The following is a 65,749-nucleotide window of genomic DNA, read 5'->3' as shown; positions in this document are numbered from 1 at the left end:
ATAGCAAAATCGAATTTAGAAAAAGAAAAACACAGATAAAAACACTATTACGACAGAAAAATTCGACCAATAAATTATGAAACAGGTGAAAAAGTTATGCTATTAAACCCGCCTAGAAGAAACAAATTTGAAAAGGAATACACTGGACCATATACTATACTTCGAAACATAGAACCAAATAACATAGAATTGGCAATAGGACCCAATAAAAAGCGAATCGTAAAAATAGATCAAACATGAAGATCCATGCAAAAATTAATTAGGTTCATGAACACCAGTATGCGCATTGACAAAAATCCAAAAAACCGTTGGAAGCAAGTGGAAGCACTCCAAAAAAAAATGCTACTGTACAGAACGCACAGCAACCACCGAGTGAACCGGAGCAGAAAAATTTTCTCGCTTCTAAAGAAAGAAAAGGTATTAGTGAAGAAAAATTGTGAAGAAAGTGAAGAATTACAAGAAAAGTAAGCATTAAATAATATTAAAATTCGAGAAATAAATATTAAATATCGTAATAATTTATAGAAATAGGAAAAATGCGAGTACCAGCAGCAACCATCGATGCTCTCTGCATAGTAGATTGCAGTGTAGCTTTTCAGAATATCTTTCACCCAACAACAAAACGGTTCTGTTTTAATTGCGCCAGACGAGTACGTCCAGAAGTTCGGGGACAATGGGTGCATCAAGGCACACACCATTTCGTTGTCAAAGAATTCGGCATAGAACAAACTCGCTGTATAGCATGCGGTTGGGAATACGCCAATTTTCAACCCGCCATGGCATGCAATAAATGCCTAATAGCCATTAGGAAAATGGATCCAGACAACAAAGATATATTTGAACAAGGAACGCTCTTCCGATCCGAAGATCATGAAATTATTTATTTACATGACCTTTTCTAGCAGTAACAAAATATTCAATATTATTATATATATATATATTTATAAAAATTTTTTTACTATAATAAACTATAATTCTATTTTTCTATAAAAGTGTTCATTTATTCAATGAGAACCTTTAAACGCTATTATGGTCTTTCCTAGAAGAGGAAAGACAGAGAAAAAGAAGATAAAGAAAGAACGAAGGCATAAAGCGCCATCTAAGCGAATTGTTTTCAAAACTTCCTAATTGCAAGTATGGTTCGACGTGCCGGAAAAAGGCAACAACTAAAATGCTTAAGAAAAGCTTTAAAAAGACTCAACGAAGTACAATTATACTTCTTTCTCTTAACCAATAATTTTACTAATTATTCTGAGTTTTCTCCAAACGGCTCCAACATAAAATGAAGAAAAACAAGATACACCATGGAGGTTAACCCTCATTGATGTCCCGGAACCAAACTGGAAAATTTTCAAAAAATTAAACAAAACCGATCCAAGAAGAGGACATTAAAAAATCCTCAGATATTTCGGAAGGTTAGCCGCCTCTCCCAGAAACGAAGAGGACAAATGCCTATGCCAAATTAGCAGCCAAATTCGAACAACAAAACAAGAGTTTCTTGAGAACAAGAGACTAACACAGGGGAAAGGCTGTAACATCCCGGAAGAAGAGGAGTGAATAAAAAAGAATTTTATTATTAATATTTATCAAACCATTTATTTATTTTTTCGTTTTTTTATAATCAAACTTTGTAACAATTCGTTTATTTATTTTTGTATCTTTTTTACTTGTCATAATAATAATTACATTCGTATTTAATAACTAAAAAGGAATCTTTTATTTATACTTGTCATAGGGATAATGGGTCCCGGTTCTATATTGGTATGAGTGTTGATGTTGGTAGGAGTGTATAATTTGGGAAGATACGAAAGAGAACCGGTATGTGTGAAAGAGAAACTTTTTGTAATATCTACTAAACTTATAATATATATAACTAAATAAATGTCCAAGTACATATATAAAGGGAGTAACAAATTATTTACGATCACGGCCATAAAACTAAACATAGTTACGACAGGTTATGGGCCCAGGTAAGTGGATTAAAGTGGATAAAGATACGTACAAAGAAAAGCACATGTAAAATATGCCGTCGAATATGAGGAGCACGTTTTGCGTCGATCCGTTAAACGGAAAAAATTTTCATACATAGAATTTCAGAGTAGAAATGATACTAGCAGAACATGGAGTGGCAAAGATGGTAAAAGAAGAATTCAAGGAAGAAGATTATAATGATGAGAAGAAAAAAGAGGAAGCTAGTAAGAAAGATGATAAATGTAAATCAATTATTGCGCAAAGTGTTGATAATCAGATAGAGATAATTAGAGGAAAAGAAACGGCCTATGGAATGTGGGTAGCATTAAAAGAAATGTATGAAAAGAAGGGGCTACCTGGGCAGTTATATCTAAAGAGAAGACTAGTGTCGCTGAAGCTGCATGAAGATGAAGATTTGGATGAATTCCTTATAAAGTTTGATGAAGTACTATGTCAACTGAAGACGAGTGGTGTGGAAATAAAGGATGCAGATGTGATATGTAATTTACTGATGGCGTTACCAAAGTCGTATAACACCGTGGTGTCTATATTGGAAAACATGCCAGCTGAAGAGTTGAGTTTGGATGTGGTGAAGTCAAAACTTAGAGGAGAAGTAGATAAAAGAAGACTGAATAAGGAAGAACGCCACAAGCCCACAGCATTTGTGTCGCAGAGAACAGTAGTGTGTTATGGTTGTGGTGAAGTAGGACACTACAAGAGAAACTGTAGAAAGATGAGAGATGAAAAGAATCAGCAAGGCTACAACATTGAGAAACCATGGATCAGGAGAGATCAACGTGGAGGCAGTCATGTGAGAGGAAGTCGAGGTGGACATATGCAGAGCAACATACAGAGGTTCACCCCCAATTGGAATCGGTCATATCAGCAGAAACCACAATCCAGGCAGAGGAGTGAATATGTGAGAAGAGGCAACTTTGTGGAGAGTGATGACCAGGACAATATGAAGAGCGACAAGAGTGTTTGTTTTATGAGTAGCTATATACAAGGCGAAGAGACTGTAAGCAAAGATGAGATAGTGTTTTATATGGACTCAGGTTGTACAGATCATCTAGTTAATAAGAAAGAGTACTTTGTAGACTTAATGATGTTAAAGACACCAGTTAAAATAGCTATTGCGAAGAATGATAGTTTTATAGAAGCAATAGGTATAGGGAATATTGAAGCGTTGAGTCATGTAGGTGGGGCTGAGATAAGGTGTAAAATTAGAAATGTGTTCTATATACCTAACTTAAGAAAAAATCTTTTATCGGTAAAGAGGTTAGAAATGTCTGGCATTAAAGTAGTGTTTGCAGATGGTAAGGTGAAACTATATGACTATGGTAACTTGATAGGTGTAGGTACTCGAAACAGTTTGTATGAAATAAGATTTGTTGTTGCAAATAATGAGTGTTTAAATGTAGAGACAAAAAATGATTGCGTGAACCTGTGGCATAGAAGATATGGACATATTGGTTATACAAGCTTAGAGAAGCTAGTTAAAAATAAGATGGTAGAGGATCTAGATGAATTAAAGATAAACAAGGTTGAATTTTGTGAAGCGTGCGTAAGTGGAAAAATGACCAGATTGAAATTTGGGCAAAGAAGTAAAAGTAAAAGGCTACTAGAGATAGTACATACCGATGTATGTGGACCCATTTCACCGATTGCACATGATGGTGGCAAATATTTTGTAACGTTTATTGATGATTATTCTAACTTTGTTAATGTATATATAATTGAAAACAAAAGTGAAGTATACAAATGTTTTAGAGAGTTCTCCCGGATGGTGCAATGTAGAATGAGGCAAAGAATAGCGACGTTAAGGTGTGATAATGGCAGGGAATATATCTCACAAGAGCTAAGGAACTACTGCAGAGAAAATGGGACTGTAATAGACTACACAGTTCCGTACACGCCACAGCAAAATGGTAAGGTAGAAAGGTTCAATAGAAGTCTGGTAGACATGGCGCGAACTCTGATGTTGGACTCGAAGGTTCCCAAGAAGTTCTGGAATGAGGCAATCAGATCGGCAGCGTATGTATTAAATAGAAGTCCCAGCGTATGTTTGAATGAAGTTACTCCAGCTGAGGTATGGTATGGCAAAAAGCGAAGTGTCAAGAACCTGAGAGTATTTGGATACAAATAGAAAATCTGACAAGTTTCGCATTCATATCTATGAAAATATAGGTATAGGAACAAAAATTCAGTCGCGATTAAAAACTGCCGACTTTTAATCAAGTAATACAGCTTAAATTCAGTGGCCTCTCAGCACCACAAAAAAAAAAATAACAAAAAAAAGAGTATCTGAACTACTTTCCTGGATTAATAACGAAAGCAAAATGAAAAAAAAATATAGCAAAAATCAAAACTTTTTTTAAAGAGTTTTTTCCGCCTTGGCTCCACTGTGCGCTACCGGATAACAACCGCGATCTTCCCGCAAGATTCCTTTCCAAAGATATCCTTCCAAGGCTCCAGCATCCGAAACAGATGTGGTTACACGCAGGGCCGGCGCGAGGCGGGTTCAGCGCGTTCACCGGAACCCGGCCCCGTGGTTTGAAAGGCCCCGCGGTCTACGAAAACTCATCAGATATTTTGCAGGAGCCCTTGTATAGTAGATTGAATATTCGGATGTGTGTGGAAAATGCAATCGCATAATCCCCTAATCGATGACAACTTGCTGCGCACTGACATGAATCTTGAATCGCGTTTCATCTGTTTTAAACAAAAACGCATCAGGCTATCCCATTGTTACCGTCTTCGACGTTAGGTGTTGTACATTTTGAAAACGTTTGATTTCTGGTAAGTATTTGTTTTCAATTACTTTCTCTCTTTTAACTTAAAATCAACCCTAACTGAAATTGCGTCGCAGAAAAAACGTATGGCGCTGATACAAATGAAATTCAATACATATAACTAGTTGAGAATTTGAATTCGTTATTATTAAATTAATTTCGCCCCAAATGTTAAAATTTCGATAAAGTTAGCAATAACATAGAAATGTTTTAACTACATACTAAATAATGAAATATATAGTTTATCCTATCTTGCAGTAATTGTTTTTTTTTTTTTTTGGCATGCAGTTTTATTCATTTTTGTAACAGACATAAACTTTTATGTACAGAAATATGTTTTTTTAAGAAGCGTTATGGCTAGCAGAGATAGAGATCGTGGAAGGAAATACATAAGTGGGGCTGAAAAACTGAAAAGGAAGAAGCAGCGAGATGGTTATATTAAACAGCAAACAAACAATATTATGAAATACGTAATTGAAACTACTGGTCATTCAAGACAGCCAAACGAAGATGAAGAACATTTGGCAATGTATCAGATCCCTTTGGAAGAAGGAAAGCAACAATTGAATACATCCGTGAAGGAAGAACAAGAAGAAACCAACGAAACTGAAATGGACGAAAATAAAAACAATAGGACAACGAGCGATTGTGAAACTCATCGAGAAAAAGACATTGAAGATATGGAAATTGAAGAACAAAAAGAAGAAAACAGGAATTTCGACACTGAAGATCCTAGCACGTGGCCAATTGAAAGAACACAACAAACAGTAAATTTAATAGTTCAGCATGGTCCTGTACAAGTTAATCAATTTAACTTCCCTAAGAACAAAAATAAACGGAGTTTTTCTGCAACATATTTTACAAGAATACTGGCGAATGGGCAAAGGAAAGCACGAAGATGGCTAATTTATTCAAAATCTAAAGATAAGGTGTACTGTTTCGCCTGTAAATTATTTTCGATAACTGATGTTTCATTGGGGACAGATGGATTTTGCGATTGGTCTCATTTATCACAGCGAATCAAAATGCACGAACAATCTGCGGTACATTTACAAGCTATAAACAAGTGGCTTCAGACTGAACAAAATTTTCGCACTGGCAATCTAATTGATAAAGAGTTTGAAAAACTTTTAAAACTTGAAACGGCACGATGCGAACAAGTTTTCCAAAGAATAACTGCAATTATTTTATATTTGGCGCAACATAATTTAGCTTTCCGAGGAAGTTCCGATACTTTGGACACACCGCACAATGGTAATTTTTTGGGTTTAATACAGTTAGTTGCAAAATTTGATTCTGTTCTAAATGACCATTTAAACAGAACAGCCAAAAAAGGACATCATTATTTATCTCATTCAATTCAAAATGAATTAATAAGTGCAATGGCAAATAAAGTACAAAGAGTAATTATCGATGCAATAAAAAGGGCAAAATATTATTCCATTTTATTGGATTGTACACCAGATATGAACCATCAAGAACAACTATCGGTTGTCCTTCGTTATGTTAACATAACAGATGATGACGTTGATATCGAAGAACATTTTATCAAATTTGAAATAGTTCACGATACAACAGGAAAAGGACTATCCGAAACAATCATACTTATTCTGGATCAGTTGGGAATAAAAATATCTGACTGTCGCGGACAAGGATATGATAACGGTGCCAATATGAGGGGAATATATCAGGGAGTACAAGCAAATATATTACGTGAAAATCATAAAGCGTTTTATGTACCATGCGGTAGTCACAACTTGAATTTGTTACTGGGAGATATAGCAAAATCATCAACCCAAGCACTAAATTTTTTTGGTGTTTTACATAAGATTTATACGATATTTGTAGCATCAACATCGCGTTGGGATGTTTTAAAAAAACATGTTGAAAAAGTTACACCTAAACCATTATCAGAAACTAGGTGGGAATGCCGTTTTGATAGTGTAAGGGCTGTTCGCTTTCAAGTTCGCCAATTTCGAAATGCCTTGAACGAAATTGCCAACAATGCATCTGACAATAAATTAAAAATTGAGATTTTGTCTACAGTGCGAAAAATAAATGAGTTTGAATTTATTGCCAGTCTCATCATTTGGTACGAAATATTATCAAAAATTAATATCGTCAGCAAAGTATTGCAAAATCAAAAGATGCAAATAGATTTGGCCACGAAGCATCTAAAAGGTTTGAACGTATTCCTTGCGGAATACAGAAATGCAGGATTCAGTGAAGCCATGATCACAGCAAATGAAGTTGCAAAGGAACTAGACATAGCACCAGATTTCAAGTCATCATACAGGGGCAAAAAACGGAAATTATTTGATTACGAAGGACAGGATGAATCATCGACGATCAGCGACGAAGAATACTTCCGTATACATTATTTTTTTAAAATAATAGATACTGCATTAGTATCATTTAAAAGTAGATTTGAATTATATGCAAATCACCAGAATATTTTTGGTTTTCTATATATGAATGAGATTGCGAATTTAGATGACAAATATTTATTAAAATGTTGTCAAGATCTTCACTTACATTTGGAAGGAGATTTCGATGGAATTGAAATGTTTGAAGAGATTAAGATGTTTCGATCGATAACGCAAGCCAATTATTCGACTCTAGATGTGATGAAATACATTATAAAAAACAATCTTTCGGAAGCATACCCAAATTTATTAATTGTGTTACAATTAATGTTAACTACGCCAGTAACCGTGGCTTCAGCTGAACGTAGTTTCTCGCGGTTAAAACTAATTAAGAATTATCTTCGATCATCGATAAGCCAAGAGCGATTTACCGCTCTGGCTATTCTTTCAATAGAAAACGAAGTAACCAATTCAATCAATTTTGATGACGTAATAAAAGATTTTGCGGCGAAAAAGGCGAGGAAAATTATGTAATATTCATTGTAACATCCTTTGCAGTTATAATAAATAATTACTTATTGTGAAGTTTAAGTATAGGATTTGAATGTGTATTCTGGCCCTGCAAAATTTTGGAACCGGGCCCCGCAAAAGGTCACGCCGGCCCTGGTTACACGGATAGCAGGCCAGAACATTTTGAAAACCCAGTAGATTTTTGTTTCAATCAACTCGAATCCCTGAATTGTTCAGATTGCGCGGAAATTGTTGTGCTGAAATGTTCGTGGAGTCGACGACATTTGTGTTTCACACATTTCTCTGAGAGTTTTCATTATTGTGACCATTATATAAATTAGAATAGAATTGCACAGATGTATACAAAATTTATTTTTATTTACTTGCATATTTCTTTTACTTCAAACATATTTGGAATACACTATTAATATCAGCTATCGCTTCCTTAAAATAATAACTTTTTAAGCACTTTTTTCAGCACTTTTTAAAATTAAAAATCTAGTCCTTCTTGGGGGTACCAAAATCAGTTCTTTTTAGAACTAATAACATCAGCTCTTCTCAGGGCTACCATATTCTTCTAAACGTGGAGCAATTTTAAAGGAACAACCATTCCTATTTCAACAAACTACTGGCATTCCCCACGCCTGTCGTATTTGGGCCATTCCACGCAAAGTGATCACACTTTTTCCCGCATGGTCTTGGATTTTTGTTAAATTTTGTACGCTTGTAGAACCCAATGTACGAACAAAAAATCGATGCTCCATTCCTCGATATTGTTTAAACTTTCCGAGTTATAAGGACTGAAAATTTAGGGTCACTTTTTTTTCAAAAAATCATAACTCGGAAAGTATTATAGATATCGACATGCATGAACCAGCATTTTATAGGTAAAACTTCAAAGTTTAATAAAAAAATTACTACATGTGTCAACGCAATCTTCAAATTGTTGTAAATAATGTTTATAATTTTCAAACTTGAAAATAGCCCCAAGGGGGAGCACGAATCGGTCTGAAATTTTTTCTGTAGAATCTTTAAAGAGTTTTCTAAATATCCTGAAAATTTCATGATGGAACACGCAGAATTGCCGGAGTTATAAAATTTTATTGCTGCGTATGACCTGCCGGCGGACCATCGCGCGCCATCCGGTCCCCATGCGCCACTGCACTAGTCGGCGTTACTTTTCGGTCTATCCGCTTAATTTCCGCTTATTTACAAATTGGAGTAAATAATTGTTTATAATACATACTTTTTTCTTAATCTGGAGAGGAGATTTTAAAGATTTTGATGTGATAGGAGATTCACCAAGAGATTTAAGGGCACTATTTAACGACGATAACGAATATTCCCGATCTATTTCTTCTACAGAACTACAGGGTGATTCTTTCGCAACGCAACACAAAAGCCGTGCCACACAATGGGGAACCCCTGCTGTTCCGTTTCTTGTCTTCGTCTCAGCCATAAACACACACAAAACAGTTTTGGGTCCGGCTTTTGTATTGCGTTGCGAGAGAATCACCCTGTATCTGCATTTGTTCCCGAATTTGACGAATTGTTGCTTATTACTTGTTCTACATTACTTGGACCAACAACTGGCTTTTCAACTGTTGGAAAACAACCCGGCTCACTTACGTTTATGGTAGGAAGATTTGGACGATTTAATCTAGATGTTCGAATTACTCGCATTCTACACATGCAGCACAAATTTTCTCCTAATATTATATTCTGATATTTTTCACGAAACGCGATTGTAACTGAACGAAGATTTTTAGTTACATTTGAATGTCGAGGTAAACTAAATGGATTAGAACAATATCTTTGCGGCATTTTTGCTTTCCACCAGTACACAATTACAGTTTTAAACTAAGAAAAACAAGAAGCTGAAAAGTACACAGCATAGTTATGCACAACACTGAACGCTTAACTGAAACCGCTTGTCTTGTTGCTTTCCCAAATAAAACTGAACGGTGTTCTGGAAAAGTGAACCGTCAAAATCGGTTTGCCATACTTTTATTGTCTTTTAAGGGTTTGTAGACAAAAGTACCAAAAACGTGTCGATCTATTCCGTAGTGCTCCCCCTTGGGGTATAAACATTAATTTTAATGTTTATAAACAAATTTTAAATTATAAACATTATTTACAACAATTTGAAGATTGCGTTGACACATATAGTAATTTTTTTATTAAACTTTGAAGTTTTACCTATAAAATGCCGGTTCATGCATGTGGATATCTATAATGCTTTCCGAGTTATGATTTTTTGAAAAAAAAGTGACCCTAAATTTTCAGTCCTTATAACTTGGAAAGTTTAAACAATATCGAGGAACCGAGCATCGATTTTTTGTTCGTACATTGGGTTCTACCAGCCTACAAAATTTAACAAAAATCCAAGACCATGCGGGAAAAAGTGTGATCACTTTGCGTGGAATGGCCCATTTACCTCTTTTACGATGGGGATTGCCGGTACTTTTATTTGCCATGCTTACTCATGAAGCGATTAACAAACCATAGTGTAAATTAATTGAATAATATTACACAAATTTATATCAAAATGAAACGTAGACATCGCTATAGAGGGCCAGCAGAGTCGAGATGTGAGTACAATTTGCAACGTAATAATATTTACTATGACGGCGAACTTAAACATTCCAATTTATCCGCATTCTTTGTCAAGATGTATAGTTTACTTGTACAAATTTTTATGAAAATAGATCAACATTTTACCAAAAAAAATGACAAAAATAGATTATTTTTCAATATATTTTTTAAACAAATAAATTTATCAAAAAGGTGGCTACATAGAAAAATTTGCTGTTCAAAAACACACAAATTCCATTTGGAATTTTTCACCTACACCTAATAGTTCCTGGGATATTCAAGAAAATGTGTTTTACAACCCCAACTTTGGGGGCTATTTTCACCCCTTCAGCATGGACGATGGCCGAAAAAAAAAATACGTGTCAAATATTTTTTTGAATTCTATATCATACTCAAAGTGCATCAAAATCGGCGTGTGTCGATTGGGTAATGTCCCTTGTAAGTAGATATCAGGACAAGGCGTATGTTGAAACATGGAATCAGTTGAAAAGGGTTTTGAGAAATATAACAGGAACAATAGACTTAGAGTTGATATATGTAAGAGATGTTGACAAAGCGCCACTTATGAATTTTGTAGACTCAGATTGGGGAGGAGATGTACAAGATAGAAAATCGACTTCAGGATATCTAACTAAAGTGTTTGGAAATACTGTGCGTTGGGTGATCAGAAAGCAAAGAAGTGTGGCTTTGTCATCCACCGAAGCGGAGTTGGTAGCATTATGCTATGCGGTTCAAGAAGGAATGTGGATCAAAAGACTGTTGAAGGACCTAAATGTTATTGTTGATAGCATGACAATGTATGAAGACAATCAAGGATGCATTGCGTTGATAAGAAACCCAGAAAATAATAGAAGAGTGAAACATATAGACTTAAAATACAATTTTATACATGAAGAAGTCAAGAATAACACAATTAAGATTGAATATCTAAACTCAAAGAGACAACAAGCAGATATCCTGACTAAAGGACTACAAGTCAGCAATTTTGTGAATTAAGGAAAGAGATAGGATTGATATAACGAGAGAGGGATAAGATTCAAATGTATGCGGTTTTGTTTGGCGACGGAAGCCATTAAGAGAGGGTGTCATAGGGATAATGGCTCCCGTTTCTATATTGGTATGAGAGATGATGTTGGTAGGAGTGTATAATTTGGGAAGATACGAAAGAGAACCGGTATTTGTGAAAGAGAAACTTTTTGTAATATCTACTAAACTTATAATATATATAACTAAATAAATGTCCAAGTACATATATAAAGGGAGTAACAAATTATTTACGATCACGGCCATAAAACTAAACATAGTTACGACAATACTTAACAAAAAAACTTACTCCGAAATATAGGTCAATAATTGTCGCGTCGATAAAAGATCGACACAGAGCACGTAATAGGTAGAGACAGCAATAACGCGTAGAGAGAGATAGCAACTATGCGTAGACAGAGATAGCGATACGCGCGGAATCACGTACACGCGGGTCAAAGTCCAAACACTTCCGGTATCAAAAGTACGTGTAGAAAATACTGCTACGTCAGCAGATTTCTGGTATAAATAACGAGCGTGCCGCGCGGAGCTGTTTCACTTCGATTCTGATCGTAGTCCGACACGGGTCTATGGTACGATTATTACTTAGAATTCAGTAATATAGATTCTTTTGTCGGCAAGGCGGCAAAGGTTTCGCGTCGGACCCGGAGCGCTCGACTATGTACCGGTTCGCAGCGGTTCTCATACGTGTCAGGTTCGCAGCCAAGCCTAACGAGCGAGCGAAAGCAGAAGCTCCTTGGATGCGGCCTATCAGTGACGGCTAAGTTGCCCAGAAATCGTACTGCGGCCGAACGAGTTAGCTCCTATAGTGTCGGAACGGATCCTCGCCAATTTTCCGACAATCGATCAATCTATTTAAATAATATTATTTTATAAATTTAAGTTATAGTGTAACGAACCCCAATGAATTGGGACTCGAGGGACTCGAGGATTCTTGAAATAAATTATTCGAACAAAAAATTTATTGTGACAGAGTATCTTTAATCTGTGGATTTCTGATTTGTTTGTTTTTGTGTTTGTCGACGAACGCAGTTTACATTGAGACACTTTCGATGGATGACGACGTGAGAATTTTATGGGTATCTTCGGAAATACAATTACTTAGATTTATCAATGAGGTATTGAAAATGCGAATTGGATAGATAATATACACGGCGAGAAGCTATTGCAGCCCTGCTGGTATTACACAATTTTTTGGTGCCAGATTCTACTTATCTGATAAATCGAAGGCCTGTGATCAATGTTGGCCCTTCCGGTCTTCGTTCGTCTTCGATGACTTTTCTCTTGAATGGTCCTGGGATAGATTATTTGGCGGGGCGATCCGTGGCGGAAGAGAGCGATGAGTCGCTCTGCGCGGTAATATATGGGATTTCTCCCACCACAATAAGGTGTATGTGTCGACATGTCGGCACCTTGACGTCGGTAGGCGCGACATTTCAAATAGCACTTTACAATAGATTTAGAGTTTTGATAATCGTATCTAGAGTCGCGTTCACTAATTAATTTATTTTCCTTTGTATTTTATTTTAGGACGAATTATTTTGTAATTAATAATCTGAATTTTCTTTCATTGTATTTCATTTTAGCGCAAATGCGATTGTTATTTTCTAATCCAGGGCGTACTCACTGTACTCAATTAATATAATTATTTTCTTTTTGTATTTCAAAACAAGGCGCAACATTTGTACATACATTGATTAACTAACTCATTATATTACTTAATTCATTATATTTTTATATAATTCAAATAATTACTTACCTTTTTTTTTGTATATATTATAAACAAACACATTTCTTGAATAAACACATTATTTATTTTTGAGAAAGGAATTAACATTGGATTTTACTCCTTTACCGCGTGCCACCCGAACATATGATCCCTTCATTATAAACATACGAGTCGCCTTCTTGCAAGGGAACCGCTCTTCCTACGCGTCAGGTGCAGTAGCGTACTCGCGATAATAATTCCGGGACATTACACTTCGTCCTCTTTTCACTCGCTGTCCTTATTTATTATTTACGTTCGAGGCAGTCGACAAATTTCAAACAATGTAATGTAAGAAAATTACGAGAATACGAGGGATAGGATCGTATTGCACAATGTGGGCGTATTAAAACAACACTGGAACTCGGAGTTCGTAATAAGGCTTGTACTTTAATATTAACCAGCGATGTGGACACGTCCACGATCAAGACAAGAGTGACTTGTAGACCAAACGTTAACCGTGAGGACGCCTACGTCACCATGGCCCTTTTCCTACCGAGTTTATGACGCTTTGTCCTTACAGGGAAAACCCGTGACGTATTAACCGTGAAATACCGTTGCCGAGGTGTGCACGGTCCGCTCTAACAGTTGTATTTTTTAAATTTCTAACAGTAAGAACTACACGATATTCGTGAATCCATACGACGCAAATATGTGCGATCCTGGAATGTGCCCCACCAATTCTGTTACTCTCTTCCTTTAGAAGTCACAGATATTTGTTCAGTATTAATCGAAACGTGATACAGTAAATATCGGTAAGTACCAAATTACAAGTACCAATAATTTATATTTTATAAAAAATATATTACTTTAGTCCTCATTGGTTGGTGGTTTGGTTGGGTATAATTCTGAAAATCACTTGCCCCCGATTTTCTTTTTTTAAAACAGTACTCTCGCGTGTTTTCTATCCGCTGATTAGGAATATCATAGTGAATAAAAATTGCCGGCTATTTGGCTATTGTAAGGCGGCCGGCAGCGCTTTGGCGAAATAATAACAAATTCTTTATCAAACAATATTATTATTTGTAAATTCTTGTGGGAGCGACATGTGAAGAAATTAAACGTAGATCCGTTTATTCGATTACTTCCGAATATTAGGATTTGCTATTTTGTGGCAGTGCTGCTTCCGTTTGTGAGAAGCAGTTGTATTCATTGAGATAAACGTAAAAAATTATAATTTTTATTTAACCATGAAAATCAAGTAGTAGCCAAATTTCAGTATATTTGTTGAATATCGTATATTCAAAGCTTCGATGTAACCGTTAGCAGCTCGTCAACACAGTTCGACATCCTTGTCTTTACGCGATCCGACCCGCGTCCCGCAGGATTGTTTTTCATAATTCGATCTGAGAATTGACAACTTCTACATTACAGAACCGATATGAACCGATATGAAACATAATGACGATATTCGTAATCAGCGTATAAAAGACGTAACAATACCGAGTTCCAATAAAAAAATAAATTATGGGGTGATTGCTTTTCGGAACTTTATCTAGAAATTCAGAATATTTTTCATTAATTAATGAAAATTTTTTTTTCACAGAAAAAATGGACGAATCACCAATCAATTGTAAGTATAATTCCAACTTCAATGGAAAATGAATATACTGCATGGTTTAATTATAAACATGCATATAATATATATATATATATCTCCTCTTTTGTTTTCAGAAAATGCAATCATGGCTGCATTGACAATGCTGCAGCAGCAGCTGCAGCATATTACTGCTCGACAGGACGAGCAGCAGCAGCAGCAACAACCGGAGGCGGATGGCAAACCGAGGCGTAGTATCACAGATCTTTTCGAACAAATTATTAACCCATTTGCATCGTAAATAATACAAAAAATTAATTTCAAAATGTTTGAACTATATAACATTTTAAATTTTACATTACAGAAAGAGGAACAGCGGCAGGAACACGTCGCCGATACCCTGCCAAATGGCCACGTGGCGGGAGGGGCGGCGGCCCAAATAAATACTATGTATTTTTTCAATACATTTTTCATTCAAATCTAAATTTGATCAATATATTTTTTTTGGTTGACAGTTATTAGGTATCCAATAAAAATACAAAACATCCTTACGGTATCCTTCAAATACTCGTTCAACTGCTCGTTCCACTAAAATATGTGAAATAAAATAATTTTTAACAAAAAAAAAGCCGACCTCGAAATGCACTAAAAAGTATAAAATAATTTCTATTTCATTTATATCTGTATTCCACAGCTATTAATACAATTTACTTAATCGTTAAATAGGTGTTACGTTGCGCGTGCGACGGCGCAACGTAAAAAGGAAAGATAAAACTTGGAGGATATAGGTGGTTAAATTTCAATTAATTGGTTGGAATTCAACCCCCAATACCCACTTTCCTATTTTAGCGCGATGGTTGGTATCGCTGCCACCAGTCTCGAGCGTGTTTACGCTCTCGACAAATTAAAAGACGAAAGACAAAATTGATAAAATGTTAAAAGATTATAATTATTAGCCTTTCGTTGGGTTCGTTCAACGCTTGGTCCCGTACGGGACCCTCCTTGAATCTGAGTATGTTGGTAGTGTTACGTCCCGGCGGAAAATTTGAAATTTATCCGCCTTGCGTCCCTTATCAAGCCCTTTTGGGTTCCGAGAATTTCTCATGTAAGGGGCGTATAGGCGGGTGTTTCGGTTTTCCGCCAATCTTTTCATTCCTCCTGGATCTTGTACATTCTTGTCAAGCCTTTCGAGGTTACGAGAATTTCTCATGCAGGGATGTACAGGGAAGAGTTTGAGTTTAATTCTTTTCTATTTTTGACTTCCTCTATCGCTTTCTCTTCTTTACCTCCTCTACCCTGGAATCGTGTATCTTGTCAAGCTCTTTCGAGGGTTACGAGAATTTCTCATGCGAGGTACACGAGGAAAGGCCGTTTCTATTTTCTACTTTTCAATAGTTTACGTGACCCTCCTTGAAACTATCGTCGCCAGCCATTGTAATAAGAGACTAATACGCACAAAAACTCGGGTTAGCTCGAGTGAGAGAGAGAGAGAGCCGTATCAATAACACCAGCGCTACGCAGTTAGCCAGTGCTTCGCATTTCGGGAATTTCCCTTGGTAACTGCGTAGAAACGGGAAAATCGTAATAACTCTTTTGTTAGAAACCTCTTTCTCACTCTGTTGCACAAAGCGTCAGCCAGTCCAACAAGGATCATCGTTACCTGATTGTAATAATGGTATGAGAGAGTGGATGGATGAAACAAATTTAAACAATGAAAGTAAGAGTTGAGAACCCTTACGAAAGCGAACGTCGCGAACGTTCGACCGCCCTTCGAAAATCAAGGGACGTTCGAAGCAATAAACACTATTGTATCGAAATTCTAAGAACTGCCTAGCGATAACGGCAAATTTTGAACAAAGGAACGTTCTCGAAGGAACGTTCGCCAGATCTAGAATTGTTTAAAATTTATAAAATGCGAAATGCCGAATATATCGAGGCGATAGTTTTAATGCGCGATAGATTGCATAATTCGCCACGGCATTACAACCACCGTAAGCGCGTCATCCGCTTTTAAATATAAAATCATACTGTTTTATTGCAAATCGAGAATAAATAATTTTGATCATGATATACAGATGACAGTTTCCTATCAAACCCGATATTTCAATTTTAATCTATATTTCAATATCAAATCTCAAATTGCATTCCAGCTAAACTAATAGTTATATCTTGAATAAATGCCGTTAATTAATTATATGTATAAAGAGAAATACTGCGTAGTTTCTGAAAACCGTTGAAACTATCATGGCGACGAATGAGAAAAGGAAGGAACACCAAATAAAGGGGATGAAAGATCTTCGTCTAGCTCGCGCGTCTTAGCCAATCACCGGGCACGCGACACTTCCGAAAACGGGCTACGATTCGCCAAACCGTCCCCTCCAAGGACGATGTTCGCGCGACGGGCCCTTCGGCCATCGATCGCGCACGAAATTTGTCACTCTTGATCGATCAATCGTAAGTACGTGATCGGGAGCCCGTGTGTCCGAGAGACAGAGTTATTTGGAAGTTCGCGATATTTTCTCTGCGGTAAAGTCCTCCGCGTAGCGAGGCAGAGTGCCGTGCGAGTTAAAATAATCGGAATTCTGGATAAGGACTCATAGACGCGCACGTAAAATCTTCTCTCTCCCTAAATTTCTATCTTTTCTTTCTGATTTTAAATCGTTTGCTCGTGTAGTAATTTCGTATTAACTTCACTCCGCGTAAATCATATATTGATCGTTTTCGTAATAAATTGTAATTAATCGTAAATCGTTATTCGTTTGTCTCTCGTCGACGTACTCGTCCGTTTTAATTCATTTCCGCCGCGACAAGTGCAGTGATCAACGTCTTACCGTTTCTTTGGTGTTCCAGATCATCAGGCGAATACAGAGAAATTAGATAACGAATATTAATAATCTTGTTTCGCATTATACAGCGTAACGGTAAGTCGTTTCAATTACGTTTTTCGATCACGACGTTCATTGATTGGCAAAACGGGCGATCTGGTCCAGCCCTTCAGGGTTACGAGAATTCCTCAGGTCAGATCGTTCCACCGTACGAGGTATCGATATCATTCAATATTAAATATTATTTTCCGTTTATTACAATTTCGAAATCCAGTTTCTTTCCATCATCTAAAGGCCACCTTAGTCCAGCTCCTTCGGGAGTTACGAGAATTTCTCAGGCTAAGGTGTACCGCGGGCGGAAACCGGCGGTTTTACAGCTAAATATAGGAAGTGAAATTGTAATAATCGAGTCACGCGACCGGTACTCTAGTCTAATGTTTCAAATGTGATATCAGAGCGTTTTATATTCATATATATATACCTTGTTAACTAATCTTAAGCATCTTTACACTTGTTCACCTTTTTGCAGAACTGGTAATTTTCAATTTAACGAAATTTCTAAATTATTGAACTCACACTTTTGGCTATTATCTGATTTTCATTCACGATTAAACCAGTTTCATTTAGTTAAACAGTTTCCATTTATTTCGAACACACCTCACACGTTTCAGTTAAAACACGCCTACCAACATACCCAGATTCAAGGAGGGTCCCGTATGGGACTAAGCGTTGAACGAACCCAACGAAAGGCTAATACTTATAATCTTTTAACATCTTATCAATTTTGTCTTTCGTCTTTTAATTTGTCGAGAGCGTTAACACGCTCGAGACTGGTGGCAGCGATACCAACCATCGCGCTAAAATAGGGAAGCAGGAATTAGGGGTTGAATTCCAACCAATTAACTGGAATTTAACTACCTATATTTCCAAGTGTTATCTTTCCTTTTTACGTTGCGCCGTCGCACGCGCGTGTCACGTGGAAAGTTCACAGGTTTTTAAATGAATGGCACTTTTAAAGGTTTAGCACTTTATTTTTATAATATGATCCCGACTGACTGCGCTTATGTCCGGTAAGGTCTTTTATAATGTCGTTGGTGGTGGAGAAGGGGCCGATGATTGACAAGGTGGGATGTCCGTGAGAACGCGTCTTATCGAATACTTAAGTAGGTGGTCGCAATATGATGTTTAGGTGTCCGGTCGTGAGGAGTTCAATTGTTCGAATATCGATCGTTTAGGCGGGTGGCCGTAACACGATGTTTGTCCGATCGTGGGAAGAATTCGATTAACGTACGTTTAGGCGGCTCGTCGTAACATTCCCCCCTCCTTAGATTTGTTTTGGTCTCACAAAACGTACAATTTTCCGGGCTGGTTGAATATGAACGATGTTTTCTTCTATTGCAGGTAGCAAATCTTTGGTTGATGAGCTGGTACGTTCGTCGTAGATTGGCGCTGATGTTGTTGGTGGGAGTGTAGTATTTTGTTGTTCTTGATTTGCAGTCGCAGTGGGACAACAGATATTAAAAATAAATGTGGATGGTATACATCGAGAAAGTAGTTTACATTTGTATAGTGTATAAATTGTGATTACGGCTATAGATATGTATCCCATAATTTGTAATACAGAGTATGCTATTTCTTTTAGGTTTTTGATTCGGTGTTCGATTTGAATTTGATCTATTTGGTTGTTGATCTGTCCTAAAGTTGTTCGGTATTGGTTGAAATTTGGAGAACCTTTGGAGTAAAATCAATGTTTTTTTCTAATAGTTTTAGATCACTTTGTGAAATGTTAAAAGAGAACTCTTTGAATTTAGTTTCATAAGTAACTTCTTGGGTGGTGCCTCCAATTTTCATTACATTGTTTTCATAGGTTATTATACAAGGTTCATCGCTTTTAATTAAACTAGGGGTTTGTATAGTTCGTGTTTCATGTCTATCACAGAGAATGTCTAGTGTTAATGGTTTATTTGGTATTAATATATAAACATTTGGTTGTTCAAGAGGTATAAATGTAGCGTCTATAATTTTGAATACGGAGAATGGGCACGTGTTAATTTTGTTTTTGTTGTTAACTAACTCAATTTGACAATCTTGTGTTCCTAATTTACTATGCGTGGGTTGATTAAGTTTACAAAGATGAATTAAAGGCGTCCTTTTACAGAATTTTTGAATATATCTATAGTCAGTAGGAATATATTGTTCTTGCGTAGTAAATATAATTTCATGTTCGATTACTGGAGCCACAAAAATTTTGTCTCTCTTTGAGGGAATTGGATAAATTTTAGTGACTTTCCACTCTGTATCATCCAAAATAGGAGTTGTTATTGTATATACAATTTTTCCATTGTTGATCCAAAGTTTTAAATTACTAATATCAAGTAGGGTTTGAAAATTTTCGAGAGTTGGTTGAATATGATTATAAAGAAAGTGGGTTTTAATGATTTTATCAAATGTTTCCAAAAATTGTTGTGGCTTTACAACCTGTGGATTGATTATTCCTTGTTTACCTAGTATAATCGTGTTGATTAGTTCATCGAGATTTACATGTAGTTCGGAAAGGACAAATTCTGTGTGTATAATTAAAGAGCTGATTATTTCTTCGTTTTGTACATTGTCTTGGAGTTCGTCAAGTTTTATTTGAATTTGATGGATAGATTGAATATGAGAATCGTCTAATACTTGTTTAATAAGGGCTGATTGATTAGAAACGATGATTTTTAATTTCTTATTCGAGTCAAATAGTTTGTCCATGTTTTCGTTAATTATCGTTAAGTCGTTTTCATCTAGAGTACCGAAAAGAGATTTGGATACTGAACCAACTATATTTAATAAACCACGTCTATGAATAATTCTTAACGTTAATTTCAATTGAGCAATCATTTTTTTTATTGTTACGAGTTCCTTTACTAAGTTTTGAATTTCTATTTTGTACGCGCATTTATTACAATGTTTTGATAGACCTTCTAACGATTCTGCAATAACATCGGGTTGTTTTAGTAGGTAGTGTGGATTAATAATAATAGATATAGATACTTGATTAGTATATAAGTAACAATTGTCGATGTGTTCTAAAAATACTGTCGAATTATTTAAAGGTTCAGTATGTAATTTACAGTAGATTGTTCCAATGAAGTAGAACAAGAGGGTAAGGGTCGTCGGCCTGAAATAAAAAGTTTTAATCGATTACCATGTACCTTTAATTGTCGATTCTCCGACGGAAAATGAATAGTATACGTTGGAGGAGAGGCCTGTATTATTTCTGCAGGTCCTAACCATTCATGATCGAGTTTATTTCGTTTATGATCGTTATGTAGAAGAACTCGATCACCTATTTTGAATATAGTCTGTAATTTTATAATTTTTCTGTCTTGATCCCGTTTATAGCGAGCTTTGTTTTTATTCAGTGTTTTTATTGCCTCAGAAATGTACGTGTCGTGTCGTCTCTTCCAAAGTTTAAATAACTGTTCTTTTGTCATCGAAGGAGTTGCAGAAATTGTTGAGGGTAGATTAGCTTTGTGTCCGAATGTTAGTTCAAAAGGTGTATAACCTGTCGATTCGTGAACTGAGGTATTATAACCCATACAAATAAGTTTAAGATTTTCGTCCCAATCGTTTTGTCTTTCGGCTGTACATGTACGAATTAAGTCTTTTATCGTTGCGTGTGTTCTTTCAAGTGAACCGTTAGATTGTGGATGGAAGGAGGTCGTTTTAACATGTTGGATTTTAAATGCCTGTTCAAACGTTTCCATAAGCTTACAAACAAAATTCGTTCCTTGATCAGTTAAAATTTGTCTAGGTGCAGAAAATATGTATACATAATGATCCAATAATTCTGGGATAATTGTAGTGGCTTGCTGATTTTTGAGGGGAACGAGGACTAGGTATTTTGTTAATTGATCTTGGATTGATAGGATAAATTGATTTCCTCTTTTTGTTTTTGTTAATGGGCCGAAAATATCCATGGCGATTTTAGTATTAGGTTCTATAGGTGTATCGGTTATGATAGCTTCTTCCTTTTGCCTAATTCTAACTAGTTTTTCATGTTGACAGGTTTCGCAATTTTTTATAAATTCTGTAACGTCTGCTTCTAAGTTGGGCCAGTGAAATTGTTCTTGAATTCGTTTTACAGTACGATTAATACCTAAGTGTCCTACTATTTCATTATGATTTTCCTTCAGGATTGTTTCTTTTTCTTCCAGGGTGTAATCCCGCGGAGGTTCTGAACCGAATATAATTTTTATGTTTCTAAATTTTGTACTAAGAAATCGTATCATCATTTGAATGTAAACCTTTTCTAGTGGTGTTATTTTCTCGTCTCCTATTCCTATTGGGAAAGTAATTTTATGTCTATTGTCGTTAATTAGTTCAGCTAATTTATTTATCCATGTTTGTTCGTCGTAGTCACCTAGTATTTCCTTTGTTAGTTGGTAGAAGTGTGGTCGATTAATTTTTTGTGTTAATGGTGCAGGTGTTATGTCTATTTTCCAATTTTCATATTCGTTAAAATAGTCAGGATTTGGGGAAAATTCAGTTGGGACTTCTTCCGTTTCTTCTGGAGATGATATAAGAAGGTTGGATTCTTGTGAGGTGATAGGGTACAGCCGTGAAAGAGCGTCTGCGGCGGTATTTTCTTTACCTTTTTTGTATTCTATGTCATAATCATACTCTTCGAGTCTCAATCGCCATCTCATGAGTCTAGAAGAGGGATCTTTTACATCCTTTAACCATTTTAGCGCTTGGTGATCAGTCTGAATTATGAATTTTCTTCCTAATAGGTATTGTCTAAGTCTTTTGGTGGCCCAAACTATTGCGAGTAGCTCTTTCTCGCTTGTGCTGTAATTCTTTTCAGGAGGATTTAGTGTTCTGGAGATGTAACAACAAGGATGACCATCTTGAGAGAGAATTGCTCCTAATCCTTCATTTGACGCGTCTGTCGTTAGGGTAAATGTTTTATTAAAATCGGGGTATTGTAGTACTGGGGCTTCGCAAAGTTTTTGTTTTAATGTGTCAAAAGCGAGTTGTTGTTTGTCTGTCCAATGGAATGGGACATCTTTTTTTACTAAGTCTGTTAGTGGTTTTGCAATTTTTGAAAAGTTACGGATAAATTTTCTATAGTATCCGGCTAGTCCAAGAAAAGATTTTATATTTGTAGAATCTCTAGGTTGTTTGAAGTCTTTTATTGCTTCTAGTTTTTTTGGATTTGGTTTAACTCCTTCCGCAGTTACTACATGACCTAAATATTCTAGTTCCGGTTTGAGAAATTCACATTTGTCGGGTTGGATTTTAAGTTTAAGATCTCTAAGCCTTTGGAATACGATCGCTAAATTTTGATTATGTTCTTGTATCGTCGACCCAAAGATGATAATATCGTCTAAGTGAACAAAACAATGTTTTCCTATTAAACCGCGAAGCGCCGTGTCCATCATTCTTTGAAACGTTGCTGGAGCATTTTTGAGACCGAATGGCATTCTATTGTAATGGAAATGTCCTTGTGGTGTAGAAAAGGCTGTATACTTTTTAGAATTGTTATTCATAGGGATTTGATGGAATCCTGAAGAAAGATCTAACGCGCTAAAAAATTTCGCTTTGCCTAGGTGGTCCAGAATTTCATCTATATTAGGTAATGGGTATGCGTCTTGGTCTGTCAATTCATTGAGTTTACGGAAGTCGATTACTATTCTCCATTTACGTTTACCTGAAGCATCCAATTTCTTCGGAACTACCCAAACCGGCGCGTTATAAGGAGAGTCTGATGGTTCAATGATTTTTTTAACTAGCATGTCATTAATTTGTCGTTCGATTTCTTGCTTATGGCATTCAGGTGGTCTATAACTTCTAATATTAATAGGTTTTTCAGATTTTAACGTAATAGTGTGTTCCGTAAGGGATGTACAAGGAAGTAAGTCAGTTGTAACGGGGTCGGTCGGTTCGGTGCGCACGGCGTTGCGCACCGCGGCGGTTTTCCCCGTGCCAGGGTTCGCATGGGAACAGGTCGGTAAATAATGAGTCGGTGTTAGTAGAAAAATAAAAGGTTTATTCAGTCAAAGAGTGGGGGGGGGGCGTCTAGCGGCGGCTGCCCTCGCCGGCTGGTCGGGCGGTGCCCTCCTGCCTCGGGAGCTATAATCAAAATGTCGTCTGGTGGTTAGACGCGTGGAGCCAAACTTAAGCCTAATGTACAGGACTTATGAACTACGGTCGGAACCCGGTCCGTCACAGAAAGTACGCGGCCTTAATTCTAGCGCAGGTCGTAGCCATCGCTACGCGGTCTTACAACTAACGGCGCGATGTCGGAGCGCGGAGTGAAAGCGCTGAACGGAGCGCGAACGCAAACAAACGCAAACGTACGCAAACGCAAAGGAGGTAGAGGCGGGATAGGATTGGCCCGGTTGAGCCGACGGTGTTTATTCAATCGCGCTGCGGTGTTTCGCGCTGCGGTGGAGTTGCTGCCCGCTTGCCTCGCGCGGCTCGTCTTCTCGTACGCCGAGGTAGAACCGAACAGCGAACGAGTCGACGACCAATCCTGGCCAGCCTGGGTAACGCCACAAAGCTGGACGGAATCGGCTGCCAAAGGCAAATTGCGGTGCCGAGTAAGCTAGCGTTCGGAATCCCCGCGGAAGCACCAGCAGAGATTATGAACGCGCACTAGCTTGGTCACCCCGGGTCAACCACGGGACTGACGAGGCTAGGCGCCTACGGCCGCTGGACCTAGGGGAGCTGCCAGGTCGTAGCGTAGTGCAATGCTACGGCCCGTTGGCCAGAGATCTCTTCGCCAGGTCAGCCATGGCGTCGAGAGCTCTGGTGCTCCGGCCCGGACCTCCGAGGAGGTCCCCTCGGGGCCGAAGCCCCGAGGCAACTCATCGATCCGCGCATCGATCGGTCCTACTTATAGTCTAATTACTCGGGAGTGGGGACGCCGCCGCGGTGGGGGCCCGCGATGCGCGACGCCGATCCGCGGCTGTCGTCGCACAGTTTCTAAATTAAAAATGTCAAGATAGTTGATAAGGATTTTTTCTAAAGGGTCTCGTAAACTTGGATCAATATGTTTAGATCTAATAATTTTTGCAAATTTGTTAATTTGATTGATTTTATCATCTGGTTCTATTTCGTTTGTAATCTGATGGTCTTGCTTACCAGTGTTGATGTAGCATATTTGAACAGGTTTTCCGCCTAGATATTGTGTTCGTTTTGTTGTTTTTCCCGGAGACAGTGTGTGAAGAGTAGTTTTCTGAAATGGTATAATTTTGTCGTTAATTTTTAATGATTCGTTATTGATTTCGTATTTATATTTTTCTAAGAATGGTAGGCCCATTATGCCGTCTTCTATTAAAGGAAATGAATCAGGGACTATGTGAAAGGTATGAGGTATTTGTTGTATTTGAATTATAGTTGTCTCGTGAGTAGTATGTTTGTCGTTACCCATAAAGAATGTTTTGGTTTCTGTCGGCTCTATTCTTTCGGCTACTGATCGCTTGAGGATGTTGATTCCTGCTCCTGTGTCCACGAGTAGTCTTCCGATTCTCGACATTCCTGGAACTCTGCAGCAAATTTGTAGTAATTTTCCGGTGGTGCAGTTGATTCGGATGTTGTTTCTGTCACTTTGTCCTCTTGAAAATTGAGGTTGTTCACTCGTGGTGGTGGAATTTTTCCCTGGTTGGCCACTTGAAAATTTCGAGCGTAGCACTTGTCACTGGTGTGTCCTAATCTTCCGCACTTTGTACATTTCAAAGGTATCGAGTGGTTTGGTCGGTCACTTGATGTATTTGGGCGTTGCCCCTGTTGTTTAGGCGGAGGAATTCTGGATGGTACTTGTCGACGCTCCATGGCACGATTCGCGTCGCGAGTCCACAGTTCCATGTCGGCTGCCATTGTTTGTGCCTCTATTAATAATTTCGGTTTACTTGGTATTACGAGCATGCCTATGTCCCTGCGGAGATTGAGCACATACGTTCGAGTAGCTTCTGTTTCTTCTTCTTCTATAGCTATTCTTCTTGAAATTGGATTTTGGTGTTTATTTTGAACAGCGTAAATTAATTCGTTGAGTTGTTGCCTAAATCGTAGGTTATAAGACTGTACTGTTTCCATTGCTCCTTGCCGTATTTGCTGTAACTTATTACGGCAACTACTAACAGTATTAGGTATTGAAACGTTTTGACGGAGTACTTCGTAAAGTTCTTCATACGTTTCAATTGACGTGTATCGAATACTTCTTTTTGCATTTTCCGTAATTTTTTCGATCAGAATTAATTTTAGTAATAATGTTTTCTCAGAACAATTACTCCTGGCATACCTGACTGATTTGATAAAATCTTCGACTCCTACATCATCTCGTCCTCGTAAGGTCTCGATGGTTCGAATGGCGTCAACTGCTTTCATCAGTTCGTTTGGCCTGATTGTTGAATTTTGGGGTGGTTGTCGGGCCGTATGCATTTCATCTTCTTGTTGATTATCTTGATCTCCGCCGCTTCGTCTGGTGATCCTCGAAATAGTAGACGCGTCTTCAGTGAGGGTGACCAGTTTCAGCTGTTCTGCAATATTTTGGATTTCTTTTGCACGATTTTGGTTTTCTTCTCCTAGAGTTGTCAATTGTTGATTGATTCCTTCTTCCATCCGTTGCATCCTGTCCAAGAGTTGCCGTAGCACGTTCTCTTGTGCGGCAGGTCCGGAGGCAGTCATTGTTGAAGATATTGAGGACTCAGAGGATAAGGAGGATAGTTCGGAGTTTTGAGAAGAAATGCTGGGTGGTTTTAATCGGTAATGTTCAAACGCCAGCTTTTACCTTAGGTTTGTTGGATCCCTACGTATCTCGACAGAGTGGCACTCGTAGTCCCTTCGTCCGGAGTTCCGTAGAAAGCCCCCTTTGGAAGTTTCTCTTCGTGATGTTGAATGGATCCTGGCAGGATCGCCAAAATGTCACGTGGAAAGTTCACAGGTTTTTAAATGAATGGCACTTTTAAAGGTTTAGCACTTTATTTTTATAATATGATCCCGACTGACTGCGCTTATGTCCGGTAAGGTCTTTTATAATGTCGTTGGTGGTGGAGAAGGGGCCGATGATTGACAAGGTGGGATGTCCGTGAGAACGCGTCTTATCGAATACTTAAGTAGGTGGTCGCAATATGATGTTTAGGTGTCCGGTCGTGAGGAGTTCAATTGTTCGAATATCGATCGTTTAGGCGGGTGGCCGTAACACGATGTTTGTCCGATCGTGGGAAGAATTCGATTAACGTACGTTTAGGCGGCTCGTCGTAACACGCGCAACGTAACAGTAGGCGTGTTTGGCTGAAATACGTGAGGTGTGTTTGAAATAAATGGAAACTGTTTAACTAAATGAAACTGGTTTAATTGTGAGTGAAAAATACTGTGAAATGCCAAAGTTAAGAGTTCAATAATTTAGAAATTCCGTTAAATTAGAATTACCAGTTTTGCAAAAATGTGTACAAGTGTAAAGATGCTTAAAATTAATTAACAAAATATATATATATGAATATGAAAACACTCTGATATCACAGTTGAAACATTAGACTAGTGTTCCGGTCGCGTGACTCGATTATTACAATTTCGCTTCCTATATTTAGCTGTAAAATCGGCGGTTTCCGCCCGCGGTACACCTTAGCCTGAGAAATTCTCGTAACTCCCGAAAGAGCTGGACTAAGGTGCCCTTTGGATGGTGGACAAATCAGAATTTCGAAATTGTAATAAACGGAAAAATTAATATTGAATATTGAATAATATCGATACATACCTCGTACGGTGGAACGATCTTACCTGAGAAATTCTCGTAACCCTGAAGGGCTGGACCAGATCGCCCGTTTTGCCAATCAATGAACGTCGTGATCGAAAAATGTAATTGAAACGACTTACCGTTACGCTGTATAATACGAAACAAGATTATAATATTCGCTTGCTAATATCTGTGTGTGTTTGCTTGATGATCTGGAACACCAAAGAAACGGTAAGACGTTGATCACTGCACTTGACGCGGCGGAAACGAATTAAACAGACGAGTACGTCGACGAGAGACAGACGAATAACGAATTACGATTAATTACAATTTATTACGAAAACGATCAATATATATAATTTACGCGGAGTGAAGTTAATACGAAATTACTACGCGAGCAAACGATTTAAAAAAAGAAAGTGTTCAAAAGTAGGCGTTCGAGTTTGAGATTGTACGAGACCGGTTCGGTTGTAGGATCGAGAGTGAGACGGGAACATTATGTACTTGAGTTTGCACAAAAAACAATGTATTTACAGACACTCAGTATGTACACTATTTACAGAAAATTGTGCGTTGCAGGAAGGTACAATGATCGTTGATCGAGCTATTCGCACACGCGTCGCGGTGGATTCGAGATTATGCTTGCGCTGTATAGGACCACGTGTTAGCGTAGCACGTGGCACCACGTAATTATATTAATCACGTGGATTTGCGTACGTCAAAGCTAATCGCGAGTTCGCGTTGGCCGTTGGCACTTCACACGCGGTTAACTTGCAGTACTAGATTCTGAGATTGAGCTTGAGAAATTTGCCTTTCGAGAAAACTGTGTTCGCACGTGTTCGTAGTATGCTAACCAGAACAATAAAAGGCCGATCAACCGGCTTCGTCGCAGCAAGAACCGTTGGTTTCTTCATGCTGACGTGCCGCTCCCTGATTGGTCGGCGTGATCGGCATCCAAGGTGGCTGCCGGTCGCGCTGTAGAGTGCTGCCGCGGTCCGCGTGAAGGCGGTAGAAATTGCATTTTCGAACAAAAAGAAATGATAGAAAATTTAGGTAGAGGGAAAATTTAACGTGCGCGTCTGTGAGTCCTTGTTAAGAATCGAATTACTTCAACTACCACGGCACTCTGCCTCGCTACGCGGAGGACTTTACCGCAGAGGAAATCTATCACGAATTCCGAACAACTCTGTATCTCGGATACACAGGCTCCCGATCACGTACCTAACGACTGATCGATCAAGAGTGACAAATTTCGTGCGCGATCGACGGCCGAAGGGCCCGTCGCGCGAACATCGTCCTTGGATGGGACGGTTTGGCGAATCGTAGCCCGTTTTCGGAAGTGTCGCGTGCCCGGTGATTGGCTAAGACGCGCGAGCTAGACGAAGATCTTTCATCCCCTTTCTTTGGTGTTCCTTCCTTCTCTCACTCGTCGCCATGATAGTTTCAACGGTTTTCAGAAACTACGCAGTATTTCTCTTTATACATATAATTAATTAACGGCATTTAATCGAGATATAACTATTAGTTTAGTTGGGATGCAGAATGAGATTTGAAATCGAAATATAGAGGTCTTGACGGGAAACCGTCATCCGTACATCATGATCAAAATTATTCATTCCCAATTTACAAAAAGACAGTATGATTTAATATGTTTAAAAGCGGATGATGCGCTTTCGGTGGTTGTAACGTGGTGGCGAAGTATGCAATCTATCGCACATTAAAACTATTGCCTCAATGTATTCGGCGTTTCGCATTTTATTAATTTTAAACAATTCTAAATCTGGCGAACGTTCCTTCGAGAACGTTCCTTTGTTCAAATTTGCCGTTATCGCTAGACAGTTCTTAGAATTTCGATACAATAGTGTTTATTGCTTCGAACGACCCTTGATTTTCGAACGGCGGTCGAACGTTCGCGACGTTCGCTTTCGTAAGGGTTCTCAATTCTTACTTTCATTGTTTAAATTTGTTTCATCCATCCACTCTCTCATACTATCGTTACAATCAGGTAAGGATGATCCTTGTTGGACCGGCTGACGCTTTGTGCAACAGAGTGAGAAAGAGGTTTCTAACAAAAGAGTTATTACGATTTTCCCGTTTCTACGCAGTTACCAAAGGAAATTCCCGAAATGCGAAGCACTGGCTAACTGCGTAGCGCTGGTGTTATTGATACGGCTCTCTCTCTCTCTCTCGAGCTAACCCGAGTTTTTGTGCGTATTACTATCTTATTACAATGGCTGGCGACGATAGTTTCAAGGAGGGTCACGTAAACTATTGAAAAGTAGAAAATAGAAACGGCCTTTCCTCGTGTACCTCGCATGAGAAATTTTCGTAACCCTCGAAAGAACTTGACAAGATACACGATTCCAGGGTAGAGCAGGTAAAGAAGAGAAAGCGAGAGAGGAAGTCAAAAATAGAAAAGAATTAAACTCAAACTCTTCTCTGTACATCCCTGCATGAGAAATTCTCGTAACCTCGAAAGGCTTGACAAAAATGTACAAGGTCGAGGAGGAATGGAAAGATTGGCGGAAAACCGAAACACCCGCCTATACGCCCCTTACATGAGAAATTCTCGTAACCCAAAAGGGCTTGATAAGGGACGCAAGGCGGATAAATTTCAAATTTTCCGCCGGAACGTAACAGGATACTAAATACATTTCAACCTTTTCGGAGGCGGCGCAAAATTAAACATATAATTTTTTCTTTGAAAAATAATAGGAATTTCATTATATCGTGTATCTTTACCATATCATCATCGCTTATCAATTATCGTACGTACTATATTTCTGTCCACCATTTATATGATCGCAAATTAAGAAGCAAGCTGTAGAGGGGAATCTCACACGTTATTAAAAATCTCCCTAGACCTAGTGAGCTGCGCAAGTTTAGTGCACTAAGGGTAACACATAATTTAGTAATTTGAAGTTGATGCCTAAAGTAAATTCTGAGAAAAAGGAACTTGAAATTGGCTTATTTTCTATGTATCGTGGAAAATGACCCCTTCACTTAATTCGCTTCTGCCGACGCCAATCATTATTAAACGCAGAATGAAAATTTTCATGCAAAAATACAATGTCAAAGGAAATAGAAACTGTATCACTTACCAGAATTCAAAGATGCCCGTGGTCTGCAGGTTGAGGGCAGTAACGTTCTCCAAGTTCGATTTGCTTGCAGTTTTCGTTTCCACATAAAGAAACATCGACCAAAAACGATGATTCTTCGATAAAGCCTTCTTCGCGAAAAACGTGAACATGAAGATGTGAACTTTTTTTAATTTTGTGAAATTTTTGGTAATTATTTAGATTACGGACGGTAACTCCGATTTCGATGATTTTTGAATATGTTGTAGAAATCAACATTTTCAACAACTTTTTATGGCAATCCCATACTAATGCGTACGTAACACGGACGCACATGGATGGCCAGAATTCAATGCGTTAGTTTCGACAGTTTTTCGAAAATATCTCGAAAACTAAGGCCGAGCGGCGGTTATATGTATAGGAAAAAGTTGTTGAAAATGTTGATTTCTACAACATATTCAAAAATCATCGAAATCGGAGTTACCGTCTGTAATCTAAATAATTACCAAACTTTTTTAACATATTGGCAAGATTTTTACGATTAAAATGAGTCCAAACGCGATATAATTCGGACTAAATTTATTTATTAAAGCTTATTAAATATCTCACATGTGTAAATATGTATTATATTTTATACATCAATAGTTTGAAATTATTTAACGCGATTGAAAAATCTATTGAGTTTCAAACGTAGGCTGTACCACCACATTGTCCCTGAAACGTAGGCTGTACCACCACATTGCCCCTGAAACGTAGGCTGTACCACCGCATTGTCCCTAGAACGTAGGCTGTACCATCGCATTGTCCCTCGAATGTAAGCTTTTTCCACATTATCCAGACACAAGTTACGTATTCAACAGATAATGTGTACAAATATTTTGTGTATTTTTTCTAGAAATCCGCTTTTGTAATTCGTTTAAAGCGATGATGAAATGAATTACCTAATAGGTATGAATAAGTAAACGTGATCCAAATTATATTGTGTTTGGTCTCATTTTAATCGCAAAAATCTCACCAATATGATAAAAGTAATTGCATATTAAAAATGTTAAAAATAAAAAAGTTTATATGTAGTACTGGTTTTTAAATCTTTCATTTGCCCGACTCTAATGCTGTCTTTCTCTTTTATTTGCTGTCCTTTTCTTTGTTCGGCAAACTACAAAGGCAAGCTGCGAGGCTGGAAAAACGATTCTAGTCTTCCCAAATTGCCCACTTTCGATTCCTACCTAACGGGCATTGTGAGAGAGATTACTGTACTACGATTACAAAATTTTGCAGAAAAAATTATTCAGAATTACAATAACCAATAATTTAAAGAGCAGTTTAGGTATATACATATAGTAATATTTTCTTTACAAGAGAAAATGTTTAAGTATCTTTCTTGTTCTCAAATTTTAAAGAAATTAATTTAAAATTAATTAGATTAAGGAAAATAGATTTTATTAAGTTATACAAACATATTAGAGAAAACTATGTTTGGTATAGCTTTTTCTGTTTATACGTAGATGGAAAAAGATATATACATGTATACATATGTAATTAATTATATACTTTTTAATTAATTATATACTGTAAGTCAAAGCGTACTCAAGAAAATTAAAAAAAACAAAATTTTTGATAGCCCCGCACTTTTCGAATTTTTAATTTTTCTTTTTTGTGCCATATTGTGCTATGTTTGTGCTGAATTGTGCCGCAAAGGAGAGATCGATAACATCAATAACAATCAAGAAAATGAATAAAAACAACATTATACTAGCCCCGCACTTTTGCCGAAACAAACTTTTTTTTTTTTAAATAATTTGTGATAACTTGTGCTACGTTGTGCCGTCGATAGAAACTTGATATCTCTATTCATTTTGAAGATAAAAAATGTTGAATTGTTAGAAATACAAAATTTAATATTCGTATAACTTACGAATGGCGATAGATAATTGTATTCTGCAAGTTGTGCTGTATTGTGCAACTTACAATCTGCGAGATACATGCGTTAAAAGTTGATATTAGCTTGAGTGTCAATGAAAATTAACAAAAAAGGGTGGGGTGGTTAAAAAATTTGAGATTTTCGAATTTTCTTTGATTGTGCCGGATTATGCTAGACTAGCACAACAATTTTTCCTAATGACAAAGTTTCGTCAGATCGCCAGTGTTGGGATTCGGGTGAAGAACGATCGCTTTTAAAGTATAAAAGTTTATTCGAATTGTTCTCAATGACACGCTGAACTCAACTAACGCAATTTACATGAATAAGAAATACGCAATGGAACAACGCAAGTACTTCGCTTGGTGGTTGAATCTTAATTCTGAGTCCTGACCTATTGTCACAATATATATATGTGTCTTCTTCGCTTAGTGGGGGAGGATGACTCTAGCTCTTGATGCGTGAGAACGGAAGCAAGACTATCGATGATGAGTCGGAGATCGCGGAATTGGCTGGTGGGACATCCGGCATAGAGTTCAACGAATTATTGGTATTGGATGGTGGGATATCCGGCAGTGAGTTCGACGAATTATTGATATAGAATGGTGGGATATCCGGCAGTGAGTTCGTAGGGTTATCGTTATCAAATGGTTGGTCTTCCAACAGTAACTATTAGTGAATCGATATATCATTGTGGGTATATTTGTATAAAACCACTTTTTACCACGTTTTGTGCGCCGATACGTTTCGGCCCCTCTCTCTCTCACCTTCATTGACTGTCCCTTTCTATGTTCACGGTCGGGTGGAGCTACATGTAAACATTGAATTGACACGATTTGAAGTTTAGGTCCCACTTCCTCTTGCATCTACCACTTTTGACTGTATATGCAATACATGTTTTCAGATCAAAAATTATGTAACGGTTTGAATGTAAGATATTTTTATTTTCATTCGCTATTCGTAACTTCGGTCAAACTGCAGAACAACTACGTCCTCGCCGATTTTGATGATTTTTGGATATGTTATAGCAACCAATATTTTGAATAATTTTTTTCTGTACATCGGTTTCGCTTAGTTTCCGAGATATTTACAAAAAACTATCGATATAACACATTGAATTCTGCCTATAGATGTGCGCCTGCGATAGCACATGCACAAGTGTTGGGAGCCAATCGCTGGCCATTTGGCTTCTGTTTAGAAACGAGGGTCGAGAACGTAAAGGCTCCGTCATAACTACATATACATACGAGAAATGTGTATTCAAATTCAATTAGAAGTGAATATTATTGATATGATCGGTTAGGTAAGGCTATATATTTAAATTCGGCTGCCGTAAAGCAGCCGGCAACGTTTTTCTAAAATAATAATAAATTAGTTATAAAAAGAAGTATAAAAAGAAATTGTAAGAAATGAACAAAAGCCATTAAATGCGTATTATATAATAATTTGTTATTATTTCGCGTTGCCGACCGCCTTACGGCGGCCGGATGTACATATGTACCCTAACCTAACTGATTACACCAATAACATTCACTTATAATTGAGTTTGAATAGACATATCTTGGAGTCTGGTATATGCAGTTGTGAACGAAACCTTTACTCTCGCTCGACCCTCGTTTCTAAACAGAAAAGTGGCAACCAATCTGACGCATATGTATGCTGTTACAGATCAACAACTGTAGGCAGCTTTTTGTGAATATCTCGGAAACTAAGCGAGACCGCTCCTTATATGTATAAGAAAAAGTTGTTCAAAATATCGATTTTTATAATATATCCAAAAATCATCGAAATCGGGAAGGAGTATTTGTTCTGTAGTTTCAGCAAAAAAAGAATAATAAGTTCGTAGTTTCACTATCGATAGAACGTGACGTGGAAAACAAATTCACGCGTCGGAGTTCATGGCCTATACAAGGTTCGAACGTCCCATTCTCCACGATACATTGTATCGTCTTCGACGGTTCGGTCGACGCACACATATTCACATATACGAGCTGCGAATAAGCGTGCGGTCGAGCGCAGAAAACGAACGAATTACGCCCTACCGAAAAAACGAGGAACTACGTTTGTGGTCTGTTTTACCTTTCTGACGTCTTTCGCGAGTGAAAAATCAACGAAATCGTAGTTTTCAGTTTTTGTCTAAACGAAAGCTTGTACACCATCCCCTGAGTGCTCGTTTTGCTCTATCCGACCCAAAGAATGGCGCTCTGGTCTCTATTTGGACATTCGTTTCGCAAAAATGTTTATATTACAAATAAATTAATGCAGGTGAGTCTGATCCGCCATTTTCTTGACTGTGGACAGACACAAGTCAGTGACTACAGACCTAACAAGACTAAACATGCCTTTGTTCTGGAAGGGTCGTGAATTTGTGCCTCGAGAACGAACGCCATCTGCTCTATCCTAGTACAAAAACATGAAACGCTTCGCACTGCAACAGTTTACGGCACGTTGACGATAACGGAAAATTGCTTCAATACCAACAGCTATATCTCTTTACTCAGTGTCTCGAGCTCAGTGTTGCCATGTGTCTGAAGAGCAAGAAAGAGAATACGCGTAACGAGGTAAAATGAGATGGAATATGTTTAGGGGATGCCGCTTGATCTTTTACTTTGTCGTGCTGAAGTCAACGGATGCGGATGTAGTTTTCACTGTAATTTTTTACTTGAATTGTGTTAAGGCAGGTCTATTCAGATAATCTTTTTCTGTTCAAAAAGTAATTTGGTAATTATTGAGATTAGTTTACACCTCACCGAGTTTGATGAAATTTGAATATATTGTAAAACTCAACATTTTGAACAACTTTTTCCTATACATATAACCGCCGCTCGGCCTTAGTTTTCGAGATATTTTCGACAAACTGTCGAAAGTAACACATTGAATTTTCCATCCGTGTGTGTGCGTGACAACGTACGCATTAGTATGGGATCGCCGCTTTTCTACTGTTTCTGCAGGCAACAGCACGGTGACCGATGACAAATACATATCTTGTGTACTTCTACATTCATGATTTCAATGTATCGTAGCTATGATGGCAACTGGGAATTTAATATAGCCTAACCTAACCCAATCTACTCTACCTAATCAGTGAATTAAGGGTAAAGTGATATTCTGGTCGCCTGACGGCGACCAGACACACGTACTGACAATTCAAAATTATGAAAATGAGTTAAATTTAATTTTTAAGCCCACCCGTAATATATGTATATATATATTGATGTCGGTCGCCGTGTTGCTGCCTACGAAAACAGTAGAAAAGCGCCGATCCCATATTAATGCGTACGTTGTCACGGACACACACGTATGGCCAGAATTCAATGTGTTAGTTTCAACAGTTTTTCGAAAATATCTCGAAAATTAAGGCCGAGCGGCGGTTATGTGTATAGGAAAAACTTGTTCAAAATGTCGAATTTTACATGTTTAAATTTCATCAATATCCGTGAGGTGTAACCTAATCTCAATAATTACTAATAATTTTAATATCATGCGAAGTTGGTAAATAGTACGTACATATGCGGAAAGATGAAATTTATGCATGTAGTAATGATAAGTAATTATATTTTCTATATATAATAAGGGATAGGTTGTGGAAAGAAGGGAAATGTATGTTTATAATATTTTTATTTAATACACTTATTATACACTTATAGATGTACATATCTATTGAAAATATTGTGGGAGACAATAATTAAGGGTGGCGTATATCGGTGCCGGCGGGGGAGCGTATACTGCTGCCGGCGGGGGAGCGTACACAGGTGCCGGCGGAGGAGTGTATATCCTGGCGGCATAGTACTGCGGAAAGGGGGGGAGGGGAGAGTATGTATACCCCCCGGGTATGTATACTCCCCCGGGTATGCGACTGGTGGTGGGCGTCTTTTGAATGTTAATTTTCGTACTTTTCGTAATGTTTTGTTCATTTCCCGCCTGGCCATCTCCCTGATTTTCTGAAATTCATTTTAAATTACGCGATTAATAAGATACATATACATAAGCCAGAGAAAGGTTTATTACGAAATATATTCATATACACGTATTATACACATACCCACGCACACGCACACACGAAATCTATTTCGACGCATATCGAGAGAAGTACATAGTACATACACTCGTCACTACAGTTATATATATTTAACAATAATGGTACCTTTATTTCCAACGGTGCCTCCGCCGCCGGTGCCTCCGCCGCCGGTGCCCCCGCCGCCGCATTATTGTCGACCATTCTCAATATCTGTAAAATGAAAGTTATAAATTAAAATAGGATTATTAGAATCCCAAACTCACAGTTCGTTTTAATTACAATCACATTTGCTGAACCGAATACAAGTTTAATTCTTACCTTTTGTATAACGACGTCAATGCTTCGCCTTCGCCTTGTGCTGCTGATCTTCATCTGCACCATGCGTCTACGAGAAGACGGCATGGGTGAAGGTGAAAGTGGGGATCTAAGCCCCACTACCCGATAGTTTTTTCGTAATTGGTTGAATCGCTTGACGAAGATGTCAAATGAATCGGTCAAGTGCGACTGAAACAGTAATATGCGCAGGCTCTCTCTCTCACGCATTCACACTTGTCTCATTCTCTTCACTTCACACTCGTTAGTTTCCTAAAGGCAGAACTTCGTATGTGCGTCGATCGCATGCGGCGGTGTTCGACGGACTAGTTTGTCCGACTTTTTCGACTGAATGCACGCGGCTTAAAAGAATATAGTCGCAAGTCACCGACGCACATAGAAAATTCCGCGTTTATAATGAATATTAATTAATAGTGGTCTTCTACACCACCTTTGAGGTTCCACTAATGGCGCGTTAGATTTTTTTATAGTGGATCTTCGCCTGGAGCCCTATTATACCACTTCATAAATTGTCAGCCCACGTTAGATCGCCTCTGACTGTATTTGTTATAAATTGTCAGCCCACGTTAGATCGCCTCTGACTGTATTTGTTATAACTAGACAAGTAGAAAGGCAGATATTCTAAAAATGAAAACAGTTTTCCACAGATTTTGCAATTTTCGCACCTTTGCGGTTGGCTTGTGAGAAAAACTTTTAGGGCGTCGTAATTCTTGACCGAGCCAGACTGTATCCTTATGAATTTTTACTTTCATTATAAAGTATGCTATTTTTTTCCGATGTTCGTTACATGTATTACTATCAAACCAACCATGAAGCTCAGGTGAATTGTTAACACCTTGTATAAAATAAGGAAATATTTTATCAAGAATACCCTCTTCAGTCCGTAAGGTAGGATATATTTTATCAAAAATAGCATTAAATATTCGGAATGCAAAAGAAAATTTCTTACTAGGGGCTATAAGACTTCCAAAATCGGAATCATTATTTTTTTTCTTGTAGGCACGAAGAAAGATTAAAATCTGTTCATTTCGTGAAAGAACTGTTGTACTATCTAATAATTCTGCCTTGCATATGTCGCAGTTAGTTTTTTTAATGTTTTTCATAGCGACATATCCCGCAAAATATTCAATGGCACACGATTCTAAGGTGTGGGCAGTTTCAGATACTTCTTGCAAGATATCAGCAATGATAGTATCACTTGCATCCTCTGCTTGTAGGCTTTTACGGGTGACTCCAGAATCTCTGATGATTCTGGAGTCACTGCTGTCATAATTAACAAAATCTGACGAATCGCCGGTACTAATTGACGCAACATTTTCCGAAGATTGTGGTAACTTCAAAAGATTAAGATCTCCATCATCTAAACAATTTGCAGATTGCGACGGCTTCATTAAATTTAACATTGTGGGATGGTAAATCAATAGGGAATGACATCCACACTCTCACACTTATCGGCGGAAGTATTTATTTTAAAATTATCAGATTTCAAAGTACAAGATATTTCTGGAGACGACCGTGACTTTCGTCCTGCACAATCGAGGCCCAAGTGAAGTCCTCGCACAAACCGGGGTTGTATATATATCCAGTCAAAATGACAAGCGTGGCCAACGTCCGCGCTCATTGTTCGCCAGGAAAAACCCAGGCCTGTGCAAGTGGTCACCAAATGTTTGACCCGACCTTAACCAGGCTCGTCCGAGCCTCTCCTTCAAAAAAGGCAATAAACTTCTGTAAGGGCGTGGTAACGACGAAGTCGCTACAACATCATATTTTTCTGCAAATTTAATCTAAATGTTTCCGCGGACGGATTTTGTTCATACTTACCCGCGTTATGTCTGATGATAGAAAACAAATTTTCTATTGGATCTTGTTGTAATCGCGACGTCATTAAATATGACGTACCTTCATCGCGATTGTCATGCCACAATTGTATCGTCGCATTAATTGACAGCTGCAAGCCTCTGAAGCACGGAGGACGTACCTGCCGACCCTTTTGAATCACAAACCAATTTGTACATGCTGTTGCCTGTCTTATCAAATTCTCTTCTACTTGATGATTTTTATTTGATAAGGCACACTTCTGCGAATTAGCATCATGCGCGGTTCGACTGTTTAAATTATCGAATAAATCATTCAACAGTCGAACAAAAGATGCAGTATTCATAACAGTATCGCTTTAGATTTGTCCCTACGTGCTGGCCGTTAACAAAGCTGCCGAAACTGTTCGACTAAACACTTGTAAAGCGAGCCTACAATTCATTCGTTCGAATACATTCGGTCGAATATGCTTTTCTGACAATTTTACAGCTGCCCTAGTGCCTTTCTTTCGTTCAAGGTCCCATAGAGATGATATATCTGACCATGAAACTACAGAATCATTAATCATCAAATCATACTGCAATAAATTGTTGCGAATGTTTTTAAAAATATGCAAATAATCATGAAGAAAATAAATTCTATTTCCTTCATTGTATTATATATGGTTTCTCAAGAGATACTTTTCGATCTACTACCGATCTGTTACCAGAACCTTGATCGCAAACAATTGCACGTACGCGTAAACCAGCGCTACAGACAGCAGCAATTACCGCATCAAGCACATTCAACAAGTTTACAGTTGACATGTTGCTGCTACTTATGAAATAAGCAATGGGTTGCTTCCAATTATAAAATAAACCGCGAAGCATGAAAACTAAGGCTTGCGTGCCTGGTTTCATCTCAGATCCAAAAGCACCATAATCTTGGAAGCCTTCAATTTTTTGTTTTTTTGAATGAAAATCAAAGGACTTTTTTATTGTCATTTCGTCGAACAGTAACACGCAATTTCGTTCAGAACTATCCATCCACGATACCTTTCTATGTAACTGCGTAAAAAAGGTCGTACAAATGCCCGCCCACATTTCAATGCTTCCAAACCATCTACTAATTGTCATAGCACATGGTAAACGGAAACCGAAATCGTCACGAAGTTTTCTGAATAAACTCGGTGACGAATAGTGCATTGATAGACAAATATGTTGCTCGTCCGCAGAATATACGGGTTGCGGATACAATTGCATTAACATGAACGTCTTTACTTCGTTCGAAAGTTTGTCTTTCATATTTCGAACGAAATCTGACTCCGTCATTTCATACGACTCTATTTTACGTTTTAATGCTAATATTTGTTTATTTTTTCTAGCAAGCAGTTTACGCAATTTCTGCGTTGCTAATTTCAATTGATTAATTTCTTTTTTCTTTGATCTACAAAGGAATTTGGGTGAATGCTTACGACTGTTACACGTAGGCTCTTCATTATCCTCACCCAAATCGTACAATACCGGTACGGCATCCTTCTTCAATTTCAGTTGCACCACCTTGTCTTTTTCGGCAAGATGCCTTGAACAAATATACCGGTGTTTCAATTGCAGATCGGTTAAATCCGCGAAATCGTCGTTTCCACTATTCACGATCCACTGTGTAACGTTTTTTTTTTGCTACTTTTTACGAAGGAGAATGAACGCGAGTAGTACGAGCGTACGATTTCCCCTACGATTCTCAAGGAGTGGTTCGCGTTCGCTGCGCGTTCGCGAAGGCAGAAGGGTCGGTGAAGTCAGTAAGAGACGTAATTTTGCGGTGTAACAAAATACTGATTTATTCAAAAGAAAAATAGTGACTGGAGTATGGCAAAAGAGCCTATCACAGAATGGTGGAAGCACCGCAAGTATTATGGCAGTTTACGCGTTTAACAATCAACGGAACGCAATTTCCATCTACTAGATGTTCAATCGACGCGCTTATCATAAAAATACAACATACACCGGACCTGACTAGATTGATCGTCAATAGTTCGTACCAAGCACGAAGATCGGATTTACACGAATCGGAAATGTAATACAAGAATGGTAACGCAAAAGAAAATATTTCAACCAGTCGAGCGACTTTAACGCGACTCAAAAAAAAGCTCAGTATTCTTTTATACGGAAAAATGACTGGTTGAATAACGCACCTTAAGAAAATATAAGAAAATATACAAAAATATAAAAGAATATACCAAAAAGGACCAGAACGCAATATCGTGACTCTAATCGGAATGCGAAAAGTAATATACACACGACGGTTACAAAATTTCGTCGGTCGTCTACGATTCAAACGCCTTTCCCCAGGACGAGTTATTGTTCGCTCGATTTGTTTCGGAAACATACATCGAAATCACGACACACGAAGGTCGCGTGATCGTGGAGCGCGTAGGCAAAAAAGAACGTTTAAATTTACTAACCGTACAGTGAAATATTAACTTTTACGCGCCTCTCAAATTGCAGAATGGCGAGCCAGTGGATTCCGAGGATACTTCCGGTCCAGCGAGGTTTTCACCTGCGAACCTCAGATCGACAGGGGCACTGACTTCACGATTTCACTCACAATCAAAGGATGAGAAGGTCGCGCACTAAGTCCCGACCCTCGACTCCTTTGCAAATTGAAGTACGTGACTTTAAGAGTATCCGATAACCGTGACTTTGCCGGAATCCGCCAACGTTCTTCCTGTCGTACACGGCGTACTCAAGGAAGAAATTAAGACTGCCAAGAGCGAGATCACGGCCCTCCAAATTGCAATGTAAAATTGCCAGAGCACAAGCAAAACGATGATGACTCGACTAGGTTTCCCTAGGAATCAACGACGTCTCGGATATGCCTGTGTAGAGCGATCTTTCGAGGGTGCTGAGTCCCAAGATAGAAGGCCACTACTAAATGAAAGGGAGATGTCCAAGCTCGGGCTCTAGTCACGACTTGCTGGATCGCAATCTAAAGACGGTTGTCTCTAGGAAGAGAGCCGTAGGCGAAGGCGTCCGTTCTGCTTGTCGTTTGGGACTAGAGTGTCGATCGACACTGAACTGAGCTCCTTCGATCCGGCGTTCAAAGGAGGGGATTCGCGCACGCGCTCCACTGACGAGGGGAACTACCCAAGTGTTACACTCACTTATTAATGAAACTTTGCCACCTTGTAGAGCTTGTCGCCCTGAACACGCCTATACCCCCTTTTGGGGGCAGACGGCTAATTGTTTAAAAGATATTAACAATTAAAGTTAGTTACAGCATACATTGAGAAGCATGACAAACTAACACATATAAATGCTTAGCTCCGCGGTAAAACGCTAGACTCGCAATCTAACTGTCCACGGTTCAAGTCCATGGTTTCCCCCAACCTTTTTTTTCTTTTTTCTTCTTTCTTTTTAATGATAATCTGTCTCTTTTTGAATAACTATTACAACTGTGCTATAATCATTGCATTTGTTAATAGGTCATTAATTACATGTGCTGAAATTTTTATAAAATTTAAGTTATCTTTTCTATCCAATACGTACATTAACACCCTTACCGCATTCAGAATTTACAGGCGTTTATTTGTTATTATTTGTTTTTACGAGTTCAATTTATTTAATTATATTTATTTAGTTACATTCATTTATACTACTGTGCAAATTTATAATTTATATTTACAACATTAGAAGAAGACGCAGAATACATTAGTGAAGAATCCAAAACAATAGGACAGAAATTATATTCGTATTTTATGGAAATTAATTGTGTGTGTATAACAAATAAACGCTAGTAAATTTTGAATGCGGTAAGGGTGTTAATGTACGTATTGGATAGAAAAGATAACTTAAATTCTATAAAAATTTCAGCACATGTAATTAATTACCTATTAATAAATGCAATGATTATAGCACAGTTGTAATAGTTATTCAAAAAGAGACAAATTATCATTAAAAAGAAAGAAGAAAAAAAAGTTCGAAACCATGGACTTGAACCGTGGACAGTTAGATTGTGAGTCAAGCGTTTTACCGCGGAGCTAAGCATTTATATGTGTTAGTTTATCATGCTTCTCGATGTAAACAGTAACTAACTTTAATTGTTAATATCTTTTAAACAATTAGCCGTCTGCCCCCAAAAGGGGGTATAGGCGTGTTCAGGGCGACGAGCTCTACAAGGTGGCAAAGTTTCATTAATAAGTGAGCGTAACACTTGGGTAGTTCCCCTTGTGAGACAAATAAATAGGGATAGCACATACCATCGCTATAGTTCCGATCTCCCAAGAAAAATCTATACTACTTTGTACTGTACTATGTAACTGTACAAATGTACGGTTACAACTGTATCAACCGATCATTGTCTGCAACTGGGAATGAATGTAATGTCTCAGTTGTTCTGTTACGCGACGTAACACCACAACCGCAATAAACACATTTTTTATATCTAGCACGCGTATCACGAAATACCATTTTTTGAACACTGAAAGCGGTTACAAATTTGTATATCACACGTTTGCACCGCTTGCATAAGTTCTTTAAATTGACGTGAACTGGAAGAACGTAACGCTAGAAACAAATAAACATAAACTTCTTACATTGTTAGAAAAGGACAGCGAATGGAAAAAGGACTGCGGATTGTTACGATCGCGGATTCTCTTTCTTTTTCATTTGCCATCCTTCCCCGTGTTCGATACTTATTATCGTCAACTTGTAAATATAGTCCAAATTATATCGCGTTTGATGTCATTTTAATCAGAAAAATGTTACAAATATCCTGGTAAAAGATTTATAAGATTTAGGTATTAAGATTTCAATTTATAATTACTTTTGTAATTAATTTATCATTGTTACGAAAGTGTTGCCGGCCGCCTTACAGCGCCCGGATTTAAATATATAACCTAATCCTAACCTAATATATCAATAATATTCATTTTTAATTGAGTTTTAATAGACATTTTTTGGAGTCTCGTATGTGCAGCTGTAAACAGAGCCATTACGTTCCCTAGACTCTCGTTTCTAAACAGAAATGTGCTGTCGCAGAATTCAATGTGTTACTATCGAAAGTTTTCCACGAATATCTCGGAAACTAACTAAGCAGGGCCGCCGTTCATATGTCCAAGGAAAAGTTGTTCAAAATATCGATTTCTATAACATATCCAAAACTCATCTAAATCGAAGAGGAGGTAATTGTAATGCAGGTTCATTGAATTTTGTAACATCTAAACATTTCCAAAGTAAAATTACGAATTGATTAAGAATAAAAAATAAAATTGTCCCCGTGGGATTCGAACTCAATCTTCTGGTTGTGACTATCAGATTATTCGGGACTCGCGTCAGAAAACGTGAATTGTTGGTGGAAAGCACCGAAGCGGCAGCGTACACGGATGAAAGCAGATATATGATTGTGTGAACTGCGAACACCAATTGCCATGTATATGGAAACAGATGTGGCAACACTGCAAACGTACTATACATGTATACGTTTCTTCACTTTGGTGTAGTCGATAAGGTAGTTGTGCCATGCATGCTCCAGCAAGGTATGGTAAGAGAAGAACTGATAAAACAGATACAACTGTTATACCAACTGTGGAAACCCAACCTCACCTTGGGGTACCAGGTACTCCAATAATGACGCCCCATCAGTAACATGGGCATGTTTAGTCTTCTTGGATCTGTAGTCACTGCATGTATCAAGCTAACGCTTCGGTTTTCCTATGATTCCACGTTGGCAGTCCTCCTGAGTAGGCGCCATCTCCTAACCTGTAGGTGAACTAAATTTGTCACGTGACTTGCTCTGTAGTATTCAGATAATGGCGGAACTCGTCTGTGGGAATGCTTTTACGGGAATACACTTTTCGTCCTTATATGAGAAGATTTCGATCTAAATAAGGGTTCATTCAAAAGAGGAAGGTTCAATGCAGGGCGGTCTGGTCACCGTTTGAGTCACGGAACTGTTTTAGTGGCCTAAAAAATACTTGGAATCTGCGGATGTATTTTGTCGATTTTTCCTCTGCTTTGGACATTCATATTATTAGATATCAACACAATCGCGTTGAACCATTCTTCTTTCGAATGAGCCCTCACCCAGCCCTAAATCTTCTCATATAAGGACGAAAAGTGCATTCCCGTAAACCCCTGTTTAGGGGGTAGACACGGTTAATGCAGCGAGGTGACATTACCGGCAAAAATGGGCCTAAACAGGGGTTTACGGGAATCGGTTATTTGTCCTTATATGAGAACACATAGGGCTGGGTAAGGGCTCATTCGAAAGAGGAAGGTCCAATGCAGGGCGGTCAACTCATGGTTTAACGAGATTATGTGCATATTTAATAATATCAGTGTCGAAAGCAGAGGAAAAATCGACAAAATACATCCGCAGATTCCAAGTATTTTTTAGGCCACTAAAACAGTTCCGTGACTCAAACGGTGACCAGACCGCCCTGCATTGAACCTTCCTCTTTTGAATGAACCCTTATTTAGATCGAAATCTTCTCATATAAGGACGAAAAGTGTATTCCCGTAAAAGCATTCCCAAAGACGAGTTCCGCCATTATCTGGATACTACAGAGCAAGTCACGTGACAAATTTAGTTCAGCTAGTAGTTATAAGGTGGCGTCTAAGTAGAAAGGCTGCCGATTTGGAATCGTAGTCAGAATCAAGCGTTAGCTTGATTACGTCACTCGAACTGTGCTGCGAAGGCAAACGAAAAGGGCAACATCGCCCGAACGCTGAGTGAGACGCACTACAGTCATGCTGTCCTTCTCTCATTCTGAATGTTGAGATTGTCCTCTTTCGCTAAGATTTGACTGCCGCCCGCCTGGATTTTCCACAGCGCCGCATAACAAACCTCGCCCCATTCAAACTATATCGTGTTTGGTATCATTTTAATCAGAAAAATTTCACCAATGCGCTAGTAAAAGTTTCAGTAAAAAAAAGTCAAAAATAAAAAAGTTTTATAATTGGATTAGTATTAGTCACACCGATACGTTTCGGCTCTTTCCTTTGATCATTAGACCGCTCTCTCTCTCCTCCACTGTCTATCCCTTTCTACGTTCACGCTTGGCTGGTCGTCGCATCTAATTCGAGATTTGACATCTCGGCTGAATATATGCGAGGTCCCTCCATTTATTAGTTCTAATAGTACCATACTTAGTACAGTAAAACGTGGATAAATGCAACCAAGATTGGGTCCCAGTGGTTGCATTTATCCAAGCGAGGTGTCGAATCTCAGGTTACACGCGACGACCAGCCAAGGGTGAACGTAGAAAGAGACAGACAGTGGCGGAAAGAGAGAGGTCCGATGATGAAAGGAAAGAGCCGAAACGTATCGGTGTGACTAATACAAATTCAACTATAAAACTTTTTTATTTTTGACTTTTTCTTAATGAAACTTTTACCAGCGGATTGGCGACATTTTTCTTATTAAAATGATACCAAATACGATATAATTTGAATTATAATTACTTGCTAAAATTGATGTTAAAGGTTGGCGAAAAGCAACAGAGATCGAAATCAAAACCAGTCGCGGTGTCGGCTCTGGTTTCAAAGGTTTCATTTATCCAGGCAAGGTGGCGATTCTGGGCATTTAATGTTGCATTTATCGAAGCGAGGTGCCGATTCTGGGCATTTAATGTTGCATTTATCCAAGCGAGGTGTCGATTCTGCGTCCGCACACATGTTTTGTATTCAGCCGACATGCCGATTCTGTGTCCGTACACATGTTTTGTATTCAGTCGACATCATTTATATTCAGTCGTCGTGTCAATTCTATGTTGTTTATTCTATTACTATTGTTTATGAATATAATTCAAACTATATCATGTGTATTACTAATGCGTTAGTAAAAGTTTCATTAAGAAAAAGTTAAAAATAAAAAAGGTTTATCGTTCAATTAGTATTAGTCACACCGATATTACGGTCGGATCATATTACACGGTTTTCTCGTCGAGCGGCTCGGTTCGTCTAGGGGGATCCCCCCAAGTGGAGGGGATAGCGATGTTGCACTTATCCAAGCATTCTTTCGTTGCATTTATCCAGGTTTTACTGTACTTTTTTATGCAGAATGTTTCAAGGAGTTGACACAAGTAAAAATTGATGCAATTCCATTTAAATAAAAAGTGGATTTGCATTTTTGAGTGCATCGTTGCATTCACGGAGAAGAAGAAATCACAGAAAAATAGACATTATCATACCATTGAACTTTTACATAAACAGCTTTTTCCTATCTCTTATCAAATTCAAGATATAACCCGTCAGAAATTGCATGACGTATCCTGTATATTTTTATTAATTAAGAAACATTTATTTAAAGAAGTTAATACCTTTTTCTAAAAAGTTTCTCAGATTTCACGATCCTTAGGTTGTTCAGAGTAGGCATATATTTTTCAGCAGCGAGGGGTGCTACGGTGCGCTTTATAAAATCCACGCGTTCCGTCAGTCAGAATTTATCGGAGCGGGACAATTCTATCATTTAGGTTGAAAGAAGGATAGCATGATCACCCTACATCTCACTCTAACCACGCGCCAATGTTTCGCTTTCGTTCTTCAGGCGGATCGTCGCGATGCCTCTGGCGAGATGAGCGTTTGAATGTGTTTGTAAAAATGCTTGAGGCGCTGTTGCATTCCTAGATCGTGTTGCGCGTACGCTAGCTGAGAATTAAACCTTTCAAGTTCGTAAACAGACCACGCAAGTGGCTCCACCAGGCCCAACGAAGAAACTGCTGTAATACCGACGTCCCGAATCGGAGAGGTCACGTGCCGTGTCTACCCCCTTAAGGGGGTAGACACGGGTAATAGTAGCGCGTTGACATTACCGGCAAAAATGGGCATAAACATGGGTTTACGCGCTTCCGTTATTCGTCCTTGTATGAGAACATTTAGGGCTGGGTGAGGGCTTATTCGAAAGAGGAAGGTCCAATGCACACCGCTCAACTCATGTTTCAGTGGGATTATGTTGATGTTTAGTAATATAAGCGTCCAAAGAAGAGGTAAAAAATCGACAAAATGCATTCGCAGAATCGAAGCATTTTTAGGCCACTAAAAGAGTGCTGTGATTGAAATCATGAGTTGAGCGGTCTAGCCACGACCCTTATCTGTAAATTAAGATCTATTTTGTCTTCATTTGTTGCAAAATAAGGACGAATAACGGATGCCCGTAAAAGCATTCTCGCTGACCAGTTCCGCCATTTTGTGGATAATACAGATCAAGTCATGTGACAAATTCAGTTCAGCTAGTGGTTAGAAGGTGGCGTATAAGGAGAACGTCTGCTAACGTGTAATCATGACAAAAGACAATATCTTTACAGTAAATTTGTAAAAAGTCAATAGAAAATAGATGAGGAAACTTAGATATGCACAAATATAATTAAATAGAAGTATTATTCTTCTGTAAAAAACGCGATATAATACTTCTTGCTAATTTAAAAAACAAATTTGTTTGGAATATGTATTTATTTTACTTATTTTACTTTATGTTTGTTATTAAATACACCTATATATTAAAAAATTATGTACTAATAATATTATATTTACTTATAATTAGGGTATGGGTATAATCTACAATAAACATACCATAGTATTTTTTTATTTAATAAGTATTTTTATTTTTTTTATTTAAAAATGATTGTTGTTTGATTTTTTCCATGTCCTCCCCATTTTCCTCTTTCTCTTCCTCTACGTTCTCCGCCTCTTCCACCTCTGCTTTCTCCTCCCCCTGTTCTTTCTCTACCAGCTCCTCTGCCTCTTCCCCCTCTTGCCCCTCTGCTGTATTTTAATTTCTTGATCTCTTTTTTCATATCAGAGATCTGTAAGATTTAACATAAACATAATTATTGTAGTATAATCATATGGGTGTTGATTCCACGCTGAGAAATCGGAATTATATGTATATACATACTTGTTTCTTATATGTTGCTAGTACTTTTTGAAATTCATTAGGATCCTCCGGAATTTTTTGTTTATTTCCTTCTTTGGCCGACTTCTCGTTGCTGTTCCCCTGATTTCTCTGTAAAATTAATTCACTAAAATATATATTTTTATCGTTTAAAAAAATTACAATTTGTTGAAATAAAAAAAAATAGAGAATGGTAATTTCTCAACTTTTTTCTGTTAGTCTATAATGAAAATTTGTAATGACTTTCGTAGATTCAGATAAGTTATGTGTATGCTAAAAATTTCATCTATATCGGTGAACGCATTTAAAAATTATGAGGAATGTTCGCGGGATCTGCGAGCTAGGGGAAAATGAAGGCGGAAGCGCAACTTAGAGCGCTCTCTATATGTGCTTCTATCCACAGGTTTTTTTTTGTACTGTACAACATGGGAAAGGCACGTGCGTTGACTGGATACAAACTAATATAATCACTGTATCATTTACTTACTCATGTTTCAATTATATACGTTACCATAATTATATGCTTATATAAATAAACTTCTTATATTCAACAAATTATAAATGATTAAAATTTCCGAAAATCGTGACTTTTCATTTGAGAACTCGCACAACACATAGAAGAATAAAAGTGATAAAGATATTGAGCGTAAAGGTACTTACATTCGGCTCTGTATTTTCGGTGATCACAGTGTTGCCTTGGCTGCAATCCATTTTTTCCTAAAAATATGCACAGTGAATAATAAAAACTTGTTATTTCATAAAATAAGGAAGACACGAATGTATGTGCGTCTTGAAGGTACTTACCACCTTGGATTTCTAATGCTCTCTCTGATTTTCTTTTGTTTTCCGCACAACGGTGAACACGCGCAAGAAAGCAATAGTTTTCAGTAGAGTTTTCATTTGTTGTGTATTATTTATAATTTGTTGTGTATTATTTATAATTTGTTGTGTATTATTTATAACTTGTTGTGTATTATTTATAACTTGTTGTGTATAATTTATAACTTTTGAACTATTTCATTTTTATACATTATTGTGCTAATTGTGTGAATATGGAACGAAAAGAAGAAAGTGAAAATGCAAGAAGCAGAATGCATTTGAAAGAGAATAAGAAAAATCGGAGTTATACCATATTTGCAAAGCGTGTATCTAAAAATAAAAAACGGCAAGAAAGGTAAGTTATGTTTTATATTATAGATTTGCATGAAGTTATTAGTTTTCGATGCAGTAATATCATGGTATTTTATAATATGTAATACAATATTACATATTCCCTTCTCTCATTCTCTCCCGTCTTTCATTTTTTATATTGAAGGTTTCCTTTGCGCGTCCGGCGCCTACCATGATTGCGCGTACCATCGACTCCAATTCTCGGGCCCCTCTCCGCTATTTGTCTCCCATTCACATGTTTTGAAAGCGGATATCCAGCGAAATTTCGCGTCGATCGTGTGTACGAGAACGCTCGCGACAAAAGACGATCTCGCCGTATTTATTTATAGTAATAAATATCATTTCTCTAATATTGTCCATTTTATTTTCATTATCAATATTATACCATGAAATTACTAAATCAATTCTAAACTGTAAATTTACGCATTATGACTTGAGCTTCGCTCTTATCGGCCGTCCCGCGATGCCCGCGTTTTTTTTATCTTTGTTACGGTTACAATGTCTGTTATAAATTATCGTTTCTTACAAACTCGGATTGTTATAAATCAGAGCTGTGCAAGATTTCCACTTTTCAGCCTATTTTCAGCTTGCTCCGCCAACCGCTATTCCCCTTGCCGCGACGTTCAGCGCGCAGCGTACGAAGCATTCAAGGCTCAAGAGCGTATCACTCGTAAACATATGCTGGCAACCACTTAAAAAAAAACGCATCGACAATAGTACCTCGTGGGTGAGGTGGGAAGCTATTGCCAGCGTACGTTTATGAGTGATACGCTCCTGAGCCTTGAATGGATCGTAGGTTGCGTGCTGAACGTCGCGGCAAGGGGAATAGCGGTACGCGGAGCCAGCTGAAAATCAGCTGAAAAGGGCAAATCCTACCGAGCTCTGTTATAAATAATTCGACGTATGTCGTGTTTCGACTGAATTGTCACGTGAAAAATTTCAAAAGTACGGCCCTGATCCATTGAAACATTGGCAGTTTTACACTGCTCCAGCTTTCATTCCATCTTTCTCCTTTAGAATAGAGGTCCGGAAAATGAGTGAGAGGTCTGTGAAAGCGAGAAGCCGATGTTTTGTTTGGGTGAAGGCAATTAGTAGAAGAACGATGGAATATGCTTTCTCATTCTAGTATTAGCTATTCTGATGTGTTCCGAGCCTCTCATGCTATCCTTCTCTTTTACGACCGTGTTTTACTACAAAGGCGAGCCGCGGCGACAGAGTCTTGCCGCCCAGTCATAGAATTTCGAGTCTCCTCTACCGTCATTGCAACATTTAGATTCCGAACACAGTCGCAATCTCGGAGGAATTAGTATACTGCGAGTAACAACAATATACAAAATATACAAAACTCCTTGTCGATGCGCCAGTGAAAAAGAGTTTTACAATTAAATTTTCTTTATTTCTTCAAGAGTGGCATTTAAAACATCTTTTCGTATATTATATATTCATTTATGTATATCAATAATTTAGGGAACATTTTGAATATTTGTAATTACATGTCCTGTGTATTCCTAGCAATAATTATATAACATTCGTACACAGATGTGCACTAATATTTCGTCAAAAGAAATAAGAGGGAGTATAACACGCAATTAGTAAATTGGAGCATGTTTCGATCATGTGCTTCTACATGCCTTCGGAAACGCATAGTGCGAGAATGAGAGGGCATGCTATATTCTATCCTTGTTCAAAAAGTAACATCGCTGCTCGGCCGATCGCTTTATGATTTACCGCTACCTCGGATCTCTCACTCGTTTCTCGCGTTCTCTATCGTCCCGTTTTGAGAACAAAGTCAAGCCGAATAGCATACCTGCTTCGAAATAAGCAACTGTTCTGTCCCGAGCCACTTGCTTATTTCGAGGCAATCCTGTATGACTCGAATGTGTCGGATTACCCGTCGCGATCAAGCTATCAGCTGCGATCAAGGTACTCGAACATTTGAACGGTTCGGTTTCTTTCTCTCTCTCTCTCTCTCTCTCTCTCTCTCTCTCATGCACACTCGCTTCATTCGTTGAACTTCACACTACCTTCCGTAATAAGCAATTGTTTTTATTTGGTACCTGCATGTGTGTGTGTGTGTTATTTCTACTTAGGCGTCGTTTGAAGAAGGCAGCGTACCTCGCGGTAGGTCAGAGCACCTGTACCGTAGACGATGCAGGTACCAGCTCTTCCGAAATGCTCCGACACTCGCCTGTTGCGACTGATTATTCTGCGATTGAAGAACCTTCCACTTCTTATGAGATGCTTCCACACTCGCCTACTGCGAATGATTTTTCGACCGTGGAAGCGTATGAAGAAATCGTGGAAGAAATTGATGCGTACGAAGAAAGCGTGGAAGATATTGAAGCGTACGAAGAAAACGTGGAAGATATTGAAGCGTACGAAGAAAATGTGGAAGATATTGAATCTGATTTAGAAGATTACGCATTAATAGAAACAGTAGAACCACCGCAGTTAGAAGAAAAATCAGTTTCTAGCGGGATAGATTTCATCGATTTTCAACATGTTTTCAAGCAAATAATACAGCTTGGAAAACATTCAAGTATCGGCTGTGGCCTGGAACACTTCCAAATAATTGGATGTCAACAAAACGGACTTGAAAAAAAGTACAAAGTAAAATGCCAAATGTGTAATCACGTTGAGTGCGTATCGTGCCTTCAGAACAGTGATAACACGATGGACATCAACCGCAGCGCTGTTTCCGGTACAATGATGACAGGCGGCGGATACAATCAACTAGAAGAAATACTTTCTGGCATGAACGTGTCCTGCATGAGCAAGAGAATTTACGAAAAATGCCAAGATGAAATAATCGATGCGTTCGAATGGGCTACGCAACGAGAAATATAAGACGCAGGGAAATTAGAAAAAGAGCTAGCCATAGCAAGAGGCGATATGCTTCCAGGCTGTAATATACCATGCATTCCAGTTGTCGCAGATGGCAGCTGGATGAAGAGATCATACCGTGGAGGTGATTACAACTCTCTGTCTGGTGTAGGAGCCATCGTGGGATACCACACCAAAAAGGTGCTCTACATCAATGTAAAAAATAAATTTTGTATAATTTGCCAAACCGCTGCCAAGAAGAAGGAAGAGGCACGGCAGCATCGTTGCTTTAAAAATTGGGGTCGTAACCAGAATTCAACTGGTATGGAAAGTGCTGCTATTGTAGACGGATTTAAATGCAGCATAGAAATGCACGGCCTGATATATTCAATATTAGTTGCCGATGGAGATAGCAGTGTGTACAAAAAGATATTGGACAATGATCCATACAAAGAATATATGGTGCATGTACGAAAAATTGAATGTACCAATCACCTGCTACGCAACTTTAGTAGAAAAATAAATGAGATCGCCATAAAAGGCCGCTTCAAGGAACTACGAGCTATTGTAAAAGAGAATGCCCTTCGCCTGCGCACTGGTGTGAAAAAAGCTGCAGAATACCGATTCAAAGAGAAAGTAACACTCGCTGATCAAATAAAAAATTTAAAAACAGATATGAAAAATGTAGCGAGTCATGTTTTCGGTGAACATCAGGAGTGTCAACGACTAGCATACTTCTGCAACAAATACTCTGACCCGAACGGAGTGAAATATGTTCCACAATTGAAAGAATGCGGTATTTATCAAAGCATTAAAAAAGCAATGCAACCGCTCTTTCCTCAAGCTGAAAGCTTGTTATATGGATTAAATAATAATGCAGTGGAGAGTTTCAATAACATAATTGCGAAATTCATCGGTGGCAAAAGAATAAACTTTGGATGCAAGGGCTCGTATCAGGGTAGAGTCTCTGCTGCTGTTCTTCATTTCAATTCAAGAGAGTCGTTCAGCCGATTGAGTACTGCTATGAACAAGGAACCGACAGCCATCGTACAAAATATGGAACAACGACGTAAGCATGCATCGCAAATGGCAGCGAAATATAAGCAAAATGCCAAAGCATGTTCTTCTCGATACGAAAAACAATCGTGCGACAAAGATTACGGCCCCACGGCAGAAAAACCAGATATGGAAGAAGCAGTATTCTCTTCTGAGTGTGAGAGGCACATGCTTACACTCCTTCAGTGGCAAACGATGAGATATAAAATTGAAGCAGAAACTCGCGATCAGGCCAAGAGCGAAAAATGGATAGCCTACTGTAAAAAATTATTAACTGCATCGCATTTCGGCAAGGTATGCCGATTGAGAAAGAATACACCAAGAGGAAATACGATAAAGAGTATAATGTATCCGCAAATTCAATATTTGCGTTCCCTTGAATACGGAAGAGAGAACGAGGCAAATGCCTTGAGACAATTGGAAACGGAAATGGGAATCCATATTCTACCGTGTGGTTTATTCATCGATGCCGTTGTGCCTTATTTAGGTGCAACTCCTGACGGCCTCGTGGACGATGGTACTATCGTCGAAGTGAAATGCCCTGAATCGGCGAAGGATTTATCGCCTGCTGAAGCAATAGAGCAACTTCCTGCAATACGGCGTATTTTCCGGGGTGATGAAATGAATAAAATTCATCATTACTATTATCAAGTGCAAGGACAGTTACACATAACGAATAGACAATGTGCTCTATTCTGTTTATGGACAAAGAAAGGAATAAAAATTACAAAAGTGCAAAGAGACGACAGATTCTGGGCAACAGAAATGGAGCAAAAACTGAAAAGGTTTTATGAAGACTCCATGTTGCCAGAAATTATAGACAGCAGATTTAATCGGCAGCAACCTATTAGAGAGCCTGCATACATAAAACAGAGCAACAATACATGTACCAGTACACAAGAAAGTACATGTGACGATGTACATACATAAAAATCAGAATTGCACCAACGAGTGCACACAGTTCATATGATGAAGTTCATATGATGAATAAACGATTGCAATATAAGGTCGCAATGCACCTGCGGGTGCACACAGCTCATATGATGAGCTGTTCTATAGTCTATTGCGACTGCACCGTCGAGTACCCACAGCTCATATGATGAGCTGTTCTACAGTCTATTGAGACTACACTCGGCGGTGCACACACCACACATGATGAGGTGTATAATATTATCTTTGACGGGGGTGGTGGTGGATCTCTTCACACTCTCCTATTAATTTTTACTTTCAGCTACTTTTCCTTACTTTGCAAGGGAAGAGAACAATTTATAATCTGGGAGGAAACGGGAACACACGTGTATAAAAAGGTAAGTACAATGGCTATATTTTTATTACCTATACGTGAATTCATTTATAATCATTATCATGTTGTATTTATTTATTTAGGAGGTCCGCAATAAATGCACAAAAGTACAAATGTGGAGAGTGAAGAGGATAGTCTTTGAAGGGGGTGGTGGTGGGTCTGTTCACACTCTCCTATTAATTTTTACTTTCAGCTACTTTTCCTTACTTTGCAAGGGAAGAGAACAATTCTTTCATATCAAATGGAAATGATATGTATGACAGCGTAAGTATGACACATACTTTTAGGCACAAAAGTACAAATGTGGAGAATGAAGAGGACCGTCTTTGACGGGGGTGGTGGTGGGTCTCTTCACACTCTCCTATTAATTTTTACTTTCCTAATAGTGGATTCATCAGGAAATGTAAGTAACAGATTTTACATTCAAATAGTATAAAATCAAAAAGAAATTATTATATTTCTTTTTACAGATCAAACCTGGGTGTACATTGAGTTGCATTGAACTTGTCGTAGTGAAGTTGGCTACAAATTCACTACGCATTCACGCCGCGTCGGTGAGTGAATGCGTGGCCAACTTCACTGCGACAAGTTCAATGCAACTCAGGGTACAGCATGATAGTACAAGCGATCCGGAATCGTCTCAACCAAATTGTATACATAATGTTTGTTCAATAATTGCTTTCAATTATCTTATAAGTGTATAGAGTTCATGTTCTATTCTATTATTTTATTAATAAAAAAGGCTTCCCTTTTTGTTTAAATAATTCGCTATTTATTTACTAATCTAACCATAACCTAACCGTTTAGTATTTTTATATAAAAAAAGATGTAACCTAAGAAACTTTATTTTTCTGGGATTTCCCATCATTTATTTATCCAACGTAACATATTGTAGTATAAGCATATTTGGATTAATTAAAAGTATAATAAATTTGCACTATCAACCAAACTTTGCGTTTAAATTTTGTCAAGTACAATGCGACAGCTGACTATTTCTTTTATATTCAGAATAGAATACAGAATTAGAAAAAAGCGCCCTCTCGTTTTCATCGGCCACCTGTATGTCTATGGGTATTACCATTTTTGTGCAGAAAAATCTGCTGTAATATCGACCGGCCGAATCGGAGAGGTCACGTGCCGTGTCTACCCCCTTAACTGGGCACTCTAGGAAGGCAACAGCGCCTCAAGCATTTTTACAAACACATTCAAACGCTCATCTCGCCAGAGGCATCGCGACGATCCGCCTGAAGAACGAAAGCGAAACATTGGCGCGTGGTTAGAGTGAGATGTAGGGTGATCATGCTATCCTTCTTTCAACCTAAATGATAGAATTGTCCCGCTCCCATAAATTCTGACTGACTGAACGCGTGGATTTTATATAGCGCACCGTAGCACCCCTCGCTGCTGAAAAATATATGCCTACTCTGAAGAACCGAAGGAACGTGCAATCTGAGAAACTTTTTAGAAAAAGTTATTAACTTCTTTAAATAAATGTTTCTTAATTAATAAAAATATACAGGATACGTCATGCAATTTCTGACGGGTTATATCTTGAATTTGATAAGAGATAGGAAAAAGCTGTTTATGTAAAAGTTCAATGGTATGATAATGTCTATTTTTCTGTGATTTCATCTTCTCCGTGAATGCAACGATGCACTCAAAAATGCAAATCCACTTTTTATTTAAATGGAATTGCATCAATTTTTACTTGTGTCAACTCCTTGAAACATTCTGCATAAAAAAGTACTAAGTATGGTACTATTAGAACTAATAAATGGAGGGACCTCGCATATATTCAGCCGAGATGTCAAATCTCGAATTAGATGCGACGACCAACCAAGCGTGAACGTAGAAAGGGACAGACAGTGGAGGAGAGAGAGAGCGGTCTAATGATCAAAGGAAAGAGCCGAAACGTATCGGTGTAACTAATACTAATTCAATTATAAAACTTTTTTATTTTTGACTTTTTTTTACTGAAACTTTTACTAGCGCATTGGCGAAATTTTTCTGATTAAAATGATACCAAACACGATATAGTTTGAATGGGGTGAGGTTTGTTATGGGGCGCTGTGGAAAATCCAGGCGGGCGGCAGTCAAATCTTAGCGAAAGGGGACAATCTCAACATTCAGAATGAGAGAAGGACAGCATGACTGTAGTGCGTCTCACTCAGCGTTCGGGCGATGTTGCCTTTTTCGTTTGCCTTCGTAGCACAGTTCGAGTGACGTAATCAAGCTAACGCTTGATTCTGACTACGATTCCAAATCGGCAGCCTTTCTACTTAGACGCCACCTTATAACTACTAGCTGAACTAAATTTGTCACGTGACTTGCTCTGTAGTATCCAGATAATGGCGGAACTCGTCTTTGGGAATGCTTTTACAGGAATCGGTTATTCGTCCTTATACGAGAAGATCTTGAGCTGAATAAGGGCTCATTCGAAAGAGGAAGGTTCAATGCAGGGCGGTCAACTCACCGTTTGAGTCACAAAACTCTTTTAGTGGCCTAAAAATGCTTCCAATTTGCAACTGCATTTTGTCGATCTTTCTTCTACTTTCGACACTGATATTATTAAATATACACATAATCTCGTTAAACCATGAGTTGACCGCCCTGCATTGGACCTTCCTCTTTCGAATGAGCCCTTACCCAGCCCTATGTGTTCTCATATAAGGACAAATAACCGATTCCCGTAAACCCCTGTTTAGGCCCATTTTTGCCGGTAATGTCACCTCGCTGCATTACCCGTGTCTACCCCCTTAAATATGGAATAAGTTCTCTACAAGCGACACAGCGGTGGCGCTACCTACAGGGCCTAGAGATAAGCACGCGAAGCTTTAAGAAACGACGCAATAGACTTCCGTTACGAGTACTACCGAGAACTTCGCGTCGCGAACAGTCGCAAATACGTTGTTGTACAAATAAATACTCGTTGTTACAAGCGCCTTAGTCATTTCGTCTCCCGGTGTCACACCCCACAGTGTTGTTGGGTTGAAATAAATGGGATAAAGTGCATAATAAAAAAAAGTGTAATTAAGTTTGTAAATCGCATTGTGTATGGGAATGTATAGTATATCTGTAAAAATAATAAATAATACATTTGATGGCGTTCCTGAGAATCAACACGTGTTCTCCACCTAACTCGACTTCAGCAGCAACCGTAAGTGAAAATATAATGTACATAAATCGCAATTCAGCATTGTGCTTTTATTACCAATATAAAAACATAAAATAGTGTATTAAATTTACAATACAATTTATAATGGAAAATGAAGGAACATTTCTAGGAAACGGACCGTTTAGTGATTGCGACGGAGGTATACATACGTCGTTGAATTCGTTTTGGCGAGTACATTACTAATTTGAGTATCATTATTTGTGGAAATTCATTTTTTTCGTGACTGTAAACTTTCAATAAAAAAATTAGGTTAAGTACACTTCGACAGATCTATGGGCAGAAATGGTACTTTGTTACACTACAAATATTTATTCCGAATCATCTAAATTATGCATATTTATATTTTCTCTGGAATCGAATGAAATCTTTGCAATTTCTGTTAAGATTTCGTCGAACAAGTCTGCATTTTCGCTTTTGACATTTTTGGTGAAAATATAATGGCTTAAATATCTCATAAAGTTGTCCTTCTTGCTAGAAATAGAAAATTTTAATAGCATTTATAATTTATAAAAAAGACAATACATTAAAAAAATGCGAGTAAAGTTATAAATAATAACTGATAACATTCTGGTAGAAAATGTTTGGTATGTGCCGAGTGCTTCCTACAGTATTAATGCATGCATCTGTTAGAGGATCTTTAAAATTTATGCTATAGTTTATTTTCAAATGTTTATATCCCCCTTTCTCTAAAATATTGTAAAGCTTTACAGCTATCGGATGTAATTGTCTTTCGGGACCTAATCCATTCCTTTATAATTCCTACTAGTGTGAATCTCTACTTTCAGCAGGCACTAAAAATACTTTGCTGCTCCCTCTCTCAATGCCTCTAAACATCAGATGATCCTTCAACATAATACCTTTTATGATATTTCCGTTTGCCGAATTTGGACTTGTCAATTTCTATCATTTTTCCTTCGTCACCAATTAGTTCACAAAAGTGATAACCAATCAATCATCACGTGTACAAAATATAACCACTGTTCCTATTCAGTTCCAATTCCCTTAGAATATAACATTGGTCGTAGTTATACACAGGCATTAAAGTTAATTTTAATACTATCTTCTAACTCACTTTAGTTTTTTAAAAGAACGTTCCTTTTTTCCTGATATTTTAACATTGCAAACTTTCTTCTTTTAGTTAGGGTTAGCAGATGCTGGAATAGTCAATGTGCAACGACAATTTGCATTTACTATTTTCATTGAGTGTCCACATTGTGGACAATTCATTTCTGTTTCAATTAGCCTCATATTCTGTAGAAATTTGAATAATGAATTTTGATCCTGGCAAAATTCATGAACATTAATCAAGTTCCATTTTTTCGGAATTATACATATGTTCAGTCATTTTGATTATGGAACTCGCTACAATCCACAAAGTACAAAAAATAAAAAAAAATCAGCCTTAGTAGTTTGAAACCAAAGGAAAACACATTCCTCATTTATTAATTATTTGAATTTCACTTTTCAAATTCCTGCAGAATAAAGTGTTAATAAAGTAAGAAATGAATTGTCCACAAAGTGGCAATGCTACAAAAATGAAAACCGAATCTCTCATACTTGTTGAAAGTAGGGATACTAATATTGCTACCATGAAAGTGCTAAAAATTTTAATTCAAATGTTAGTTCCAGCTGGCCATTAATATAACCTATCTTGACCTCATCTAATTTAATTTAACCTGCTGAATAGTCCGTTTCCTAGGAATATGCTAATTCGAGCTAAGAAAAACGGAAAATGCTGCATAAGTGAAACTTATTCCATTTTTTAACAACACAGAAATGATTTTAATCATTCAAGCGCAATGAAAAATATTTATTATATTCTAGCAGAAATAATAAGTATTTACTATCTATGGTAATATGTAGACAATACTACTTTTTATATAACAAAGAGCTCGTTTTGTTCAGTTCTCTATTAGCACATTATCCATCAGCCATAAATAAAATAGATAAACACTATCACCTTACAACTTAACAGTAATTAAAGATAAAGCATTGTAATCCTTCTTTTTTATTTCTTCTTAATAGAAGTATATCTAACTTTCATTATTTTAACTGAGTTATATGTATGCAAATTTGTAATAAACAGAAAGTTAATAATTCATTTTTCATCAACAGCCCATGCTGTTGAAGAAACTATTAATAGGCTTCCTGTAGATAAAGTGTTAATGGAACAATGCATGTAGATCATATTATAACATCTTGTTCTTGCTTTAATTATCATATGGTAATAATAATACATGTAGGTCATTTAGTACAGATAAAATAAATTATATGCTAATATGTTACATTGTTTACGTCATAATCTTTATGACATTAACATATTTGCAAACGTAAGTGGGAAACAAATGTTGCATGTATTAATGAAATCATAACAGTGTAAGCGATGTTAACAGTAATTTAATATTACCAACTTAAGAAACTATATTTTGTTATTAATTAACATTATTCAATATCTGTTAAGAACAAAGTGTTCTGCGTTAAAAACTAACATATATTATTATTAGTCAGGGATTTTAGTAACGATTCGCATTTGCAAAGAAACACTCGTTTTCGATTTTCGCACGTACACATTTTATTCTACATATACAGCCGCGGAGACAACAACCACGATTAACACTCTTCACTCGTGGGGCGTACTTAAAGACCCAAAACATATATGATGTCACGCTCTTTTGTCTATATGTTTACATATTTACATTTGTACAGAGATGGCTGGATCAGTACGTCTGTGAAGCTGGCCCCTCATTATCAAAAGCTTGAAAAATTGATAAGAGTTCTGAATGCCCCCTAAGAGTCCTAGAGTTCTCTATCAGTTTTAAAAATAGTTCCGTCGATTAAAGTATCGAAAATAGCATTTGAAAACTTTGAAGAGGTAACTATTTTGCTATCAACTTTAGCACTTTGGTTGTTAAGGATAATTATAGAACTGTTTGGGGAGTTACCAGAACTCTCAGCAAAATGGTCGATTACAAAGAAAAAATTTTTTTGTTAATTTTAGGGGTGAACAGTTCTGACAGCCTCCCGAAAGGTTCTATCGATAATTATTAACTGTCAAAGCGCTGCGATATGAAATAAAAAAGTTCTCGCTGCTCGAAGTTGCAGCATAGAAAATTTTTCTCGATAATTGACAATTTTGTTGACAGTTCTGGCAGCCTCCTGAAGAGTTCTACCGATAATTATTAACATTCGAAGCGCTACGATGCGAAATAAAAAACTTCTCGCTGCTCGAAGTTACAGGATCGAAAATTATTTGTCCATAAGGGTGAAAATTTTTCTTGATAATTGACAATTCTGTTGAGAGCTCTGGTTGTCCCCCAAAGAGTTCTATCAATTATCCTTAACAACCAAAGTGCTAAAGTTAATAGCAAAAAGGTTATAGCTCTTCAAAGTTTTCAAATGCTATTTTCGATACTTTAATCGACGGAACTATTTTTAAAACTGATGGAGAACTCTAGGACTCTTAGGGGAGTACATTCAGAACTCTTATCAATTTTTCAAATTTTTGATAATAAGGGGCCAGTTTCACAGAGGTTGGATCGGTATTAAACTGACGTCGGTAATCTGATATAATTCAAAACTAATGTGTATAAAGTTAGCCCCCCATTTTTTAATTTTAAATGTTTTTTTAGTTGTTCCAGATTGTTCTATGTTTGTTCTATATTGTTCCAGAATTATAAGACCAAAAACCAAAAAACAAGACAAGAAACGCAAAAAATCAGTTTTTTTAGGGTCCCCCCACTTTTTGAAAAATTCAATTTTTGTTGTTGTTCTGGATTGTTCTAACTGTTCTAATCATTGTTCCAAAATATCAATTCCCCAAAATATGTTTTTACAAAGATACAGCCAAAAGATAGCAAAGAGGTCATTACAAAGTTAGCCCCCCATATTTTAATTTTAAATGTTTTTTTAGTTGTTTCAGGTTGTTCTATGTTTGTTCTATATTGTTCCAGAGTTATGAGACCAAAAACCCAAAAACAAGACAGAAAACGCAAAAAACAGTTTTTTTAGCGGCTCCCCATTTTTTGAAAAATCCAATTTCTGCTGTTGTTCTGGATTGTTCTAAACATTGTTCCAAAAGATCAATTCCCTAAAATATGTTTTTACAAAGATACAGTAAAAAATATCAAAAAGTGCTAAAATCATTTTTTTATCTTTGTAGCTATCATTTATTGTTATCTGATCATTAAATTACATATTTGAGCTGCAAATGACAAGAACAACTTGGAACAACTCTCAGGTTTGCCAGAACTAACATATAAAAAGTTCTTTATGCTTAAAGGTAAACATATAAAACACTTTTTTCCTTTTTGACATCTTTGTTAATCCATGGGAACTTTGTCACCCATAGTTTCTAAGATATTTTACTTCAAATCGTAATATTTGTTTTTTAATTTTATATTTTTTTTATTTGCATCTTAAAGTCAGTGACGTAAGATATAGCGGTGTTTTAATCTCTTTTGGGGTGCTTGATTAATGTGTCTTTTTGTTTCTCGCAATATACTCAAAAAGATTTGTATATATAAATATTTTATATATATACATACATAAAAACACACACAAACACACATATATATTGGCGGGTCCTCTTCGCTTCCTTCCGTCGCCTCTACCGTTCCGTTACCGGTGGGTGGGAGGAAGGGTTGGGTTCGCGGATAGGGGTATTGCGGGGGAGGGACGCGGGCGCGTGCGAGTCAAGGGATTGGCTATTGTGACTGGGGGGCACTCGTGTCACCACGTTACAGTTAAAAGAAAATTCTAAGTACTTAAAAATTTTTTTATTTTTTATACACATTTTTTATGTTTTAAGTTTTAACATATATGCACATTTTCGCGTTTATTTCTGCATCATCCATAACATGCACCGATTTTTTACATAAATCATCAAATTGCATCCACTCATAATTGTTTTTTACAAATGCAGTGTAGTGTCCTACGGATGTCATTGTTCTACCTCCTTCGTAATTTATTGCTCCTGTCAACTCGTACTGTGCTTTATTTAGTACTAAATTATTTTTAAAGTTATGTAATTTAGTTTTATAATCCGTTCCATCTGTAGTTTCAATAAATATTATATTTCCATATTCTATGCTAACATTAACATTACTGCTACATTTTGTACAATTATTCTTCGACGTGTAAACATATTTATCTATTGCAGTTTGTAATTTCTCATGTCCAAACTTTTTTAGTATATCAATATTTATTGGTAAAATGGTTCCTTTACGTTCAGTGACATTCTCACATTTTATGCAAGTTATTTTCAAATAGTAACTAAAGTCTTCCTTAAATAATTGTTCGCAAAGATAAGATATGTTTGAAACTGCATCGATAACTATGACGCCAGGTACATTTTCGCATACAAAATGTTTGATTTCACATAATAATTCTGCTCTTTTTCTATAAGTTAGTTTACTTGAACCAGTTTTTAAGAACAATTTTAAAAATTCGAAGGCTTTTGTAGAACTCGATTCGATTACTTGACGGAACGAATTGTGTGTACTAGCAGAAGCTAAAATTTGAAAAATGCTGTCGAATCCACATGTATTTTGTATAATATATTTAAAATTTTTTTTTGCAATTGAGGGACATAAGTTTCCATTTTCGAGAATACTTATACCAATTACATTTTTTTTACTAAGTTCCGTAATATTCCAATCCGGTCGAACACTGAGATAGGTACGTTTAATTTTTTTTGCAGCATTTTTGTTTCGCCAATTTTGCTCGAACAACAAATCACAAGATTCATCAAATGAAGAATTCGACGTTTCTAAATTGGACATACTTTTCATATCGTTCATATTTTCCTTATTTTCGTTAGAAGTATTTTTATTTAAATTAAAATTCTCAACTTGAAATGAAATGTTTGATATGTTATTAATGTTAGTCTCACAACCGTTTTCTTTTTCTTTTACTTCCAAAATTACTTGTTCTTTATTCAAATCAAGTTCTTTTTTTGCTACAGCTAATTTTGCTTTCTCTGAAAATGATTTCAAATGTATACTTAAAAATTTATCAATACGCATCGGTCGACATTCATTTCTTAATATACGATTCTTCAGATCATTAAATTCTGATTCTACGGCAGCTGAACTTATATGTATTTTTTCGAGTTTAAACGCATTTATCATAGTATTTGTATACAGTGGAAAATAATGTAATAGATTTTTTATTTTAGAGGTGATAGCAGGAGCAAAATATGAATTAATTGCCTCACCTTGAGGAACAGAAGTAACTTTATTTTTGCAATCTTCGATCAAAACATTTACCCAATTATAAATAGTATTTTTTCCAAAACTTCGAGGATCATTATTGTCATTAAAGAGTAATACCTCTGCTGCTGAAATATCTTTATCAATGTTTTCATGTTCTATTATATTATTTAGATCTGTATTACCTTTAATTATATTATGCAAGTATTTTAAAGCTTGTTCAGCTAAACTATCTGATTCATTTTGATTTAATCCACAGCCTTCGCTATTACAAAGTATTATAACAGCTGTTACGTCGCGAGCGAGAGAGAGACGGCGCGCGACGTACAAAATAAAAAAAACGAAAAACGAAAGTTTTACTATGTTTTATTATGTTGGCTGATACGCGGTTGAGAACGGTATTAGCGCTGCCACCAGTCCTAATCGCTCGAGACGATGTTAGATCCTTCGCGATTAGAACAATAAAAGAGTTGATAGATAGATTAATAGTTAATTAAGAATTTAATTGGGTTCGTCAATGCTCTAGTCCCATACGGGCCCCTCGTGTGAATTTGTACGAAGATGGTAGGCGTGAAAATGAAGGAAAAGAAGTGGTTTGAAACGTAAATGAATCGAAACAGTTTAGGCGTAACAAAAATATAATCTCAAAAAAAAGTAAACGTGACAATAAATGGTTGGTTAACAGAAAATGCGAGCTGTTTGAAATACAAGGGAAAATAAATGCATTGTTAAGAAAGGTTTAGATTATATGAAAGTGAGACTATTGATTATGGAATAATTAATGTTTGATTAAACGATTCGACGATTCGAGCGACGATGTCGTATATAGAATTAAACGCGAACAAAAGGAAAGAACGGTCCCAGAGGGTAAACTACCAGAATCACGGTTTCGTGGGGCCGCCTTCTTTTGTGTGAAATCGGAATTTTCTAAATATTTTAAATATTCGATACCTTATGTCTCTATTGTGAACGGAACGATCTAGAGGGAAACTTTCCAGAATACGCGGTTTCGTAGATCGCCCGTTTTGCCTCGCTACGTCCAGATTCGTCGTATTAGATAAAAAGAAATGGACAACTTACCAGGAAACAAGATGAAATGATATTTAATAATAGCTTTGATAAACGCTTTCTTTGCTGGTATCGTTGAGAAATCTGGAAATCAAAGAAGACGATGAGGAAAATTGCCACTGCACTACGCGTTCGCGTTCGGCCTTTATTACGGTATTACGGAACGATTAATTACGAAACGAGCACAAAAGTATTATAAAGACGACGCGACGCGAAAGGAAAAAAAAAGGAAAATAATAATTAATTTAGCGGACGGTTTAAAAACAAAAGAGAAAAGATAGATCATTGAAAAGTGTGAAAAGAATTTAACGTATTCGTATGAGTCCTTTACGCGGAAAACGCGAACCGCAATCTCCCGGCACTCTGCCTTTTTCAAGGACTTTACCGGTCAGCTAATTACGACAATTTCACGCGAAAACTATTGCTCGACGCGAACACGGGCTCCCCGTCACGTACCTCACGATTTTTCGACGAAGAGTCCTTTGCCTCAGTCTAGCGATCGTGTCTCAGGGTTCGACCCGCGATCAAGGGCCCAAAGTGGGGACATCATTTGGCAAATCGGGGTACGTGACGGAGGGGAAATCCCGCGCGTATTGGGCTAGTTGGCCACTCTTCCTAGTTCCCTCATCCCTTCCTGGTGTTTCCTTCTACCTTCGTCTAAGGTTGTCCATTTCTTTCTACCCCTCTAACGCTACAACGGATTTCATGCGTCGCAATTCTAAAGTTCTGGAATATTCGAAGTCTGTTACGACTTAATTTATTTGAATTTGCTAGTTAAAGAGGCTTTTATCATG

General features: G+C 37.5%; 2 protein-coding genes across 2 annotated transcripts; one reads left to right on the top strand and one right to left on the bottom strand.

Moving 5' to 3' along the window:
- Positions 1 to 5,049: 5,049 nt before the first annotated feature.
- On the top strand, positions 5,050 to 11,230 carry LOC143305611 (zinc finger MYM-type protein 1-like). Its single transcript, XM_076689797.1, has 2 exons — positions 5,050 to 7,184; positions 10,812 to 11,230. The coding sequence occupies exons 1-2, from the start codon at positions 5,117 to 5,119 to the stop codon at positions 11,228 to 11,230; spliced, it is 2,487 nt and encodes an 828-aa protein (XP_076545912.1). The 5' UTR covers positions 5,050 to 5,116.
- A 13,339-nt stretch (positions 11,231 to 24,569) lies between these two features.
- LOC143305562 (uncharacterized) lies at positions 24,570 to 26,178 on the bottom strand. The gene is made up of 2 exons (XM_076689635.1): positions 24,819 to 26,178; positions 24,570 to 24,627 (listed from the first exon to the last, which is right to left on the bottom strand). The coding sequence occupies exon 1, from the start codon at positions 26,073 to 26,075 to the stop codon at positions 24,861 to 24,863; it is 1,215 nt and encodes a 404-aa protein (XP_076545750.1). The 5' UTR covers positions 26,076 to 26,178; the 3' UTR covers positions 24,570 to 24,627; positions 24,819 to 24,860.
- Positions 26,179 to 65,749: the final 39,571 nt, after the last annotated feature.

This window comes from Osmia lignaria, chromosome 8 (genome assembly GCF_051020975.1).
Source record: "Osmia lignaria lignaria isolate PbOS001 chromosome 8, iyOsmLign1, whole genome shotgun sequence".
Lineage (NCBI taxonomy): Eukaryota > Metazoa > Arthropoda > Insecta > Hymenoptera > Megachilidae > Osmia > Osmia lignaria.
This window is presented reverse-complemented; position numbering and strand designations above follow the sequence as displayed.

Bases quoted from the DNA above. Each gene is read 5' to 3' on its own strand.
- LOC143305611 (XM_076689797.1), top strand. From the start codon at position 5,117: ATGGCTAGCAGAGATAGAGATCGTGGAAGGAAATACATAAGTGGGGCT. The intron at 7,185-10,811 runs GTAGATTTGAAT...TGAATTTTGTAG, and splicing joins TGCATTAGTATCATTTAAAA to ACTCAGATTGGGGAGGAGAT.
- LOC143305562 (XM_076689635.1), bottom strand. From the start codon at position 26,075: ATGACTGCCTCCGGACCTGCCGCACAAGAGAACGTGCTACGGCAACTC.